Genomic DNA, 72,089 nt, shown 5'->3' on the forward strand with positions numbered 1-72,089 from the left:
AAATGTAACTTATCTCGTTTTTCTCCTGTTTCATATTAAAATATTCCTTTTGAGACCTAAAGCGATATTAAAATGAAAAAATTAAAAGAAATATACTCAATGTGTATTTCTCTTGTGATAATATTCTGGTTGCATCGTGTCCCATGGACTTATAGAAGATAAAGCATTATCGAGATAGTGTCCTGATAGATAGTATCCTGTCAAGATAAAGCTGTGAATCATGCTATAAAACATATTCTCACCAACTAATGTGATTCCAATTATGTATGTTGAATTGCCTCGTGTAACTCGCGATCAAGACGGAATTGAGAGAATCCTGTGGTTGAGTTTTAATTATACATTAACTCGTGGGACGAGTCACTTGTGACGCAAGCGAACAGGAGAAACTATCGATAAGGTCGTGCATGAGTTTTCCAGGGTGGGCAAAAGAACATCCGGCTTCTTTATTTTCGATGAAATCGCTAACGTCCGGGACATGAGATTGCGGAACATTTCACGGACGAATCGTTGAACGTAATGACGGAACGACCCGCGTGAAATTCGTGAAAGTTAATGATGCCGCGTCGATAATACTCGCGAATCGCGACGAACGTACCGCTAGATCGCTAATGATCGGCAATAAGTGTAACAGAATTCGCGCGTTGCGAAACCCACGCTAGATTTAGAGCGGCCACACACGATTTACGGAAGGATTATTCGTTCCGTACTGTAGATTAAATAACGCGATTCGCAAACGTTTACGATTGCTGTAACGCTAACATGTTTGACCATAAATCAGCGTGATTCGCGAGAACCTTAATTGGGAATGATGTGTTCTTAGTTATTTTATAATGCTGAAATACGATACGATATTTATGTTAAGTGATCAAACTCCTTTACTTGCTTGATATGGAAAGTTTGTTACGATTGAGATATCATATTGTGTTTTTGAAATAACTTACAGTGTTATCACCATGTTTTATGGTTATACGTTGGATACAATTTGTTAATTATATAGTCATAATCGTAAAGTCGACGACATATAATATTGCACAAGCGTTTGAACATTAGAACATTTAATTACTAAGTAAGTTCAAGCAAAAGACACTGCGCTAAATAAGTAGCGTTCCATGAAACTATTATTTCTGGCATCGTTGCCTAACAAGCGAACGCAGACGCAAATTTCTTGGTTTTATTCCCTTTTCAAAGGCTATAAACGCCGACTACATAGGTTTCGTGAAATGCTCATTCGCTTTTACCTTCGAATATTTCGCAATTACCCGATCACGTTCACATTGTTTTCTGGCTTCTTTTAGCTACGAATGATAAAAAATGTTCAACAATTAAAATTTCAAAATGCGCAACTGAATACAAAGAGATCAATCACGCTCGACCTGATATTCAAAATTATACTTTCACATCTGTGAACTCGTTGATATCAAACCATACCAGTCCCACCTTGCTTCTATCGCACTGCAGTCTAAATTCAGAACGCGAAGTCACAAACGTGTCGATATATGGAACCTATACGATCATGTTCCAAGTTAGATTTGTATTATATTCAAACATAGTCCCATCTTGGGGGTATTACGATTATTTTATTGGATTATATTGCCTTTTATGATAGTCGTTATCTCGCATCATTAAATACATTATCTCAATTAACAGCCAGAATACTGTTTACTATTCATTGCATTATCTTCAAAATGTGAGCTACATAATAAAGTCATTAACTGTTATCAAGTATGTAATCTCGTATGTTTATTGAATGTAGTAGAATCTTTGAAAGTTTCAGCTCTCAGGTTGTAAAATATCTATTGTGCACGTTCCTTCTCGTTATAAAATTACTAAAAAAATCAATATTTCTAATAAATTGAATAGAATTTGGATTTTACATAAAAATATATACATATCACAACAAAATCGTACCTTTATTTCTTAAAGTAACAATTACGTTGTCCAGTAACAAGCAATCGTTACAACTGCGTAAGATCTTTTCAATAACTTAATGATCACAGAATAGTACAGAATTCCCTACCGGCAAGAAACACATGTATACCCGATATGACGGAGAAAGTGGTCGGTGATCGCCGAACCGTAATGTTGGCTACTTTAATACGCCATAAAAATAAATCGAACACGTTAAAGTCATTAATTCAAAATTTGCGACCGATTTAACGTATAATTTCTAACGAACGACCTGGCGTGGCATATATCGACTACCACAATTTACAATCTAACTATTTCCATGATTCGTGAGGGAAATCTGATTCGACTGTTTGGACGTGTCTGATATTGATTCGTATGTACATGCCAGTCGTGTACAATTCACATATATTGTGTGTACTTGCATTTTCACATCACGTTTGCCCAGTTCAGTGGCCGATACTACGTTTCTCTGAAAGCCGTCATTTTCAAATTTGTGATACGTACATATACGTATGTCCTTTATATGTAATTGTAAGATATTATGGAAATTTGATGGTGATTTTTAATTCAATAATATCTTCGAACTTTTTTGTTATATTTCCATATATGAGAAACGCTATACTATCTTTTGTATTCGGATTTTCTTGTATCATTAATTCCTTCTTCTATTCTTTCGTTTTACTACTGTTGTGCTACTTTTGTGTCTCTAAACTTGCTTTTTATTAGCATTATTGATTTTCTCCTAATAATTTTTTAAATCATTAAGATAGCTTCTCTGGTATTCTTTTTCATTGTTCGAGTTCTCTTTTTGATTTTCTTTGATTTTGTTTTTATTAGTTAAAAATTTCTCCTTTTTCTGTCTCTTTTATTTTTGAAATTCTCTGATTGTAAGAAGATTGGGTTTTACATAAAAATGCCTAAAAAACTCTTAGAATATATCCCACGACAGGATTGCTTTTCTCCTTATATGGAAACGTTTCAAAGTTGCAATTTCATCAAGGTAAAGTAGTGTAGCTTAGAAAGATATTACTGTAGGCGAAATGACAGATTATTCATCATCATTGATTCAAGATATTCACGGAAGTAGCTGAAAATTAGAAGAGAATATTAAGAAACGTCCTGCATAGCCAAATAATCACTAGAAATGATTTTAAAACAAATGACCACAAGGTGTACATTTAATCAGGTACATAAGAAGGTATAAGACCTAATATTGTGTAGTTCACGATTTCTAATCTTGAGCAACATTTTTCATGTGCACTGATCATTTATAATACTGCACTACTTGATCTTCTTAAAACCTGAAGTTTAATAGATACACTTTACACAAGCAAAAGATTTTATCTTTGGTTTACTTTTTATCAAGCTCGGTAAAATGCTATACGCGGCCGTGAATATCATCAGACGGCGCCATTACTTTATACTTAAATTCACGACACGGTTATGTTATAAGGGTTCTATGTATTTAAAGGTAATATGTATTTGTAAAAGGCCCTAGTATATTTCCACTATATCTAATGCCTCTAATAACAAACGCCTCATAAATCAGAAGCTGGATTCCATTGCAACAAAAAGTGTCATTTCATGCTTTGAATCTACTTTAGATTGTATCTACCAATCGATTGGGTAAGTATGAGCACAGCGAACGGTATAAAACTCAAAAATAACAGAAACTTGACTTTGTAATATTTACGCAATAATATGCAATATTGGTTTTAGCTCTCTCCCAAAAATATTGAGTTCAAAAATATTCGTCATCATAATTTAAATATCATACTTTAATTTTCTCACAAAACTTCCTGGATTTGCCATGTATGCTTATATCTTTAAGCTGGATATACTGTTTCTTTTACTACGTCACATTAAACTATATTCTTTTAATCACCAAATAACATTAAAATTACAAAATCAACGAATTTGTACCGATCATATTTCACCTTCGTAATCTTCAATTCCTATCTACAATATTATATTTCAATCAGTTCCTCATCTACAGGTAATAAGCGCGCTCTCTTTCCCTCGGTGCAGCCATGAGCCAAGAAACTTCTTGCATATTTAGCGAACGTGTAACGTTTAACGATATGTTCGGATAATAATCTGGCTCTAGGTTTAACGGTATAACAAAAAGGAAGATAGACGTATTTGGTTCGCGTTTCCATACGACCTCGGCGTTCGATAAGCGAGGCAACTACCTTTCCAGCGTTCTGCACCGTGGCCGCCAGGCGCGCAAAGAAATTTTCGCAAATTAGTAGAGAAAATTTCTCGGGGTCGACGTCTAGTGGACCGATCTGATAAGAGTCGTTTGTTCGCTTTCACGAAAGCGAAATCGGATGTAAAAGGAACGCGGCGCACGGAAACTCGCGTGCGTCTAGGGTAGCCGGCCATGTCTGTCTGGAATTGTAAATTACGCGTCCAGACGACCTCGTGTAATTGGCTGGTGCACGAAACTGATTACCCTGCCGCGCTATGAGACTTTACCTGTTGCCAGTTTACATTGTTTATTACACTATTTCGTCATAACAGCTTTAAACTAATTATTCTTTTATGAAATACCCAAATTCTGAATCACGCTAATATTCTTGAGGTTGTGATGGTTTGGCCAGAACACGGATATCCTGGTAGAAACAAGTAAACGCGTGGTGAACGTGCGTGCCTTAATCAAATAGACATTGTACTGTATATTGCAATAATACGCAGGAATTGTATACTTATGACTTACGAAAGTGTTTGAACATTTGCCGTGGAAAACTTGTCTGTATATATTGTGTGTATTATATAAAATCGTATATTTTGCAGAAATCAGAAGAGTACTTAAAAAAAGAATTATCTAATATGCATATTTACATGCATCGGTATTCAGTGGAATTTTTGTTTGTAGTAAATATCTTGCATCTTCTATATACGTTTTCAGATTGATTTCAGATTTGACCAATATAACGGCAGCCATGTCTCATTGTAGTAATGATAAAATTTCAAAATGTTCATATAACGTCTACGATATACATAGATATACACATTAGACGTGACTTCTCTGTGCCAATGGAACTCCTATCGATTGAAGAAAGTTTGTGGACTTGTGGAACGTAGGTTGTACTCGACTCTGTACGTCTGACAGTGGCGATTAAGGTTAACAAAACAATAAGAATAACGACATGTTTGGATAGTGAAAACACTACACTGACAATTCGAAGTCGCATTGCGTTTCATTCGAAGAATTCGCTCAACCAAAAAACTCCGTGGATTGGTTTTTTGAACGCGTGCACCAAGGTATCATGACGTTTTCTTGTCCAAACCGCAATATGTCTTTGTGGGCAATGTCGCGAAGAGACCACGGTTCATTCAGCTATACGAGACATTCATACGTAGATGATAGTTCCACATGCGCTGGAAATAACTTCTTTTACAACGACAACGACAACGACAACGACAACGACAACGACGGCAACGGCAACGGCAACGGCAACGACGGCAACGGCAACGACGGCAACGGCAACGACGGCAACGGCAACGGCAACGGCAACGGCAACGGCAACGGCAACGGCAACGACGGCAACGGCAACGGCAACGGCAACGGCAACGGCAACGGCAACGGCAACGGCAACGGCAACGGCAACGGCAACGGCAACGGCAACGGCAACGGCAACGGCAACGGCAACGGCAACGGCAACGGCAACGGCAACGGCAACGGCAACGGCAACGGCAACGGCAACGGCAACGGCAACGGCAACGGCAACGGCAACGGCAACGGCAACGGCAACGGCAACGGCAACGACGGCAACGGCAACGACGGCAACGACGGCAACGGCAACGGCAACGGCAACGGCAACGGCAACGACGGCAACGACGGCAACGGCAACGACGGCAACGACGGCAACGACGGCAACGACGGCAACGGCAACGACGGCAACGACGACAACGACAACGACAAAGTTAGTCTTTAATTAAATGGAGTCCTTTTACGATGTCAGAACTTAACGAAACTTTTTAGAGAATTATACGAAACTGTTATTTTAAAGTAAAGGCTTCCAGAGTTTCATTCCTGAGAAGTGCTCCAGACTTCTTCGACTTTACATAGTAACCGTTTTTTAATTACCCAGACAGAGCGGAATTTGATCAAGCAGTAGATGTGTCAACGTTGATTTGTCACGGTTGTTCAATCTAAAATTTTCTTCACGTCCCGATGCCTTCTGCCTTCAACTATGAACAAGATGTAACAGAAACGATTTATGACCATCATTATCTCTTTAAATTTTGATGGTGTATAACAATGACTGCGTTCCACGATAATTGGACGGGATACAAGATTCGAATGTGACACGTATAGTCAAGTAGAGGTGTATAGCAAGTTCCTCATTACCTGTGTCATAGCCCTTGTTGTTTGCGTGATCGTACAATGAACAATAACAACATTGTTTTAAGTTATTATTTCGCCGATATAAAAGTCTGAATAAAGAAATACCTTGTTTGGAACACAAAAGATCGGTCTAACTTCTATAATCTGCCGAAAGTAAATACGGAGGGTAAGGACGAAAGTTATTACAAAAAACATATCATTTTATAATCAATATTTGATTCTTTCACTCACGGAACTGTGAAAAGTGATTTTTCTTGTAAAACTTTTCACGCAAATTGATATCTAATATACTCTAAGCGAAGTAGTAGAAAATTCAATAGAAAATTCAATGTCCTCCAAGAATATACTGAAGATTTACGTCACTGAATATAACATAGCACATCAGACTAGCCGATTTTCAATATATTTGCTTGAAAGCTATGACCCTATCCCAGCTAAATTTCAAGGAGAACGTGTTTAAGAAAAGACTGTAGTAGGTACATCTTCAGAAGTAGTATATATTGAGAAAAGTTTATCGGAAGTAAGCCGAGACTTTACCATGCTAAAATCGCTTTCAAAGGAAATTACGTCCGTCATTAAATACGTATTAGTTTCTTACCTGTACATCGAATCTGTGTTACAGACTGTAGTTTACACGACAGTAGAGATCGATACATTTAGCAGGTATTTATTTGCTGAATGTAAAAGTAACTCGTCTGTTATGCGTCAGGATCAGCGATCAGCCTCTGTCTACGAAATAAATCTGTACGAAACGTAAGTAGCTGGAATTTCATTATTGAGAATCGAGAAGAGATTTATCCTCGCGCTACATCGATTCCCACAAGAAGAACAAAATCCTAGCAATTATTGCCCGGCGTAACATAGTAATAAATAGGTTTGCTTTCCCGTTACGTGCTATCTGATTTGCCCATTCGCTTATGCAAGCGTTTGAAACAGGGTCGTTTCGAGCGCTTATTTCCTCGACTTGGTTTCGCGTCGTATGGTAATATATACAAGAACCAACGTTGTACCATACACACCGTACGCACGCAACATCAAGCTTACCTGATCTTTCCTTCGTAACGAATAGTGTTGGAATACGTACTGTGTTCTATCTTATTACGTCAGTCTGTCGCGCGTTTTGCGTAATAAACGCGTATTCCATTAAAACGGTAATCGAGCAATACGCTACGAGATACGACGACGTCTCTTAGAGTATCGAGTCTTCGTAAAGCAATCCAGCCACGTGTATTTTCTCCTGATGGAAAGGATGTATAGTGACAGACAAAAATATTTGTACATTTGATTCGCTGTAGAAATAAAAAGAGAGATATTTTCTGTATTATTCAATATATCCAAATATATATATATATATATATATATATATATATATATATATATATATATATATATATATATATATAACAAATATATATGTACATATTTTCATGTACATTTCTAAATTCGTTTCAAATTTTTGTAATGTTTCTTATGATAAGATTGCGTTTTTAAATTTTTACATATTTATGAAAAATTGAAATATATAAATGTACTCAAAGAATACATAATATGTTAAAGCATACGAGATGTTCAAAATAAACTTCTGGTTATGATACTTTAGATGTGCAACAGATGTCCGTTTAGGTTTCACTTCCCAAGTTGTTCTCGTAAAAACATGAATTTGCATAAAAGTTTGCAGTCTACTTATGATATACAATAATACATTGATAAAAGACTTTATACAAGTGTTTGAATTCCGAATACGTCTGGAACTAATCGTTGTCGTTATAAAGAAATGTGAACTTGAGCCAACTGGTCAATTTTATAACTTTACCACATTTTTCACCAAGAGTATTATACGTTCTATTCGTGTTGCTAAATTTGATAAGTTTGATCGAGAGAAACCGCGGGTCACGTGTTTGTAACGATCAGGCACGAGTGCCGCGTTTAAATTCATCTATCTCAGTTGAAACGGTAATAAAGAGTTGTCGGCAGGTGCCATTAATTCCTGAAAAAGTTACGTTCGCAGCTTTTCATACTTCTCCCGTCAACAGTGTTGAGAAACGCAGTATTGTCGACCATAGTCGGCGTCGTTTACACGCTCCTTCGTTTGTTCATTCTCGCGTGTCCAACGGAATTCTTGTAATTCCATCTTTCGAAACCGAGCTGATTTTCTCGATCGCTTCGCTAGCATACTCGTCCGCGTCACCTTCCCCAGTGATGCAATTAAAATATATACTAAGGATACATGCTCGTACGATCTATGCATGAATTTTCTGTCGAATGCTGTCAGATTGTACAAGTGATATATATAAACTGTATTTACTAGTGTATTCGACACGAAGCTTTATTCTTTTCTGAGACAATATTGCGTTAAATTTCCGCAATTTATTCGTAATATTGTTTTCTGTTAACGGCTGTAAATAAATTGTAGCACCTGCAGCTACTCCTTTTTCTCGACCACCCTTTCTGTTTTGTTTCATAATCATTATTTTGCTCTATTATAATCGATACCGATAATTAATAATGAAGAGGTAAGGAGTAAAAAGGAAGAAAATGAGTCGCTTGAATGTAGTTTTTAACACTATCAGCGGACATTTGTACACACGTGCGTCACTACTAGAAACGTAGGAGAAAGAAACGGGAGAATTTCGCTGACCGAAAGCACGCAGGAGAGAGTGTCGTGTTTCCTTTTCGTATTGGCCTAATTTATTAACCGTGATCTCGACGATAACATCTATGTGGTCTGAATATAGGTGAAATTCACCATTCGATCTTCCCTAGTTTATTTCTAGATAGAAATCGAGAGGCGTCGCAACAGCTTAGTGGACGTGTCTACGAAAAAATCGGAATCGCAACGCCTGATACGGGAACAGATCCAATATAAAATCAAAATGATTTAATTTTGGCCCCACGTCTATGTATCGTTATACAAAATATAAAATACACTTTGAGGTCCAAATTTCAGAGCTGATATGCGTAAAATCGTGATTATTGCAGTAATTGAAGGATAGCCTGAAATAAACAATCAACTAATGTTCTTCGAGCAAACTAATCGCAAAAGGTATGAAATTATCATATTCATTTAATAAACGTCAGAACAGGAAGAAATCCATTAGCCATTCTATTCGTTCGACTGCGTGCAAAGGAAGAAAAACATATCTCAATCTCGACAGGCAGGCCATTCTATATAAATTTTTTTTCTAATTAACATCGATCGTAATTGCACAATTAATTAGAGTTAGTTTCTTGCCGGGAGAAGTCGCGGAATTTCGCAGTCTCGAAACCTACTCGGCCTATCCGCGAGGCAAGCAACAGCTCCCATGTGTGCATTAAGCGGCCGGTCGCGTGCATATCAGTTACAGACGCTTTAGCCCGTACATCAATTAACTCACTGTTACTTACTACTTGTTATACGAACACGCGGCTATATCGTTCCCTTCCTGAATAGACCAATCGCAACGTGGAATCTCGAGCCAACAACGATACACGACCTCACAACTTCGAGTTTCCCTTTACGAATTTCGAATTTCGCTCCCATTACATTTCGAGCGTGCAATCAGCAAAAAAGAAAATTGCTCACGCTTTCACTTTTGCTTTACTCCCGGTCCATGGCGATTCTAGTTGGCTAATTATCATCGATAGACTCCTAACAGTCTCGTTCCTTTGTCTTGTTGGGATTCGTTGTCAATTTGTTTTCATAGAGTAACTATATACGTGTACATATAGGGTACCATCGGAAGTATTGTACAAGCGGAAAGATTCTTTATGCAAAAATAGTTAAAAGTTTAAAATATAATTGTCCTGTTCGAGGTATAGTTTTTGAGAAATTTGATTTTAAAAATTTATTGCGCAGGCATGGACTTACGAAGATATTTAATTGATACAGTAAAATGTCATTGTTAAAAATTTTCTCCGAATCCTATAATTTGCAAAAAGGATGTTGACATTGTATGTAAAGGAGATATACAAATCGTATTATAGCTATGAAAATACGTATTATGTGCGTGAGGTATTTTCAAAATCCACTTTCTCGTAAAATTAATCTCAGGTGAAAATATTGTATTCTATGTACATTATAATTTATAATAATTTCAGTTGTATCTGTATACAGGGTGTCCCAGTAATTATGGTACAATTGGCCAGGAGGTAATTCTGCATAGAAAAACTAGTCGGAAGTAAAATTTATTTATTCGACGCTTTGTTTCCGAGAAAATCAGGCTCGTCAATTTGTCAAGTGTATCTGAACTTGGTCAATTCCGGATTAGAAGGACCAAATAATCGACATTATTCTATATGCCAAAACAAGTCGAAAATGTAGAATAAAGTTTTTTCCTAGGACGCTTGGTTTCCGCAAAAATAAAGTTGCAAAATTGATCAAGTACGCGTGCAACAGGCCAACTCTTAATTAAATACATTTCAGCTCTATTCTTTTGAAAACGAGTCTATAAACAGCGAAATTTTATTCCACATTTCTGATTTGTTTTCATGCATAGCATAACCCCTGCTGATTGTTGATTCGATTTTATCGGAAACGAAGCGAAGTATGAAAAAGTTTTATTCCACATTTTTGATTTAATTTTTCACGTAAAATCGTTCCCTTACCGATCATGTCATCGGATTACTGAAATACTCTGTACACGGACTAGTTAAATTAACAATAAATCGTGACGTAGGAAAGAAGCAAATTTTTACCAAGCAAACGAGCACGAATTTGAAATATCGAAGAAGTGGCGTGAGTCCTAGAGGCGGAAGCTGCAGCTTTCATAAGCAGACGTCAACGATTCAACACCTGATAACATTAATGATACTGACGGTGAAAATAAGCATATTTTACAGGGATTCATACGCCGTTTAATTGACAGTAATGTTTGCTACATATCGTTGAATTAATATACAATGAACGTGCGGTTAATTAGAATCATGAAACGCTTCGTAAAGTATAGACAAGCGAGATTAACGATACTAGCGTGCAATGTTACACGAGTATATTCTTAGATATTGGGTCCATTCTAGCCTGAAGGTTCGCTGATTCGATCTCTCCTCTACGAAAAATTCATTAGTATTTGTTTGATACAAATTCTATCTCTCTATCGATACACCATCAACGTTTCTCGCGTGAAACGTCTAAAAGTGAAAACCAGTTTTAACCTAGTTAAATTTAATAGCCTAATCCAGAGTTTAATAACCGATTATCTCTATATCAAGCGACATTCGGCATTCTTGTTACAAATATTATTCCTAGCGGCACGTTGGAAATGTTTTTTGAAGATGTGTATCGATTCACATAACTAGTTGCATGGTGGCTGCTCACCTTGGAGAAAATAATGAAATTTGTCTCGCAACAGAGAAACACGCTTCTTCTAGATCGAATCTTTCGATGTCTAAAAACGTTCGAATGGTTTTTTCCTATGTTTCTTTGCTCGTTAGCTGTCTTGCGGCGGGAGCTTTCGCGACGTTGCTCAACGAAGAAAGTGACCACAAACCCAAGTGAGTCATTTAAAACGGGATATTTGGAAAGTTGTAAACATTTTCGACGATACAGGTACGAATACGTTGTATTCGCGTGACTGGTGATAAGAATCAAGTAATAAATCCTAGTCGAGAACGTAAAATTTCTTAATAAAGATATCGATGTCGACTGTAACAGTCCGGCTAGCAAATCGTCTAGAAGACATTTTCAATAGTATTTAGAAGATAAGATCGACGATACATCACAGAGACGTCAAATCAAAAATGATGGAAGACGCTAGGAAATAGCGAACAGACATTCTTTCGGTTTAATAACCTACACTCGAACGATCCAGATAATGAAATGTATTATTTAACTTTACAGCACGAAGTACATGCGTGGAAAGAACGTTTAAATTTATCATTAAAATATGAGTGCTGGGTTATACAGGGTGGTTGGTAACTGATGGTACAAGCGGAAAATTCTACGCAAAAAAAGAAGTCGAAAATATAGAATAAAAATTTTCTTTTTTAATTTTTCTTGTTTTTTAATTTTTCCATCGAGACAATCATCTACAGTGAGATCCGTTATAACGTATTGCACGCGTACCGAGCGAAAATTCAAAGTTGATTTTTTCGAAAACAAAGCCTCAACCTATAACGTTATATTCTATATTTTCGACTTCTTTTTCCGCGCAGAATCACTCCCTTTCTGTTAACGTAGTTTCAATAGGGAATTATCAATCTATGATGGATGAGCAATCTGATCGAAGGATCGAATATTAGACCAGAAACTCGTTAAATGTATTCCCGCGATATCGTTGAGACCGTTAAAAATTGAGAAGCATCGGAGAAAATCAAGGAGAACGTCATCTTGAAAGTGATGAGGCGTAACAAGAGTTGGCCAACGATAGGTCGGTATCGATGATGGAAAAGAATGTCCTAGAATCATTCGTGAACTTTGCATGAAATTAACTACATGCGCCGCTTTGCAGAAAGACGAAACGCGGATAAAAGGAAAATGCTATCAAGGTTTCACTTCCTATTCATAATTTATAAGGTAACGGAAGAAGAAATAGCGGAAAGTAAATCGATAACAGCCATTGCGGGGTTTATTTTAGCCGGGATACGATTGATTATCTGGAAGAAATGTTAACTGAAAGCAGCAGCTTCACAATTGTTCGTATCACCGCTATTAAGATTACTGATATTGCATATATTTTTTCTTTAACAATAGTATATAAATCAATACATGTCTTGTACGCCTGCCAAATAACAGCAGAAAGCGTATCTAAATTTCGATAGGTTATCGAAGAAATGCTATTGTGCAACGTTAATTGGGAGAAGAAAGTGTTTAAATTTCTCCGAAGTAGAATTTAAAACGCGGACGTTTGAGATATCAAGATCTCTTTGTACGAATGTTAAATACTTCGCGGGCATGAACAAATAAAGAAATGTATATTTCGTATTAGTTATATACCACTTAGATTCTCAAAAAGAGAAATATTACTACAGCGTTAGAAATAATTTTAGAAACATACTTGCGAAACTGATTAGATGCAAATGGAACGTAGCACAGTGATAAAGGATCACGGAAACCGAGCCAACAAGAAGAATGTCCGCAATCAATTGGAGAAGTTAAAGACATTGATATTAGAAACCGCAACCGTGACTGGAATTTCTACGCGATCAACCAATCCGACGGTTTTATCGAAGTCAAACAAAGTGAGGAATCGAGAGCAAGAGGAACAACTTGAACGCCTTTGGTGAAGTTTCAGAACTTGGAATTACGAATATAGTCATGTTGCACGAATATAGTAATGGTCATGTTCGTAACGATTTCCTAAGATATTGATTCGTGGTAGACATCAGTGAAAAACCGGGGAAACGTTCGTAAAATACTGGTTTCTTTAAAGACGGGAAAGTTGAAAAAATTTTGTCAGGTAAATCGATTCGTTAGGCAAATGGTGTGCTGTCGAATGGTATCGCGCCTCTAATCTGCAAACTAATAGAGGCGCGGCGAGATCGCCTAAAGACAACTATAGGGACACGTTTTAAGGAACGTATCTAGTTTCGATTGTGTAACTAGCCAGCTGCAGCTATTTTACCCCGTCAACCGCGTAGCTCGAGTCATTTCGATAATTCTCTTTTGCAAAGCACTTGCGACGTTGGCGACGGTAAAAAGTTATTAAGGAAATCGGAACTATTCGTCGATCGATATCTTCCAAGGCGACTTATTTGGATGAAAAACAGCATTCCTGCTTTGATTTTCAGTTTCCTGTCACGACAGCTGCCAAGTAACAAGATCAGTTTCATAATATTACGTTCTCGAGACTGCTAAAACAATTCAGCAGTCAAACCAGCACGAAGGGTGAAAGTTGGAAACAATTAAGGAACGCTTAGAAGCTAAATAAAAAACTAGCCAATTATTAATTAATCGACTCGATCGATACGCTTGATACAGATTAGGTTTTTATCTGTAATGTACAACGGGGGAGCCGTAACCAGTCGATTCGTTTAGAAAACTGTGCGTTGAATGGGCGTACCTAATAAAATCATCTCGATAGCTAACAGAGCGTTTTCTAACGCTTAGTGATGAAAGGACCTAGATGCAAAGAGTTTCTATATAGCATAATTGGATAGTATTCACGAGCACGTGGCTACGATATCTGTGCCTCATCTAATTCAGTAGGTAGCCTTCGCTTTGGTAAATGATTCACGATCATCTTTCATCTTTTCGTGAGTAGCCCTACGCGCACTTTCTCGAAGTGTCGAATTAGAAAGGAAATTCGCATATTTTATGTGCTGTATACATATAGTCTGCTCTGACGTTCAGCTATTCGTGAAAGTACAAACAAGGTGGAGTAGCTTTGTTGGTAGGATTCTGTCAAAGAATCACAAGAGGCGATCAGCAACTCGAGGCACTTTCGAGCCTGATGATTCGTCAGACGTGACGTTTGCCGTAGAATAACGGGCACGTAGGCTCGCGATCGGGTGTACCGCGGATATAGCGAGTGTCCTTCGCGAGAAACGGCACTCACCATCGCCAACAATCTTGGCTACCAATACGCCACTCAACCCTTTCATATCTATTGCCTTCGATCTAACCGATTGGTCGTTTTGAAATTTCCTTTCGACGAAAGGTTTCGATCGCCTGTTTGACTTTATGCAACATTGTTATACAAAGAGTATAAACCAATAGTAATAACTTCATGATATTTGAACATTCAATTTATAATGATGATAAATGTACTGTACTTTTAAAGACTTCTTCACTGAGAGAATTAACATCTAAGATGTTAAATGATATCTAAATGTATTAAAATTAATATTTCTACTTCTAAAACCAGGTTCTAAAATGAATATTTTCTGCGTAAGATGTATAAGGTCATATTAAATCGACTTTCAATTGAAAATGTAACGATCTAATTTATTTTGAAGAAAACCGAGACAATTTACAAATAGAAGGTTCTTAAATAAAATTATATGATATCGTATTTAAGAAATTCGGAATCCAACTTCTTTTTTTAAATCCCTATTTCTAAGTCCTTATTTAAACTGCACTCAAATTCATCAAAATATTCCAATGCATTTATAATTAAAATCCAAGAATTTGTTGTTATAACAATCAAAAGCCTTCACTTTCATAAAAATATTCACATCTTTAACCATTCACTTCCTTGCAAAAAAAATTCTTTAAATTATGTTGGGGCATGAGATCACCCAACAATTCAAATTACCAAATATAACGAGGAACAAGGAGTCTTGTATACACGCTTCTATTAGAAAACGAAGGACAAACAGCCGTTTGAAATATTATTCGCGCATACCATGAACGAAATACACGCGACGAGGGCGTTAAAAGGCCGAAGAGATCCGCGCAGTCCCTTTCACCATGTGTCGAGCAACGGGACATGCTATGTAGTTCGGTGGATCGAGTCGATGCGTCTAACCGGTCGACTGGGTGCTCTCGAATGTGATTCACAATCGTCTTATTCGGATCGACCGTCTCCGGATTCGCCGTTAACCACCGGATGAAATTGAATCCAGCGCTGCACGAGACTCTGCTTGATAATGGTCCCATCCGTTTCTCGAAATCAACTTTCCATACAAATGTTTCCACGAATCACGTAATTCCGCATATTTCTGTGTACACGAACGTTAACAAAAGTTTGTAGTTATTACATGTTTCATAGGACCAAGAATTTAGGAAAGTTAGCTTACAGTTCTATTACGTTGAAACATTCTTTCGTTTAAAATTGATCGACATAGGTCGAGATGTATATATAAATGTATATATAAATATAGAAAATAAAGGAAGTTGGTATATTTAGAGCATTAATTTCAAATTATGACAAAATTGATAGAAAATTTAATATGGGTACTGTTTGGTACTGAAAAATTGGCTAAGAAACGAAATGAAAACTTGATTCTTTTATAGTAATGAAATCATATTCGGTGTCACAATAATTTAAATGGAGCACACATATTTCCGTTATTGACCAAAATGATCTACGAATCGTTATTAATAAATTAAATTGTCATTAATGATTACAGATGAAAGGAGGAGCAAATTGAAGTGCGTCTCACGATTTTGTATCGTCTTATCCTCAAATTGTCTCGAATTATAATACAGTTGCAAAAGTTGTATCACACTTTTGACAGGTAGTGTATGAGAACTCATCCGGAGAATTTCGCTACGGCGATAATTACAATGGGAGTTGAATTGTTCCGCAATCTTGGTGTAATTACAACAACCATCGATACCGATTACAGAATTTCGTCGAGTTTCGTGATTAATCAATTACAGCCAAGTCCATCAACGATTCTCATAGTCCACGGGACTCCTTACTAAGAGAAAATACATCAGTTATTACTTAAAAAAGCAAATGAACTACGTAGAAAAACAACTTTGAGTTCCAGCTAGAGACAAGTATAAATAGCTTTTGCTATCTGTAAATTTTGTTATCTCTTTTTTCATTCCCCGATCGTTAAGAAATAGAGAGAAAATCATTCAGTGCATGTAGTACACTGTTAAGTACAGTGAATGTAGGTATAATTGAACTGGAATTGAATTAAAGTCAGTTGGAATGAATGACAGTTTGATTATGTTAGAAAGAATATTTTTATTTTGAAATTTCATGGCTGTTAAACCTGAAGATGGACGTGGAAAAACGTCGGATATATCCTTTATTCGTGGTTATAACTTGTTGCGCGCTTAACCTGGTTCCCGACTTCAGCTTGTCGTCACGTTATCGATTTAACCGTCTCGGTGAACCGCGAACCACGATTTCAGATCGATTAGAGGCGAGCATGGAATTATTTATGGTTCGCTTGTTTATGTATAATACGATCCTGCTGGCGATAACTTTTACTTTCGTGAACGGCGAATGTTTGTCGTTGCACGCTAATTCTCGCGTCATGCAACGATCTTACGAGGAGGTAAAGAACAAATAAAAAGACACGGTAATCACGAGCCATTTAGATCTTATCCTGTCGGAGGTGTTAAAAGTTAAAAGGTAAAAAGTTCCAACTTTTATTTTTCGTAATTGTACAAAAATAATCGTATGTGTGTAGGTTTAAGGAAACCAATTTGATTCCGGTTAATTTCTGTGGGATTGTCGTACTTCTCAATTGATAGCAATCAATCGCGAATGTGATTAATTTAAATGTTCCGTTTTACGTTTCGATCGAGGAAAAAAGTGATCAGTGGTCAAGGCGAAGTTCATGGAATGTATTGATCATTTTTTCGAACGACTGTATGTCGATCGTTTAACGTATAATGTGTTGAGATTCGAAACACCGGGTAACATCATCCTCATTGATATATGGGGATCACACAGGAGAAGTATGATGGGCCTATTTTTGTTGATTTTCTGACTTTTATGTCACTTGATTGGTGAAAGAAGTATAAGTATTTTACATTTAAATATACAGGGTGGTTGGTAACTGGTATTCGACTTCTTTTTCCGCGTAGATTCGCCCCCTTTCCGCTTGTACCATCAGTTACCAACCACCTTGTATATCGAAAACTTGTATAGTACTACTACTTATAATTATTCTAACGACTTCAAAAGTCGATGTACATTACTTAAATAATCGAAATTAGACATGGATGTACAATTTCTAACTAATAATACGATAAGGAGAAGTGTTCATCGTTCCAATAAAGAATTTCAAAGAAACCTTTCTTTAGATTTTATAAAAGAGAAGTAAGGTGTAAAATATCGTTCAAGTAACTGTGACCAATATTCTACGTCCAAATAAATCACTGTAATCAAAGAAACTCGAAATAAACTTCGGGCGTTTCTGTCACAGCCTGTTGATGAAATTAAACATGTCGATCGTTGATATCGTTAAACAATTTAATTGTACCACCAAAGAGACGTGGAAACCTGACCGGAACGGTTCTAATTGAATTCAATCTTTCACTTTACCTTTAAACCCGAAAAGGAGATCTGAATTATTCTCGATAGATCGAGAGCCGAAGGACACGCTCTCAGTGTACCAATAACGATCTAGTTAATTAATATCGCGTTCGAACGAAGAAATTATGACAAGTAGCTAACACAGACTATTTAACGGTTTTCGATATAAAGATTTCGTTCGACTCGACCAAGATCCTGTTTGGAAATTGTTACGGTGCATAAAAATGAGAGTAAAAAATAAGCGAATGTTCGCCGCCGCTGAATTAAGTCACTTTATTAAAATAGAATGGACGATTATTTAAGCTAACCACGAAACGTTTCTTGCGTGATCGTGTATCAACGCCGTTTAAACGCGTCTAATAATCCTAAAATTATAGCTATTAAATAAGTGACCTTACGTTTTTTCCTCCGGTTGAATAGATCGGCACACGGCTAACTTATCTGCCTTCCCCTCCTTTTAATATAATAATCCATCGTATGCTAAAGTTCCTAATGATAGCCGCTTACCAGCTATTAATTCAACGTTCAGCATCAGATAATACCATCGTACTATGAGAGGCACTAGTTACAAAGAGAAAGAAAAATAACGCCAGCTCGATAAGATGTAATTAACGTATCCCTGATCGAAGATTGCTACGCTGTCTACCGGAGTCTCGATTGTTGCAACGAGATCCTTCTATGCTTAAAACAAATTGAACTCCGCAACGAAACGCGATCAAGGCCATCACGACGCTGGAATGCAGCCAAGTTTATAGCAGATACCTCTATTACCGATATATATTGTGTAATTCTATAACCACCTGCCGCTAGATGCAACTCTATGCAAATTTGTTGTATATGATGTCACGAGACCGTTACTTAATCGTCTGTTTTCCTTTCAAGTCGATCGCATTCCTATAACTGATCTGACTGATTCACGTGTTATCGTGTACCACGCTGTGCTACGTCTTGTAGTTTATTTCTTATTTCTTCTTTCCTGTAAAGTATATGTTAGCTAAGAGATATTTTCATAATAATTCCATGGTGAAAAAGCGGGAAGATAAGAAATTAAAATATGATACGTAGATATGAAACTGGATAATATGGATCGTGATGATCAAGCATCTTTTGGCTTGTATCTCATATGAAAGTTTATAATAAGTTTAACCTTGGAGCCATTCTGATTAAGCTTTTTGAACCACGATAAACGTGGAAACACGGAATGCTTGATATGAATACGGAATTCTGTACCAAAAATGTTAAAATTCAACTCAAATGGTTCGTGAAACAAAAAAGAATGACATTTTAAAATTAAAGATCACGCGAGAAAAACGTAATTTTCATTATTTTTCTAATTTCAGTGCTATTCGACCGCTAAAAGGGAGTATTTCAATATACTTACATAGTTGGGAAAAAGACTCGTAAAAATAAGTTCCTACAGAGTTTCATAACGAACTAATGGCATAATATTATGACAATCAATATTTTTTAAATGTTCAAGAAAGTGACAAAGATATACTTATGTTTAATAAATAAATATATCAACTAGAGAAATTATAATAATTACAGAGGAATATAGATGAAATATACTAATTACAGAGCTATATATCAAAGAGAGAAATTAGTAATGTTAAATTGATTGATGACATATTGAATTTTAAAATTCCTTCTGTGTAAAACGTGAAGAACATGCTTAATTTTTTCTTCTATGATCTTCAATTATACATATGTACGTAACTTGAGAGAAAAAGATAATTTTTTATCATTGCATGCACATAGATATGGACCTAATTTCCTCAAACAATTTCTTGATATCCTGCGGTTATTCGTAATGATGTTCAGGTAATAGAATTGCCAAATTGGTGTACCTAATTGGCACTGCCAATATTGGTATTCCCAACCAGACGGTTAATCAAACGCCTACTAGGCGGTAACACTTTCTCATCGGAGGATTTGCTTCGTTAGCATAGTGTAACACCTCGAAGATTACGAATAATTGTAGCAAATCGTTCGTTCTAGCCTTCACCTACTTTCTCTTTCACAGAGTGAGCTTCGGCCAACAGTCAAGCATAAATATACCGAAATTAATAAGCATTTTAGAAACGCTCAGATAATTGTAGGAAAGCAACCTTGCAGGCAAATACAATTATGTATATAGGAATCTCATATAAACTCTAATGAAAGATATGGATTTAGTTCAAGGAAAAAAGATATTATAATTTTAAAAAGAAAAATGTTCAAGCTGTTAATTTTCTAATGAACCATTTAAAAACCAACTAGAAAATTGCGAGGTAGCAATTCAATAAAATTGAAATTGACAAATTAAAAATTTAAAAATTTAATTAAATTAAACTAGAAATTTGAGATCAGATCTTGAATAACTTGGGATCACACAATAAATTCTGAATCATCATGAGATTGTAAGATATCCTGATTCCACAAACGATATGTACACTTTTGATGTACTTACTCTTAGATCTCCAAATGTTATAATTTGTATCAGGGTTTGAAGCGCAATAATTACATGCCTATAGAATCTTGGACGTCATGATCTCTAAATTGTAGATTTTCGCCATCGTGTTTTATGACCTCTAAGGCCGTTACACTGAAAGTTCTAAATACCATCCAAGGTTTACGGCGTCCGGGTCCTGTGGGTCACGTCACGAATCATGGCGTCTGAGGTTCTATAAGTCACGAATCATTGCGCTACAAGTTTTATGACACCTAGGACCTCTTATAACTTTGTAGACCTATGCAGAACGAATTAATCGATTTATGGTCTTTATAGAAAGCGTTTTACGGAAGTAATTCTTAATTTTTATTTCAAAACGAAACTGTAAATCTAGCAATTTGAACTTTAAGGAGCTAAACGATTGATTTGATACATAATCACTAGCGAAAGTTCCTTCACGTTTCATTTACTTTAATTTCAGAATGTCCCATAATATTTATATTTGTTCAAATGATTTAATGATCTATTAAGGACAGAAGTAATAGATAAATGTTAATAAGAATAACTTAACGTATTACGTATAACTTCGCTGCTACAACCTTGTTTTATTGCTCAATACTCTCATTATTTATTTTGTATCACAAACACATTTTATTACAGTTAATATCATTTATTTTTGATAAGCTTTCATACCAATACAATTGGTTTAACAAATAAAGTGTAATTGGCGGATCAATTCACTTCAAATGAAAATCTTAGTACTGATATTACCCACTTTGGACGGAAGCTATGAATTTCATTAACCTACGCTCCTGGATATTTCATACGAAACATGTAATTATTGCTCCGTGGATTGCCTGATCGGTAGATGAATTATCGTAAGGAGGATCTCAAGTGAAAGAACATTTATTTGTATCAGACGAACTGGAACCGGTTGTGAATCTTGTTTATCAGATAGATCAATCATGATCTCGATAAGGACCGAGGTATATCTAGATTTCTTGCGATGCTAATTAAAATTTTTTACCAGTATTATTCCTCACCGCGTAGCGTTCTTCTCCTAAATGCAATGCTATTCTCTCATAAAGTTTTTCATGAGGTTTGTTACAATTCCGGTTTATTGTGTTCGCCGATATGCCGAAGGAATTAATCTAGTTGTTGAGCAGGTCAATCGGTAAACTATAGTAGTAAAAGTCGCAGCAGGGTACCATGTGCGGTAATCGCGTAAACTTTCACAAAGTAAAATCTTCGATCAGCAGGTAATAAAAATTTGACAAGCGCATCACATTCGTGCGCTTTCATGCATACATATCATATTTTATTGCGGTTAAATTTAATCGCGCAAACCATTATTTGATTTGTTGATATTTGTATATAATATAAGCATGGGGAAAATAAGAATATTTGCACATTGGAAAATTTAAGAATTTAAATTTGATCGTGTAACCAAGACACTTGCTTTTCCTTTTAGAACCGATTTTTATGTTGATTTGTGTCTTCATATAAGAATGTGACTACATCTTCTTGATGCTGACTAGGATAATCTAATATAAATCAACATAAAGAATCTCCCTTCCTAACGAAGAATTGTTGTAGCTGTTAGACAAGTTTTTACCATGATGTAAATGGTGTCTCGACTAATTTGTCTCGTAATCTTGTGATTTTAATTACAAGAATAAACTGAAAACGTCATTAAAAATCCGTACATTGATTTAACACACAGATTAACGTTCATCATTGAGCCTCGTAATTTTACTCCAGTTTATGACAGTAATATAATTGCATTATTTTTCCTTTTTCAAACTCTTCAGTTTTCCGATATTTCTTCCAATTCCACCTCTCGATAACGACCAAGTCTTGGTGCTACCTGCAGCAATCCATTTGGTTCGTTTTGGACCAAATTAAACACCAACAAAAATGGCTTAGTACGTTATAACTTTCTCACCTCGTATATGTAATATATAATTGAAATATGGCTGAATTTTAGTCCTTATAATGTGATATATTTGACGATAATGATATTCGTTCCGCAGGCAAATCTATAATTGCAATTATCCAGTGACACAAGGTCGTTGAACCACCTTTTTTTAAATTTTTAATACTATTTTTAATTATATTTAATAATATTTTTAATACTATTCGAGCTGGACTTATCTTGATCGTAGACGGGATATTAATGAATTCCACGCTCCCCTAATTAGTGTCATTCGTTCTTCACGAAATATACTTCCAGAATATAGATTTTAGCTAGTACAAGCGTGCCACCAACACCTGGTCGAGCTTGGCCAGTGAAAGGTACATTTCTTCCATTAAAAATATCACGAATCGCGTATCCGTTATTGAAATTATCGAATAAAGCGGGTTTAGTAGCAGACACAGATCTAAAATAAAGAGTTAATGTCACTTTCAGCCGTAGCGTGGCAAGTGGCAAGTGGCAAGTGGCAATTTTCCAACGGAAAACCTGAAGCTGCTCCTATTTCATCTAATCTTGATATACTTCAATTTACGCCACTGATTTTCCATCGATAATTTATTGTATCGTTAAAAATTATATGTGGACGCGCGTGTGTGTATATATAATAAAAGTAGTATTACTGTCTATTAATTACGAATATTTTTCTTTTTTCGTTGGTTGCCCTGTTCTTACTCGAGAAATTGGGAATTCGTATCGGCTCGCTGCAATTATTTTTAAAATAATGCTATTTATATGTAAAATAAATAAGACTAAAATAAATAAGAAAACTACGGGGAAATATAATACGTCACATGTTCTATTTTTTACACAGAAATTTTAAAATTCGCTACGTCCATTAATCAATCCTATGATACCAAAATTGTCTTTTTCTTTTTGGTTTTTGAACTAAATATTTGTCTTCTCGCCCACTTCAAATTGTTCAAAATATTACATATCTTAATAATTATATTTTTGACTTCCATAAATCTTCGTTATCCTATCAACTATCTTCAATTTCTAAATCTATATTTAACACGTCATTCTTATTCCCAATTATGTACAAATCCTTTTGTTAAATCATAAAATGACATCAAAATGAAAATATCGCCGAAAGTGCACTTATCGTGCTTTTCTCCTATAACCTTTAATTTCAATTGGAACTCAATTTAATCGTTCCACATTGATGTTTATGTCATACGCGAGGTGGCCGATACTTTGCTAATTTTCAAACCCGGAGGGCTATTGGAAAAGCGGATACGTTTCATGATAAATGTAAAGTGTCATGATTTATGACGAACTACAATCTCAGGATACGCACGATTTCGAAATTCGTTGTATGGTTCGGTCATAGCAATTTCGTCCCGTGACAGAACCATAACATGGTTTATGTTTACTGAATATAGGGGGAAGTATTATTGAGAGTAGACTAACGATTTTCACTCGAAACTTATTACCTCGCAACGTGGGAGTTGCCGAGATAATGACATCTCTAGACATTTCAGGTGCCCGATTTGGTATGACTTCTGTCGGTCCAATTCCCGTTCACTAACAGCTGCTCGCGATTGCCCCTTTCAATCTCCGACAGGAAATTCCATAAAGTCTCAAACGTCGAGCCTAACTCCGGTAGATTTGACTTCAACCGAGAATCAACGACAACATAGTGATTATATTATTATAGCAATGTTCTCTCTTCGAAACACAGAGATTATAATTAACTCTCTCTGTTACCTACAGTGGCTGACGAAAGTATTTGGGCACCTGTAGACACCTTTCATGAACATATTTTGTGTGTTACATAGTCTACCGGTCATAAATATTAGGACATCTACTCGTTATATTTATTGTAAAACTTTAACAAATTTCACTTAACTATATTAAAATAATTAGAATGTAAAAACAGTAAAAATATTCATAGTCGGCGAAGTATTAAGTTGTTCCAAAAGTTTCTTTCGTTTTATGAAGAAATAGTAGATGCATAACATATTTTGTTTTATATAATTTTATTGAATTATGTATGATCCATTTTGTTCCTGGAAAGAAACTTTTGGGACAACCTAATATATTTATCGTCTGAAGATATAAACCAGACTTCAATAGAGACAAATTTTAACTGTGTAATATAAAGTTCAGACACAAAAATTTAAGAGATGCTGTAGTGTCCTACCATATAGGAAAATAATAGGTTCTTTGTGTCCAAGATTGAAACGATGAGTGTATTGAAAACTATACTACGTCGTTCTGAATTCTCTATCATAGGAGGTTTACTGTATAGATAAAGCATTCATAGAACTCCCTGCAGAGCACGAAGGCGATTTCGCGAATTCAATCATGTGCGAATTCATGTAGCAGGTTCGTGACATTTAGAAATTTGGCTAGTGTATCGGATACACAGTACATTAACTCCGTGATAAATTTTTCCAACTTCAAATTGTGCGAGGTGAGGATCTCGAATAATTTAGGAAACGTCTACGCTTCTCTCGATGACACAATTTCACACTGAATATACTTCTTTAAAATTGTCACCTCTCTTCAGAACGGCTATTAGAATTACTTCTGTAATACGATAACCGATATAGATCGCCAAATAAAGAATCTCACAGGCTTCCGTGTTTTCTGTACTTGAAAATGGATGCAACGATTAATATTATCGTAACCAGACGGTGGCGAGTAAATAAATAAACTGGAATAAGAAAATATGGACTGACGCGAACATGAGAGGGAATTTATCAGATTAGCATACACTTGCGCTTTTCGTAAGAGTGAGTGGAAAATTCAATTTGCACTTGTAGACGCGATTTAAATGAATGGCTGCCAAGAATGTTGACGTTCATTAATATCCGCTAACGTTCAGGTTCTACTTCACTAATTGTCGCTTACCGTCGAATTTATAATTACCAACCACGTTTCTGGGCGTAGATAATGCTTTGCGATATTTATGAAAAACTTAAATCATTCCGGATGTAATCGCAAAAACCACGTGGGATTGAATGTGTAATAAGGACTCGATTCTTTGTACAAAAAGGTAATTTTATTGTTTTAATACATTGTTTTAATACAAGTATGTAAATTTTTAACGATTTAATCTTCGACAACAAATCATTTCTCTCGAATAAAGTATATATTAGCAGTAAGTAAAAAAATTCGGCAAGCTAATGAAGCTGTTTCATAATTTTTAATTTTTCTCGAGTGGTAATTACAGGTTCCTTGGTACTCTTTCTCGCACTGCAGCCCCGTTAAAACTTCCCAACGACATACCCCGACTACAAACCCGGTTGCAATTATTCAGGCGTTGAATCGATACGACCAACAAAACTGCAACTACGGTGGACTTACTAGCTTTCGTTGCTAGCCATATCATTTAAGGGTTACGAAAAAATATTACGTTTAACAACTGTATATTCTGTATTTCACTTGTAATTAAGAAGTCTCTTTTTATTTTGGAATTTTTATTAACTATTCTCTTCTTCTTACGACGAGGTTTTAGCAATGCTATTCGCCGTACATCGACGTTGGAAGTGCGGTTGATTGAAAAGTGTAACCAGAAATGTTTCTAATCTTAAACCACGTTGTACACGTCGATCAGTCCTTCCCTTTGCCCTTGGTATCCAGATGGGAAACAGCATTTGTGCCAATCGTTGTCGCGTTTAATCGTACACGCTGTCCATCCTAATTATCCACCATATAATCTACTCGTCACCACCGGTCATAACTTCCATAAACTCTAAAACGAGAAATTAGAGTTTATGAGATCACGTGCCGGCTTGCAATCGTGTCGAAATGCACGGAAATCTGTGACATAACCTAGCAGGAATATAACTGCTCAAACTGTGTAACATATGAGAGAACTGATTGCTCGGTAAATAGAGAAGTTTGGTGTATAAACGCGTTTCGTTTTTTCGCCTGAAGTGAAAACGCTTGAACTTGGTAGACGACAAGCTTTAATTAATTGACCAGACTGATGGATTCTTAGCAAACGACGTCGAAGCGTTCCCTATAATTTTCAATGTGCAACACAATTTCCTGCGTTAACTGTTCCTGACGTGGTACAGCTAGGTTTGCGTTGGTAATTAGATTGATTGACACGCTATAAAAATTCTAATTCTAATAAATTCTATGATAACGCCTACCATCGAAGTCAAGCGTTCCTGAACCATCGGCGTCGATCTCCTCGATCATCATGTCCAACTCCTGTGGTGTCAATTTGTCGTCCAGCTCGTGAAGAATGTCACGAAACACTGCGGTTGTTATGTAGCCATTGCCTTCTTTGTCATATAAGCGAAATGCCTCGCGTAACTCCTGTTGCATCGCCTCCGAATCTTCCTCCACTAAGAATCTGGCAGCAAGGGTGCAGAACTCTTCGAATTCCAATTGTCCGGATCCTGTAATAGATGGAGTTTGGTGTGACATGTTGTTAGACTATCATATAAAAATTTTGTTAAATGTCTATGGTATATGTCATTTGATTTTGTTTAAGTTTACTAATTGAGAAATTGTTGAATGATAAAGTTTAGATAGCGATAGATATTTTTACCATCTTCGTCTACTTCTGTAATGATTTCCTTTAGCGTCTTCTCGCTCAACTCGTAGCCCAACATCGTCAATATGGTACCCACCATGTCGGTACCAATGCTACCCTTCTTGTCGTGGTCGAAGGCATCGAAGGCCTTTTTCAGCACTGTAAAATATAGGACTTATTTATTAATAATCGATTGTTTTAACCTTCCATTCGAATAAATGGAAGTGAAATACTTACGAGCAATTTGATCCTTGGTCAGATCATCCTGAAATCACGTATTGTTTTCATTATTCTCACTTGTCATAATATCTTAAAAGAGAACAATAAAGAAAGTAACTCGAAATATACTCAAAAAATGTTATGAGAAAAAATTTTAGAATATTGATAATGTTCAAACGTTGAATCTTTATTCATGACAACGTACCATGTTGATATGATAATCAGATACACGACTTTAAACTCTGCTGTTAACACACGACAGCATCGACGGTTTATCCGGGTATGCACCAGATTCTGGCTGTGGACTTCTGTTTTATGTGGACATTAGGATGATCTGGCACGTGATTGACCGGGTAATATCTACGTAGGAACTCTAGCGGTTTTCAAATTCATCGAGGACACTCCCCACTCTGCATTTCCACGGAAGCGGAGCTTCAATTGTGTGAAATTCGAGGCAACGTACTCAATTTGCTATTCTATCTTGGATCGTTTCATTGCCATTGTCAGATTAACACTGTTTCAAATGGGAGTAACATATAGGTGGCCTTTTTTATATATTGCTCGAATTGAAGTATTATAAATTTAACTACGATATTCCAAATCATGTTTCAGATAGTTTATTTATTCTTTTATTCAATTATTTAAACCCCTGTGAGGTTTCAATCTACATCTACATTTTATTGAAAAAGATTCGTTTTTTCTCGTTACGTATTTGACGTTCATTATAAAGAATTATCAACAATCGTGACTACATAAATATGAAAGTTCCACTGAAATTTAATAAGAGTGAATTTGGTATCACATACAGCTGCCTCGGAAACTAACTATCTTATATTTAAACTTCTAACGGGATCATTAACTTACTTTCCGAGGCGACTGTATATAGAATTTTTTATTTCTCATACGCGTAATTATAGATATCAATTTCCAACAAATCATCGCAATGCTCTTGTTTACCATAATTTTGTAGTAACCTCGATACGTTTCAATTATTTATAATTCAATCCACGCGACGTGAAATTACATCATCGATCGGTATTCGCCATATTTATCGCGACCGTCAGCGTAATAACTCGCCGCAGGGAGAATCCTTTATATTCTGTAAAAGCTTCGTTTCGCAAGAATCTCTCAACCACTAGCCTTTATCGCTAGAGCTTCCGCGACTCTATAACTCGCGATTCATGATCAATGTGTCGAGAAAAAACGGCACGACAATAGACGAAGTTGGCTCATGATGATATCCTGCACAATCTTCGGAGACAATTCGACGTAATAAACGTATCCGTCGTATTCTTAGGAAGCTAATTATACACTCATAATATGCACCTAGAGCTAGCCATTATATTTCGAGGGTATTAGCGCCGGTTTTCATCTTTCACAACACATTGTTCAGTTCCTAGCGAAAATTCCTTGCTCTTTCAACGATCATGACTAACGCGCTCTTTAGCACGGGCTAATTTTAAAACTATATTTACTCGAGGGCACACGTGTTATTACACGAGCGGATTTAAGCATTCCTTATAATATGATTTCGAGGTAACGGTACTTAATTCGATAATGGTAATATTATTGGGTATTGTGTGATATTAAGAACTCGTAAAAGGGACTGAATATTCAACCTAGGATATTCATTTAAATCCAAATAAATGTATACGTCCAAATAAATAAATGGATCTTTAATTGGATTAAGATTTATCGTTAATAGTTTTCTTCTTTATTGGAGAATTGTGCAATCCAAGTGTTAATGGCATTATGTAATTTATAATTCAATTATATACATTATAACAGAGGAAGAAATAAATTACACGAATTGTGTTTGCTATTTTTTTGTACTTTTATTATACATACAATCTTATGTAAATTTCGTTAATCTTAAATGTACGGTTTTACAATTATACTCAATTGTTTATGAGTATTATGACTGTTACAGACGATCGTAGGTTTCGTAGGCAAAGTATAAAGATTAGAAACTCATCTCTAAATATAAGTAATACCTAATTCCATTTCACTAAGCTTCACGCGATCTCTCATCTTCCCTTAGTCGGCATATAATGAGCAAAACTAGAAACTACTTTGCTCGGTGATAATTACGTAGAAACGACAATTTATATCGGTCGATATAAACCTGTTTCCAGATACATACCATGCCTCGCGAGAGACCCGCGAAAACTCATCCGTTTAATCCCAGCATAGATAGAAATACATTTTAGCCGATTGTGAATCCAAAAGCGACCCACACGTCAAAAATACTTTCTCAACTGCATCTACCCTTACTCCTCCCTAATAGACATCACCTACGAACTTTTTACATCATACTTTGCCAACAGTGTCTCGATAAATCGCATATTCCACGTGTGTAGAACAGACGGTAGCCTCGTTTGTATGCGTTTTCGTGGTGACAAACACGAGGGACGACCGCCTCGTGCCAAGCTGATAATTTAGCCTGTCATGACCTCCATGAATTCTGCAACGTGAAACGAACTTTGTTCGACACTGATTTACAAATTCTTAGTGTAACATGATCTCTGTACCGGATTGGTCTAAAATTTCTTTACGATATACCAGGCGAGAGCGATACAGCGCGATTTTAATCCTCGTATATTATTGTTGAGTTATAGATGACTGTAATAATTTATCATATTTTACATTCTCCACAATAGAGATTCGTAATAAAATGAGATTAAATTAGGAGTTGTCTGATACCAGAGTTAAATTAAAGGTTTAAACAGGAACATTTGTTGAAGGTCTTGTACTCAATACGTGTTTTGTAGAAGAAATTTAAATATTGGGAAATGTCTCCAATTTATGTATGTGTTTCGCCTCGGCAAAATGTATATTATAAACTAGCTCTCTATTGCTTTTACAATCGCGCTATATTATTTTCGTTTATGGTAAAACTCCATTTATCTGAACCCTTTTTCTTCTTTTATGTTTTACTTCGCATCGACATCGTGGTCTTTAACGATTATGTTTGATTCGTGTGAGTTAGATTTTGTTGAACACAATGATTTCTTTAAACTAGCTTATTGTATTTCTAATATCGTCTTACATCTTAAGTTTGTCTGGTTTAATGTCATATATATCTTTGAAGCTCCATTCGTTTTGAACTCGTTGAACTCATTGAGTTCGTATAAATTTTCAGATAAGAGTTTAAATAAACGGATTTCTAGTACATTATACGTACCCTCAAAGTCGACCGTTCCTGAACCATCAGCGTCCACCTCATCGATGATCATGTCCAGCTCCTCGGGAGATAGTGCGTCGTCTAGTTCATGAAGAATGTCCCTAAACACATCGGTGGTAATATAACCGTTTCCCTCTCGATCGTACAAGCGGAAAGCTTCGCGTAACTCCTGCTGCATTGCCTCCATATCAGTGTCCTCCTCCATGAATTGGGAGGCCAGGCTACAAAATTCTTGGAAACCAATTTCTCCAGATCCTACGAAACGAAGGCGATCAATATGTTTTACGTTGATTGTTTAATTTCGAAGAATCCAAACATTGTAGTTTGTTAATTTACCAAAAGGGTCGTATTCAGAAATGGTCAAATGCAATTGATCGGTTGGTATTCTCATACCCATCATTCCAAGAATGGTACCGACCGAGTCGGTGCTGATGATTCCCTTTTTGTCAGGATCGAATGCATCGAATCCCATTTTCAGTTCTGCGAGGTTGAAAATTTTAGAAAACAGGAAAGTAACTTTATATCGTAAGATTTGAAAAAGTTGGATGCAATAAAAAAATTGACTATGCTATGCTATGAAATCGACACTCACGTGAAATTTGATCCTTGCTAAGTTGAATGTCATCCTAGAAAAGTGAAAAATCGATTCACATTTATTAAAACCTCATTTACTAATTATAATATATACTGGAAATTAGTATTTTCAACTAAATAAGAGATCACCCAAACTTTGTCGCACTATATCAAAAAAATGATCGATCTTCATAATTACATATCACTATATCACGTAATGAAACGTTCTTTAATCTGTTATTAAATTTAATAGTTGGATAGCTCGCGTTCAACGATCCCTTTGATAATTACCATTATGTCGGTGATTCGATATATTAACGATTATGTTCGTCCGAACTAATCACAATTATAACAGAAGCAAATGATTAACAGTTCCCGTCTGAGCAATCGCTTCTGAAGAACTTACTGTGCCGATGAAAATGTCACACTGAGCCTTAGTAAACTAATTAGTAGAGCTACACAGACGCAATCTCACATTCTTATTAGCGTCGATAGACAATCACCAATCATTTGACGACCTAAAGACACTATAAAAAGATTCTTAATCGGGACCCTTTCATGGTTTGCACTTTGCGAAACGTATAGTCTGGTGGCGCAACCAGTGAATGACAAACTACATCGGCGTTTAAATCGATTGTTCTTTCCTTATTGTTTCATCTTGTTTACATGTTATTAATAACACATATACTTTGCCAATATTAATCTTCCTAATTTATCTTTCCACATTTGATTTGTGGAATCATTGAAATTTACATTTATATGATTTTTGTATTTTAAATCAAGATTCATATTATCCAATATCTTTGTCGTTGTCTTTTCCTGCTAGAGGATATAACGTAGAAGCTAATCAAATAATTTCTTTTATAATTAAGAGATTGAAAAAGTGGAATTGAAAAATTGCGAAAAGGAGAAAAAAAAATCCTCCTACATTATGATCAGTAGATTATGGCTGTTAATGTTAATTCATATCTGTATGAACACACTTAAAGAAATGGAACATAAACATTATAGGAACTCATTTCATCCCCTAAATATCATGTATGTATAGTGAATATAATACTTTACCTTAGGTATTTCGTATATTTTCGTAGAATATCATGCATTCCAATCATTTCTGCATCGTATAAAATAGGCAAACATTCGCAGTACAGTAATGACAATTTTCTATCAAGGATATATAAGATATAAAAATAAAATAAATATACAAATTTATTAACATATATAATAGAATCAGTATATATCAAATTAATTGAATATAAATATCACAATAATTCATCAAATATTTGTATTTCATACATTAATTCTAATGTCAAAAAAAAAAAAAAAAAAAATGTCGAAAGGATGAGATTCACTCGGAGTAGAGATAAACTAGCGTAAAGACAATAGAAAATGTATTCAATCGTGGTTCATCATCATGGTCGATTTATCACAAAGGGAGAAATGAGACGTGTTAGGTATGGTGTTACATCATTTGGCAATGTCAAGCTCACGCAAATCCGGAACTGCCATTGGCAGTGCACGTAGAAAGCTAGTGACGTGTCATTGCGTATAGCCGGTCATTTCCACGGCACTCGGTGGGCGAACACGCAAACAGTTATACTGATTGCAGCGTGCTCCAACAGTACAGTGGTTTGATATTGGCATTGCGTCCTTTTAGAGAATTGCAGTGGATTGCCAGCCACTCGTGGCAGTAAAAAAGCTCGAGCTGGCAGCCGCTTCTAAGAAGCAGACACGAAGCTGACTGACCTCCTTAGCCAATCAGGTAGAGCTTCGACGTGCTACGCCGAACTACTGACCTAATCATCAAAAATAAACGACAGAGACTGGCCAATGATAATAATCGACGTTAGAACAAACATTTTTGCAATGATACAAGGAACGATAATAGAACGAAACACGTTTCGTAAATTAAACTAAAATTTTATTTATGATATATATATATATATATATATATATATATATATATTTTACATATATTTACATATATATATTTTCAATTATCGACATCTTTTAGTGGTTCAATCTTCTTGTTTATACATGATCACTGAAATTGACATTGACACGCGTACCTCTCGGCCGGCAGCCAAATTTTACAGAATTCGATCCAATGAGAAGAGATTCAACTGTGTAACTTCACATTGCAAAATATGTAGTATGTGTCAGTAAACGACTTTGAAATCATTACTCAATTGTTGTAAAATGGCTAATGATCTAGTAGGCATCAGGTATTACGGAATTTAAGTTAAAAACTTCATAATCACGGTCGTCCTTTGTATCTATTCCCCAAGAAACGGAAGGAATTAAGTTGGAAGGATGTGGTGGTAATGGAGGAGCAATTGATTTCTGTTTCTCCAGCTCGCTCTTCAGTTTCCAAAAAGCTAGTTGCGACTCTATTGTCTCAACCTCTGACACGTAACTATTTCTGTCGCTTTGAGAGCTTGTTCTAGATATTCTCGATCTTCGAGGAAGCAGCATTCTCTCCGGAGGCAAAGGCGTAACGTAGCCATCCTCGTAAAGCTTGCTAACGTAAGAAACAGAGATTGATTTTCTCTGTTTCTCCTCATCCATATCGACGCCCTTTGGAAGCACAATGGCGTCCACGTTCCTGCGTTTCACCAACATGATCCGTTTGTTACCGCGAAGCAATGTTGGGTATCGCCTTATCAGCAGGAACGAGAGGAAAGCACCGACGAAGAACAGTAGAATTAACGACGATATCAATAGAGGGAAGACCAAGCTCTTGTCTGCGTTCGTCAACCAGGTCCTGTACTCGTAAGTGGGCCTAGTAGTTACAGCCAAACAGTTCAACGGTGATACGTTGTCTCCGTTATCGTCAAGCAAACAGATAGTATACGTTGCCTGCGAATCGATATTCTGCAGCAGATAAGAGTACTTCACATTTTTTGCACAGCCGAGCGAGCTGTCGACGTTATTGTTGTCGAACCAGAGCAGCGTGATTTTTTTGTTCAGGTCGGGCAGATTCACGAGTATGCTGCGGTCTGAGACCTTCGAGACATAGAAATGGGGAAATCGCGGAGGAAACTGAAGAACATCGGTGGATAAAAGTTTGCGTGTATTAGCAGTTTGTATATATGTATAGGTGAGACTGCAATTTACGTGGACCATCCTATTGGTTGTATCTGGTGTCTGGGTGGTTTGATTGTTTATACCTTTAGTCGGAGTAATAGTAGTAGTTTGGATCCAATCGTGTTTAGTAGATTTAAGTGTCGTGGTGGATATGGTGGAATTGATGGTTGACTGAGAACAGAAATCCACTGTCGTAAATGGCTTCCCGGCTTTTTCCTGAGGCGTCTTACAAATTGGAATTTTTCTATCCGAATTTACTACATTCGACTGGTCCATACAGATATACTGATTTTGCATGAAATCCTGTAACCATTTTAAACTACAATCGCAGTGCCAAGGATTGTCGTACATAAACATACCAAAGCATTTATTCGAATCAACCACGTGGTCTAGCAGTCCCTGTGGTAACGAGACAATATTGTTGCTGTACAGCGTTATTTGCAATATGGATGAAGCTATCGGTTGCAAAGTATCTTGTGACACTGTCTCAATGTTCGAGGCGTGCAGATAAAGCGATTTCACCATTGGCACACCGACGAACAATTCAGCATCGATCACGGATATGGAGTTCCCCCATAAAGACAATAATTCAAGCTTTGACAACGCGTTTCCGCCCGTTATGTTTCGAAGCACCTTTCGATCGTCGATGGCTTGGCGCAGGTCCAGCGTGGTCAAAGAACCCGCCACCTCTTCGAGCAAATTAAATTCAGCCGACTTGACGATATTTTCGTTAATACTCAACACCTCTAACATTTTAAGGTGACGGAACATCGCCTTGCGCAAAGAGACGAGTTCGTTGTTGATCATAGAGATCTTCTTCGTCTGTTCATAAATGGACGACGAAAACGCGTTATCCTCTATTTTGCTGAGGAAGCAACGCTCGAACGTCAACTCTTCGATCGACAAGTTGGTGCACAGCCAATTCTTCCGAAGCATGTTCTCGGGGAATTTGCATTTGATAAGTGACAATTTCACGGATGTTGTATCCTTGCAGATAGCCTACACGAAATATATAATATACGATAAACTAGTTGATACGTCATTTGGGCTAACAAGACAGAAATATTGCTTTCGTTGTTGTTTTTATTAAATACCTTGAAATTGTTCTCGATGAACTCTGACACCACTGTTCCAGAATCTTGCGGGATAGACGAACAGGTTATTGTATTACATGATGGACCAGTTTGACAATAGGTCTTACCAGTTTTGTGTTGCATAGTGTCATTCAAACTGTGTTGGGACAATGTTGAATTTTCCTTTATAGCGCTATTTAGATCTTGGATGAAAACGTTGTTCTCCATTATCTTATAATCCATCGTATCCCAAAATATGTAGCACAAGCAGAATAAAAGTGCAATTACTCCAAACAACGAAACGGGCACTAGAAGCTTTCGCCATCCTAAACTGTATTCGTTAATGCGTTAAATAATTATTAATTAAATAATTATGCGTTAAAAATTATTCACGAATAGGAATGAATTGTTATTATTCATTAATGAATGATGAATATGAAGATTTGTTGTATAATACCTCAGTAAATCCTGAGATCTGGAAACCAAGGTGGAGGATATTTGTAATTTTTTAGCGAACATGTCGATACTGCACTGCGAAACGATAGTCGTGACTATGTGACGAATCTAGAAACATAATCCAATTGTATTAGGACGCATGGCAATCGTATCTACGTTTCGAATTGATTAATTTTATCACACGCATTATTAGATATATTTGAACTGGGACTTTTAGGGAAAAAGGTTGCACAAATTATCAACTATCCTTTTCAATTGCTCGCTAATTTGATAGTTTACTAATCAAATAATTTTTAACAAGTTGCCATTATCGCAGCAGATACGTCGAAATAGATAAAATATAAATTGATTTAGGATCTATTATGGAAAGCTTCCATCAAGCACATGTGGAAGGTAAGAGCCGCTTCGCATTCGTCGTCTGTTCCTCCAACTAAAACAAAGAGATACAAATTATTTTTAAGATTTTCACTATGATAAAATATGAATTATTATTACAGAATAAATATACTTACGCGAATCTGCACATGTTTGCAAGGCATTAGCGAAAAACGGATTGGCGTCTATGTGACCGTGATGCATTCCGTGCATACGATCTATCATTGTTTGTACATTCATAGTAGATCCTGACATCTGAAGTATAAATGAATCAGAAAACGTGTTAATTTCTTGGTTATATTTATATATAAAATTATTTTTACGTCGCCATGTTGTTGGAAGGCGCAAGCTAAGAAACATCCGATATTTCTGAAGTCTTCTCTATTGCTGTCTAGTAATTTGATTGTCTCAACCGGTGAACTATCAAGTATCATCAATTCTTCTGTAATTTTTTTAATGATTTTGTTATAAATGTAATAATTGTTTCACTTATGATAATTAACTCACTAGTTGTTATGTTTTCACGATCCATACAATCATGTATTATTTCGGGAGGAAAAGGTGGACGTTTCGCGTGTGACACAATTACATTTTGACTGAAAAGACCCTGAAGTAGATAACTTTGAATATTTTGAAACGACAGACATCGTATTGTTTATACTGTTTGAAAATAGGATATATTTATTCTTACGCAATAGAGGATAAACGAAGCAAGAAATGCTGAATTCTTCATGTTTCAAAACTTATGTTGAATCTCCTCGCGAAGTAAGGAACCGACTAAACTAATTGTAGGATTGTTAGCGTTACCTTTTATACGTTCACTTTTAAGTATTTTGCCTTTAAATACTTATGTGTTTGACAATATGTACGTGACAACCGTGTTAGATTTGTATCAGAAGAGATAATTACAACGATTTTGTACAATGCATGTGCTTACACTTGCCACGTATAATTGCAATAGTTGATTGTGGTTATATAATCTGTAATAAACGTCGAAGGAATTATTCACGGTGAATAAAAAACATCAACGAGTTAAATATGGTTTCTGACTATCCAGAGATCAAGTAGAATTTTCATAAAAAGGGATATGAAAGAAATATTATATAAATCTGTATATATTTTTCTTTCGATAATAAAGTATAGTAAGCAGACAATTGCATACTTGAGTCATCGTCTAATTCTCCGCGTTTTAATCCGTGGATATACAATACAAAATATGTCCATCGATAATATCAAATTCTTGTATAAAGGCAGTTTAAAACGCAGTCAGAAGTACAGTGGCTTACGAAAGTATTTGGATCCTTACATAAAATGTTCTGCAGTTTTATTAGCGCTATAATGAAATATATCATAATTATATTCGTAAAATTTGAAATGAATCTGAAAATGCACATAGAAGTTATAAGATATTTATTACTAACATATACATATACATATAAAAATGAATGTTTATCTTGTCCCACTGAATATTGATTCTCACTAGTACAATAAATACTTGACTGTCTAAATATTTTTGTAATCTGTGCGAACTATACGTTTATATTCGGTATCATGCAGCAGTAACGTGTGTGTACATTTTCAGATTTATTTCAAGCTTTACTAGCACCATCATGATGCTCGAGTTTCATTACAGAGCTAACGAAATTTCAAAATTTTTCATACAACTCACAAATATATTCATAAAATGTATCTACATGAGTTCGAATATTTTCGTTAGCTATTGCAATATGTGAGGACACATTGTTTAGAAACGAGACTATCGTCACATCAACTCTTGAATGTAGGAATTTGGTATACTGGTATACAATACTTTTATTAAAACACAGTTACACTTTTGTTAGAAATACAGATTGATCTTGCTTCATTTGAAGAGTGAGTCCTGTGAATAAAAAAGGGATCTTGTGAACGAATCAGAATAAACTAATGTAGCAGAAAATATACCGGTTCTGACCCCATTACTGTTGTATTTCATACACACTTGCAAGCGTTATAAAACGACACGTTCTCTCGTTCTTCCGTAATTTCCTCGTCGACGGTGTTCGCTAACGGCCTGCCCCGAGTTTCCGGCAAAATCGAACATAGTATACTTGCTATTAAAGCTAAGCCGCCGCAAAGAGTCGTTGGTCCCCACCATACAACAGCTCCTAATAAATCAGCGACATAAGGCGCGGCTACACTTCCGACATGCGACATCGCAGAATTCGTACCAACCGCGGAGTTTCTGCAGACCTGTTTCGAAGCAAAATAATTTAGAGCTATCATTAATGTCATCATTTCAAACTTTACCAATATGATAATCATGATAGTCTAGTCTTGGTAACAGTGCTAATGAAATTTCAGGTGTTCCAAAAACACACATAATACATATATTTATTGAACTTGTCTAGAAATATCCAAAAGGTAGATTAAATAGTAAAAATTACGAAAATGTCTATCATAATATTTAGCGAGTAATTTTTATTGAAATAGTTGGATATAGTTAAAAGTATATTTGATGCAGTTTATTTATTAACGCTAGAACTATTGGCGACCAAAATATAGAACTCGCGTGAATGAAATTGTAGAATAATCAAACTTTTATCTACATACTTAAAAATACAAAATATCATTTAGATCCCGTAAAATGGAAATTTGTAAAGTGTTTTTGAAAAAATTGTAGAATTGCTCATTTTATTGTAGATTGCTTTTATTTATGCTTACTATTTATGCTTACCGTGGGGAAAAGTTCCGAGCTATATAGAATAACGATGCCATAAGCAGCTGACGCGCTGAATCTACCAATTAAGGATACGGTCATAATTACATCGCTTTCAGTCGTTGGAATTGCGAGAATACAGAGTAGACATAACGTAGCTATGACATATAAACTTGCGCTTCCTGGACGTCGTCCCATAATCATTAGAATCGGTGTCGGTATCAAATAAGCTGGTATTTCGGTTAGACCCATTACCAACACGTAAATGTACCGATTTGTTGAGAAATTGTTCACATTTAACGCTGAAAGAATTGATAAAATATATTTTAAGCTTTAAGCTTTAGAACAGTTTACACGAATTCTATTTATTTGAACAAAATTTTTACTAAATGAACTCTTGTTGATTAAATCTATTTTTTTTATGTGAACTGCTATTATATATACAAAGAAATTCTAAGTAGTGGAGAGAATCACTACACTCTCATTATACATATAAAATTCAATTATATAAACTATCTCCCCTTCGATAAGTTACTATAAACAGAGTTCTACTATAAAAGTATAATTCTTTTAGATATTATAGTAGTAGGCGGAAACAGGAATAAATTTCGATCATTCGATTACCTAACGCGTAATAAGTCAGAGAAGCTGTCATCCAAGTAAAATTCGTGATAAGAATCCTCTTTCGTAATTCACTATTGCTAAGAAGCACCCAAAATCCTTTGATACTTTTATGCAATCCTTCTTTGGAATCCTTCGATTCTTGTTTTAACTCTTGTATTCGTATGGTTGGTGTCAATGACGTGCTCATTTCTGCATCAGGACTTCCTTTAGATGCTCTATCGATTAAACTCTTCGCCTCCTGTCGACGATTGTGAGCTATCAGCCATCGTGGAGATTCTGGCATAAGCCTGCAACAGTTGCAAACTACAGTTGTTCTACATATCTGCTCATTAAAATGATTTATCATAATAAGTTCCCTGAATTCTTTTAAAGATACAAACAGTATTTCTCTGAATTCAGTTTTTAATCCTATAATTCAAACAAGATTATGTCGTGAAGCAAGTTCCCTGAATTCTTTTAAAGATACAAACAGTATTTCTCTGAATTCAGTTTTTAATCCTATAATTCAAACAAGATTATGTCGTGAAGCAATTTCGGATAACAAACTGCTTGATCTCAGTCTCTTTGAGAAACTTCACATTACACAAAAGCAAACTTACCACAAATGTATTAGCAAAAGCAAAGCCGGCAAAGATATTGCTAATTGAATATATCTCCATTCGTGTAGCAAATAAGCTACACCTGGCACAATTACTATCCCTGTGGCATAGCCAACGTTGTAAGCAATTCCCATCCATTGTCTGTGTTTTTCATTCGCTACCTCTGTGACTGTATAACAAATAGGCTAATATATAATAATAATTAACGACCCAATAAATCAACTAATAAATATCAACCTTTAATTCATTAGTAATATTTAATTTTAATATTAATTTTGATAGCTATTGCAGCTTCCAAGGACAGAAATTTCTATAAATACAAATTGATTTAAAATCACATCGATATCACATTACTATGTGTTTCATAGTTATAATATTATCAATTTATAGATTACTCACGTGTTGTGAAAGACGAATACTGTATGGCTGCATGACTAGCACCGTTAACTACTCTCGAGATTATAAAACCCCAATACCACGGCACGATCGCACCAGCTGGACCAGAGGTGATTAACATTATTATTCCAATAACGTAACAGATTTTTCGCCCATATTTATCTGCGATGACTCCGAACAAAGCGCTACCCAATAATTTTCCAAGGGACAAAGCCATGTGCGTGCTCGAACGGGCCGCGGTTTTGTCGCACACCAAATCCCACTAAAATTAATAATAAAGTCGATTATTCATAATTTCTCATTATAATCAAGTCACTGGTTATCCTATCTACATAAAAGTTCTTACTGGAATGCAACATACTCTTTTATAAAATAAGATCTTTTGAAATATTGTCTGAGAAAAATAATTATAAAAAAAAGTATAAAAAACGTATAAAAAAAATCCAGTTCTTTTAGTTTTGCCTACAAAAACTCCAGTTTTCCAATTTTGCCTATAAAAAATTCCAGGATACGACAAAAAATTCAAAAAATTTGGAAATAAGACTTCGAAAATTTGTTTTTCGGCGAAGCAAGCTTCCTCATCCATTTTTCTCGCAAGTAAGTATATTATAATCATAACTTTTATTTTTAAAGGTAATTGATTACAATTTCAATACTATTGAAGGATATTGTGTGTTATGAATGAAATATATATTCATTCAAGAAAATCGTTATTCCTTTAAGAATTTTAACGTGCTCCGAATTTTTGAGCGGGAGTGAATCGATACTAACAGATGTCGCCGTGAGTATTGGGCACGATGGAAACGACTTTCTGGCAAGGATAAGGGAACTTTAAGGAAATTGGATTTTAAGTAACTTCGGATAATAGTGTTACGACTTACGGCTATATCTAATTAGTGAAATGTGATACTCACATCTTGCACGAGAGAAGTTCCATCGATATCATTTGCGAAACTCCTTACTTCACAGGAAATCGACTTAGGTAGAGGATTCGACATTTTATATTCTAACGCTTTCTCGAATCCAATATACGCAAAGTCTTCATAATTATAATCGTACATAGTACATGAAGTGGTCGATGAGATGTTTCTTATTTCTTCGTCCGTCCAATTCGCGGCAGTCAAACTTGGTATTGCACACCAATGTGTGGGAGTCTGTGAAACATAATTCTTATTCATCTAATCATATATGTATATTTTTATATAGAATCCTATCACTTTTTTATTCCAGGACTATGATCGCTATATAATATTTTTTTTATTAATATGGTACAGTGGCTATAAGAAGTATTGGCATGTCATTATATTTATTATAATATTTAAATACTAATTGATTAAGTTTGATTACTTGTTAATTGTTACCGTACCACTTTTAGTATTTGGTACTTTGATATGATTACTAAAATTTGAGACGTATATAGAACTTGATAAAAAGACTTTTCGTTGAAAAATAATGATATGTGCGAATAGTTTTTGTAGTTACTAAGTGTAAGTTAAGTTTACTTCGGCAATAAAGATATAAGACATGGAGTGCATCCCATTGAATATCGTCGGTGTCAGTGTAAAAATGAATATTATCCATAAAAAGCTGGACCCATATCCGAGTTTATCAAGCGCTTCGAGCAGCGGATCCGTGTCTTTCATTCTTCCTCTATCATTACCTCCATTGGCGGGCATGTTTTCTCTAGAAATCATACGAAGGTAAATAATTTCATACTTTTGGAAAACAGGCATCGACAAATTTGTTATGATTATAATCAATGTGTTTTTGTACGCAACATTTATAAAATACGATTTTGAAAAAAGTTACAAACCGTCATTTAATTTTCTAATCAAATCTATAAGAAAATATGAAGAAGAAATTATTAACGATTATATTCACTGCAACATCGATCACACCATAAATACAATCAATAGTCGCTCATTTTTTAATCATAAAATCAACTAACTGCCACTCATAGTTCTATATTGTATCTCATTATTCTCTCATTTTTCACAAACTTTTGTCAATATGTAGTACTTTTTTTATGACACTGTCACATTGCAATTATTTTCATCGTATTTTCACTCTGATAAGCATACTATATTACTTCGAATAACAACAATTCGATCGCGTAAGTTTAAATGGATCACACTATCCGCTTGTCGATTTACGCTCACCAATTTCGCAATTGGTTAATTACCAATACAATTTCGGACAAATTTTTCAACGTTTCTTGGATCGAAGGTCTCCGTACGATCGTATACCAGCGACTGACAATTGACAGCTGTTTCCTCCGCCACGTATCGAGATAAGCAAGTTTCTAAACAGGTATAGGTATAGCGACATTATGTATGTCGATACCGATGTCCATTTTGTGATAATGATAATCTCAGCTGATTTACTTACATGTGTAAGTGTCTTCGTATTCTAAATAGTATTTTGTTATGCTATAAGTTTATAATTCTTTCGACAATTTTGTATAATTTAGCATTATTTCCTGTTCCTTTATCAAAAACGTTTTCAGACTTCTTCATAACAGATTTCTTAATTTTAGTTTTTTTTTTTTTTTGTTATAGAGTTCTATTTTATCGAAGTTGAATATTAGCTGTACAGATTTTTGGATTTAGTAGAACTTAAAATTTATTTGCAACTCGTTCAACACTTATTTAGAATTTTTATATGAAAGGTATTACATCAGTACTTAATTACCGATCTCCACCGATGTTACTTCTATCTGCATATTTGTCTTTAAACGATATGTGTCTGCAAGTAAATGGTTTTTGAGTGTTCATACAATTAAGATTTACAATTGAGAAATTAGAAATTTATCTGAAAATCTATACTGCAAAATAAACTACATTGACAAATGTATTAAAAGAGTTGTGAATGCAAAAATACACTTTTCCATCGAGCTCTTCGATTAAAAAATTATTATTACAACAAACGTTGTAATAAAATGACACAATGTTGAAAATATTTTTGTAAAAGAAACAGGTGACAGCATATTCTACATTGTACAACGACAATAATGTCATTATTTGTCGGCTACGGGGCAATACGAAACGGTTGGTACATCACTGGAATAATTATCAGATCCATCGAATGCATTTACTTACAACTTATCAGACGAGAAAGCTTATTAGAATGTTACGAGATATCAAATTTACGCGCTTAACGTAGGCGTATATACGGTTTACAAGCATTATGTCGCGAAGAGAAAAGAGATGATTTGATTGCGTACATTTTGTGGCAGCGAAAACACACGAACGAATTGTTTTAATTCACGTTGCTATCTGTTATCTTGTTGAGAATCGGTTGAGCAATACTGGCACTCGCTGTAAAACGTTTTGGCTGCCGAAGTTCTTGGCACCGATTGAGAGGAAAATAGTTCTGTAGACTTCTTGAATGTAAAAAAAAAAAGAAAAAAACGAAACATTCGACGATTGTTCCGATTTTAGAAGCCGTTTTTCTTTTAAAATTCAATCTTCGCTTATCATTATATATAAATTAGAGCGGCTGACGAAAATATTTAAACTCTTATCATAGGGAACTTTTGTACCAATATTGTACGTATTATATAAAACATTTTGAAATTTCATTAACACTGTAATTAGACACGATTATCATGATTACATTGGTCAAACTTGGAATCCATTTGAAAATGTATATAGAAATTACGAGATATGTACTGTCAAAATATGTCAAGTAAAAAATCAGTATACAGCACGTACAATATACAGCTTGAACGTGCATTAAGTATCTTAAGACTTACTAATACAATTCATGATCGACTGTTTAAATAGTATTATGATGTCATATAGACATATACTTGTTTTAAGCATCTTGTAGCATCCATCTACGTTCGTTTCCACATTCGTTTCAAACTTTACCAATACGATTATGACAGTCTCGTTACAGTGCTAACAACATTTTTAAGTGTTTCGTATAACACACATAATATATTCTCAAAATGTTTCTAAATGTTTTGTGAGCCCCTAAATATCCAACTACACGTCAAGTATTTTTCTTATTATTAAATATTATTAATAAATATTATTACATTTCTCTTTTATTTAAGATTTTAAATCAACGAAATCGTGTTTTCTCGAATTTCGTCGATTTTCACAACGATCACCGAATCGACGAATAATCGAAGCAGATTATCGACCATTTATTTCCATCATTTAGTCATAGCTGTTTGATCGCACATATTTAATCGCTTTCATACTTTTGCGCTCGCGAAGTTCAACGTCCTTGAGATTAATTTCGCGTCGCGGTTTTTCAGTGGCGTTTTCCGCATAGACCGAGACAGGAAAGATCCGACCTGAGCGTATTATTAGAAGCACGATGAATTGTTTTTACAGGGGCATAGACGAGTTGACATAGTTACGATTACGACGTCTTCTACTTCGTCGATTATCTTTTTATTAGGAACTAATAATAGACGCTCTTAGCTCTAAGACTCGCCACGGTGGCAATTATTCGCCGTTAACTTCCAAACAAAAGCGAAAAAGTTCATCCGAAAAAATACGAAAATACGGTTTCAATCACGATCATCTTCCCCCGTGCACTTTTGATTCTTCCATTATTTATATATTATATACAGTCGCAGAGACAGAAATAAATGGACGGGTAGACTGGGAGTAAATGCCAATGAAGCTTAATTGTTATATGCTTGAATTTTATTTATTTTATATCCTTACAGGACACATAGGTTATTTAGTAGATAATTGAAAATAATAATAACATTCTGATATAAACAAGTTGCATTTAACGAAACTTCATTGATACATGTCTCCACTTGTCCACTTATTTTTATAATAACTGATAGTCAATAATAAATTCTCTTTGGACATTTATATCTACTTTATCTCCTGAATTGAAATAACGCTATCTACTGAGAATCGATATCACAATTTTATCTCAAGTTAAGTAAAACAATAAACTGTTCATCAGTCTTGGTCTATTTCTAAAAATTAGCCGCTTAGAAACGAAAATCAACATTCGATTAATTTCGTACTGTATTCAGACGACTTTGAATTGCAAATATTTATATTATTCATTGACTTGTACTCGTCGCACCATGGGAACGTTGTACACTAAATGGAAAAATGAGTTTGCTATATGATACAATGCTCTTATCCAGGCATCGACTTTGTATCTAATTTCTCTCGCGATTGGGAAGGCTTCTCTTGGTTCTTCGAGCTCCATTATACTGCAAAGAAACAAATTTTAGTTAAATTTATTCTGTTAATTTGCACATGCTTCATACCTGCTATATTCCATTCAAATATACTATAACTTATAACATCATCAATTGACTAGATTCAAAGATGACACAGATATTCGACATAAGTTATTATCGTGGGTGTAATCAGCAATTAAACAACTATGTCTACAAAGTATTTACAAAGATTCACAAAATTATTACGTACCCATCCGTTTCTGGTTCCTCTTTATTTCGATTAGTACAGGTGTACATGTAGCAAGCTGGATAAGCGCTCGTTGTCGTTACTTTATGAAATTGGCCTGTTTGTATTTGAATCGATGATCCTTTCGAGACCACGATATATCTCTGTTCCTCATCGCTATATGTTATTTCACCTTCGAGGACAGTCAGTGTGACGTTGGTGAAGTTCTTAGAGATATAATTGTCTAGATACATGCCTGGGAAATCAGCGACGAAAAGAACATCGGTATCGTTGGACCAAGTGTAAACGTGTTGCTGAATTTCTTCCAACTTGTATCTGAATAGAAAATAAAGCAATAAATATCATAATTTTGTTATTTATATGAAAATATTCGTTCGTTGAAAACGCTCTTTACTAGGGTAGTTTAATTCATAAATCATTAGATAAGTAAATTATGTTTATACCTGTACGAACTATATTGCGAAAAAAGGGGCATTAAGAAAGAAACAGGCTGAAACGGGTGCCAATCTACTGTTAGCATATCAACATTTGGATCAAACATCCTCTGTTGGAATCTTCCGTTTAGCGAACACCACACGTCGATGTAGATGCTTAAATTCGATGACAGTCGCGACCATTTCGGTTTTCTGTCGCGTTGGAAGTCACTCTCGAAAAGCTGATCTTCTTGTTTAATTAAATTATCCTATAAATATTATATTACTCTCTACAGCATAAATTGCATGTGAAACTTACTGATCGTATGCGTCGTTATAGATGTGAATCTCTCTTTTCTTATTTACTAAGAATTCACATTCTCAAACATTACATAATTCGGTGATACGAGTGTATCGATAAGATAACACTTACTCTTAAACAGGAAGCGTATTGTATGACCATATCGCCGTGTTTCTCCCATCGATTGGTTTGCACCCATGCTTTAGGATCCAAATAACGATCCTCGTTACTGACGTTATCGTGAATCTTAATTACGACTAGTACAGTATCCCAAACGTGCACCATCATGTCCCAAGAATATCCATACATTCCTGGTACCCAGTTATTGTAACCCTAATAATAATGAAAAAAGGAAAGAATTATTGAATATTAAAAAATTGATGTAAACGGTTCGTGTAATCAGGAACATATTATTAGTGTACCTTCGTGATAAAATGAGAGTATGGTAAGAAAAACTGCAAGAATACATGGAATAGTAATAGAGAAACTACGAACTTTTGCTTCTTCGTCACTCTAGTCGATTTGCTGCTGATTCCTTTGATATGTTTACGAGTAATTGTAGAGCTTATCGAGTTTGTACCTTCTTGGTTTCCATCATCGATCGATGATCCGTTGTCAGTTTCATCATTTATTTCGTCGTACGATTCTTTTATTCGCTCCATCGCAATTTTCTTATAGTTTCTTATCTGTTGACTTTTCTTAGAAAATGAACGAGCATAATTACGTTTGATGAAAGTTCCGAGCCTTCGAGGCCAATTTGGATTGCAAAACAGAGGCATCGTTGCAAGGCACACTAATGGAAACATTCCTGAGAATAAACACTGAAATTAATAATGCACATAGAATTTCGTTTGCCTTGGAATATTATTATTACCGAAACGAAATTACTCACCGATGCTGAATAATCGAGAGTTCATTAAGTGGAAAGCTGTACAAAAGATCATTGCAGGAATTCGAGTTTTATCGAACAGCATCCAAAATCCAACCGTGAGGTCAAAGATAAATCCAAACCAGTGAACTATGAAAAAATCAGTTTGCTTGGTGGTCAAAAATAATCTGAAATGGTGCAATACTATTTTATCGACTGGTAAAATTCTATCGGCTGTCTACCTCTGATAAGAGTATAGTTTTCATGTATTTTCGAACTTAGATACGTTCGGTTCTTAATTATACCTACTTGAACGGACTGAAGACCCAATGCTGCGATAAATTCGTCATGGCGTAACCCGATAGCCATTCTGCGCCAGATTTTTTCAATCCAGCTAAGAAATATAGTGCAAAAAATTGAAATTTTAGAATGAAATAGTTCCATAATGGTGCAGTTTTCTTGGTAACTTTCATTTTAGTAGCATCCAATGCACTGTAAGAGAACACTTCGTCAATTTCTAGCATTAAATAATTAGTAGACATAGAACTGCCCAAGTTGTACAGATTTATAAATTAAATATTTTATAAAGAAAATCAGGAAAAATTGCAGAGAAAACGAGAAGAAAAATTTTCATTTATTGTTTAGGCCATCAAATTGATATTTTTTAGTATTAAATTAATATCTGCAATGATTCTGACTCATATCAGTCAATTTTCTCATTCAGATTTTCTTTCAAACTCACAAGTACTTGTTAGCCTCCGTACCCCAGAAGAGAATAGCAACGATCCCATAAAGATACGTGTGATTGTTCCAGTAGCTTTTATCCAAGAGGAAGATGTACCAATATGGAATCACGAAACAGGCACAAGCTACTTTGAACCGCGAACCCAGCATAATTCCAAAAGCACCAATCCACATTATCGCATAAATTAATATCATCCATGGCAGTGAGGGAGCTTTCATCCCGTGAATTAATGGGAAATGACACTCCATAGGATCTCCCCATTTTATGTCTATATCTGCTAATCCGCGTTCTTCTACCACGTCCAATACCATGCATAGTCCTAGACAATGTTATTTAAGTAAACATAAAATTAAGTATAAATTTGTATTACCTCTTATGTTTTATGTTAACAAATAGATTGCCCATCTATTTTTTTAACCATTATATTGTATCTTAAAATAACTAACCAAAAAGTGCTCTGACAACTCCTAAACTAGCTGGATCAGTTGGTCGATACAAAAGCGCCGTGAATTTTTCAAAAGACGAAAGATCGTTCAATTTGAATCCACATAGTCTTTCGAACTTATCTTCAATCGTACGTGCTGAGAGTTTCTGTTTACCATCTTTCTTACAGTTACTTTCAGTTTCTGAACAGGGTTGGGAAGTTGCTAATTGTCTGCTTTTCCTCCACATAACTATTGAACTGAAAGTCAAAATACTAAGCTTTACATCACAAAAGCTTTACATGAGCTTTACATAACACAAACATATTCTTTAAACAACAAAGTTACTTCTTTTCAACCACTCTTTTTGACATTATCACCTACAATACGAGAACATGAACGTACCAATCAATCGATAAAAAATATTAAAGAATTGATCCGCAAAATTCCATCGAGGCGAGTCGAAACGCAATGAAGTTCGCTGAACTTTAACTTCAAACTTTGAATCTGAACAGAAAAGAGACTGAAACTGATAAGAGATCGAATGAAAGCAAATATATCGCGAACCGATGCGAAGAGTAAAGCGAAAGTATTCGATTTAACTTACCGAGGAGCGGCGTGTTTAAGCCAGAGTAGATGAAACCGGTCCGATGACGATGTATCGAAGGTTGCTGGACTTCTGCGCGTCGCAGCTGCAGGACTAGTCACTGAAGAAGAAATTCCGGAGGCTGAGAGAGAGCAGGAGCACCGTCGCCAGGCAACGTGCTCGATTATTGACCCGCGCCCGCGCAATAATAATATATATTATCGGGCATTCTTGTGCATTGTGCTCAGGTTTATCGATGCACACTGTCGGTCGATATTTAAAAAATGCATCGTCATCTGCTTCTGCTTCGTGTGTAACCGAAAGAAAACGAAATTTGCTTCAGTATATTTTGTAAAGTGGATGGATACCTATGTAAAGTGTCGATTGTTCGCTTCGACGATTTTACTAGACTAAATTTATCGATTTTTTTACTATGTTTACACGATGAAGAAAATTAATAATTTTATATAACGGACGAGTTCCGTAATCGGCATAAGTTTCAGAAATTGGGAAGTTTAATGTGGAAGATACTAGAGTGCCCCGAATTAATTTATGGGGTTTTCTCAGGTTTATACGATTGAGCAAAGTTATGGTATTTTCTAAAATTCTGTGAAACGTAAAGAAAGTTTGTGAAAGCCAGGAGAATGTTTCATAGCAATTGGAACGTTGGTTAACTGGTTGAATTGTACGTTGCGCCGTTATACTCGTTTAAAAATAAATTATCGACATCCGCTTATCTCCGCCATTGTCAGTACACTATGTAATTATATAACAAGGTCTGACAAATTTACGTATTTTCTTATTGCGTGACTAGCGTTAGAGAGCAATAGTGTATTTTCTATTTTTTAATATTTACTTTTATTATTGTGCTAGATATAAAGAAACAATTCTATCATAAATAATGTTTGCAAAGATAACTAACATTATCTTTCAGTATATATGTTTCAGTACATATGATGAAAGATACGATATATCTGGCTTATAAATAATAACCTATCTTAGTCATCGAATAAGATACAAGAGGGGTGCGAGAATATTAGATTCTCAAAGATAGACTATTATATCCAAAATCCTTACTTTTCATCAAGAAGGTCCTATGGGATCTCGCTACGCTCTTACTATTAATCCGAATCGTTTCTACCACAACGCATCGCTTAACCCTTTCCTTTTCATCAAATTGATGAATCAGTAACACATTTATTCATTCATTTCATCAATCTATCGAATTTAACTTGCATGAAAAATTGTCGTTGCATCTTAGAAATACTTCTTGTGTTCGAAATGGTTTTATAGTCTAAAAATAGATGCAGTTTCAAATCATGTACGTAGAGGAATAGTATAACGGTATACAATTCGTATTAGAGAACAACGATTACGCAGTTTTTGAATGAGGCAACGAAGTCTTTTTGGTCTCGCAGCTGGGGTGTTTCTAATGAATGGACGTAACTTCGCGTTCAAAATCCCCAACGGCCGTTTTAAAGCCGTAAAACAAAGGACTGATTTATTTCAGTACGCCCCTCAATCTGTCTCCGTGGACCACTTTTGATTAGTGCTGCCTCTTCAAGGTTCAAGGCTCCAAAACTACCATTTCATAATGGATCTCGGCCCCTCTTGTATTCCTCGATACGTCTTAGAGACAAAAACACCAAATGTAGTTATATACATTTACAACACGTTCTAATACATCACAAATAAAAATTCAATATCAACTAGATACGAATTTAAAACGCTGTATCTAAAAAAGTTAAAAATATCTGAAGAGTCTTGATCTTTTACACACATACGAAATCACTAGTTTCGCTTTTCTTTTACTTTTTCTATCTTTCCTATCAAAGTAATTTTGTTATCGTCACGGCTCACTTCAAACATTTATTTATACTTCTGAATAAAGTACTGTACGACTCAGGCAAAAAAATATTTTACATTCAAGTATGTGTAAGTGAAAAAAGAAATGCAAAGCTTTTTCGTCTGAGATTTTGATTTTTGGAAAGAATTGAGTTTGAAATGAACACTTCGACACATTGTCGATAGCCATATTGAACGTTCCCTTGAAATTTACGAATTTGTATTCTCGATTTTCCTCAGTAGATAACCAATTTGAAAAAACCTTTTCCCTTCATTTTCAATTTATTTATATACGTATAACGACCTCTTGCGCGGATATAAAACCTATAATAGGACATTCAATATTCATTAAATGTACTACCATAAAAAAGAACACTTCCTTTTCTTCGGTTCTCCATTGGAAAATGGAACGCGACGGGACACGTTAGCGAGGAAATCAACGCCGCTATTTGCTCACGGGAACCCATAAGAACCCCATCAACCCCCGCGTAATATTTGCCGAACTTATTTGTTCAGGAATATGAATCAGTCCACCTGGAAACGGCCAAAATGAGGGATGGAGAAAGAAGTCGAACGAAGAGGAGAAGAGGCGAAAGGAGATCCGCGATTGTCGTACGTATTTGCCCGGCTATTTATCACGGTTTATTATTTCCTATTGTCGATGGAGTCACGCATTGTTGGCGGACGAGGAGGGCCGCGGCGAATTTCTAAAACCGTGTCCGATCGAATTTGCATATATCGCCCGGGATGCGTGTCTGGCGTCCGATTACAGGCCCTATTAATTGCGGTTCCGCATTGTTCTCCCCGATAACGTACTCTGATATCGAGTTCTAGCCCTCGTTCGCTCCTCCTTCTTCTCCTTGACTTCATTTTTCGAGCTTGCTTTCGATTGTCGACTTAGTTAAGAATGACGCTTTTCATTTTGACGTGACGTTCATTTACGAAGAAATTAACGCTTTGAAATTCTGATCGTGATAGATTAACAAGTGTGAAAAGGTAAAATTCCTTTTTAGAGCTTTCAGTTTGCCTTTAGTTGTTGAACATTTAATGGTGCAATTTGTGATTTTTATTCGGCGTCGTTCTTTCCTGAAGAAATTCATAGGTTGTAATTTTGGTCGTGACAGATTTGAGAAGCGTGTGAATGAAGTTTCTTTTTTGAGTTGTTCAGCTTAGCCTTAGTGGTTAAATATTCGAGGGTGTAACTTTTGATTTTTATTGAACCACGTTCTTTCATGAAGGAGTCAATATGCTGTGAAAGATTTTAGAGGTGAAAGGAATATTGTTCCTTCTTTGAGTTTTCATTCTTATCGAACAATGTTGCTGTTAATGATACTGATACTTGTCAAAAGTAATGTAGTTGTCATTTATGTAACAAACTGAAGGGAATGAAAGGTTTGTACGGTTCACTATAGTAGCCACGTTATTCTCAAAATCTCGATGAAAAGTGTAATCCTCACTGCATTAGATTGATGCATATTCATATGAAGAGTAGAAGAATCAAAGGATATTGCGGACAACTCTTTACGCTTGAAGGGACAATAGCGTGGATGTAACGCGTATCTGATATTATGTAACTCATATTCATTGTGTTCAAGAGTTTCTTTATGCAACAAAAACATATTACGCAAGAAAGAATTATTCCAATAAATTCAATCACTTGTTTCCATCAATATCGTAATCACAGAAACTTTAAAGAAAATTGTCCCATGTTTAAAATTTCTTTCATCTAAATTTCGAGAACATATAATCTACACCTTATACATTTTTTTGAAATTGAAATTTCAAACTATGTACATTGGAGATCTAAGAGTGAACGTTTCCACTAGTAACGATCTTTGCGCAGCAAGTCTAAATAGCAAAAGGGGAGGAGGGATGGATGAAGTGGGCAAAAAAAATCCGGCATAAAATTAACAGTATACAGCTTGCAGAATGCAGTTTGTTGCTCACCGGCAATATTTCACGATGGCCTCTCCCGCGAAGAGAGAGAGGGTTCGTTCTTGAGGGGGGTGTTTAACAATGGAACCCTTTACCCAGCCCCTAGCGCCCAGCCAACATCCATACATCATCATTCATACTGAAAAAAAACCTGGGGGCACCTATAGCAGCCTACAGTGGAGGGGCCTTCGAAATTTCAAAGTACCCAGTACGCATCAAGTACTTTCTAATGCTACGCTGGATTTTTCGTTTGCCTTGTTCAGGAAGCTTGAGTTGCACCTCTAATAGTAACAAGTTTCATACTCGTCCCTGTGAATGGTTTAATTTTGCAATAATACTGACTTAGATATTCATAAGAATACGTTAAAAAAATTTAGGATATTGTATGAATGAACGAAACAAGTTTAAGGAAACTAAATAAAATTTATAGAGTTTTTTATTTCCATACATGTAATACTTTTAGTACACTACATCTTAAAATTGAAAAGAAACAAATAAATTGCAACTGGAAATAAAAAATAAATTTTTACTTCTTATGTCTCTATAACAAACCGTAACTTAACGAAACCAAAGAAGTGGAAAAGTAAACTAAAATGAACAATAGCGTCCAAACAAACCCATGAAGTTCTTGGGATCATTTGATTCCTAAAAACTGCCTGACACCCTTTAAAAATACTACCACGCCTAGGAACGCCAAAAGGGGTTGCACCGGTAGTAAACAGTGACGTGCGAAACTGTCGCGCAGGATAAGGAAAAAAATGGAGAGCCAAAGAAAGTCGTAAAACCATTTTGCTCTTTATGGACCACCCTTTGCCCCTATCGAGAAAATATTCGCCATCCTCCGGGAATAAAAAGTACCTAGGGAAACTTTATGAAATATATTTTCCAATCCGTTGTTTAATTTTGTGCTAGAAATTTAATAGTTAACACAATTAAAAATTAATGTCGTTTACTTGAGGAATTCCTCAATGATACTGAGTAACATTAAAAAATTTTCAATCGCTTTATGCAATAATAGAAAATTTTTAGTTATTTTAGGTATTTATATCAATGTATATTATATTATTATATTCATATTCGGTAAGCAAGGGTTTCTCGATTCTAAATTCTTATTTTCGGCTAACACTACACACTTTTCGATTCCTTTTGAGGAAATGTTTTGAACGAATGACAGTTAGCAATCGAAGATCCATTCTAGATCAAAACCCATCGATCAGTAACGATCGTAGGACAGCGGAGCGCGAAAGAATCGAAAAAGAAGACAGAATGAGAAGCGTAATCCGCTTTTCGAAAAGTGGCAACCCCTTCGACGAACTGTGCGTCGGTCGTGTCACAGCACGGGTGACTGATTGTAAAACCATGGAGTAACCCGCAAAGGGTTGCTGGGTCGGGGTAAGAGGGAGACGGACAGTTTAAAATTGAACCTCGTAATCGACGTGTAATCCTCTAAAGCCGTGACAGCCCGAAGATAATGGAGCACCGATCGTCGATGGGTGGCTAGTTTGTTTTCCATGGCGGTCGCTTCTTAAGCGTTTTCAATGTTCACGAAACCTGATGGGAATACTAAACACATTTGTTGGCCGATTTATTTATGGAGTAAATGTGAATCCGTTGTTTAGATTAATATTTATTTTATTACAAAATTTTAGTAATAAATTATTGTCGACATATGACACAATAAGTAGACATTTATATATTGTAGAATAAATGCTGCCACATAGATTAGAAGTATTAAGTAAAGTAGGATTCCATTGTGTAGATTATAATATGGATTGCAAACTTTAAAATTTATGGCATCCGAATTTAAAACATACAGTAAACGTTATGTAATTAATAAAAATCAGACCAGTCTTCCAGAAACAAACTCATTTCTTCTTGCAGCTGGTCAAAAAACGATTGTAAAAGAGTACACGCTTTTTTTAACTTTCCTAAAAAAACCAGACAATCCTGGAGCAAGTGTTTCGTGAACGAAGTTTGGTAAAAAAAAAGCATTAAAAACGTTCCCCGTGAAAATCTTCTTTTTGTTACTTGTGTAGCTAGAAAACCTGCACGAGATTTAACCGTCTTTTTCTTTTTTAAGTTTGCTGTAAAATCTATGTGGGGTGCTGGATGGAATTAAAACCATTAGAAGCTCATTAGCATTTCTCGTTTCGATAGTTTATGATCTCGAAAGAGGGCAGACTGATACTCGCATCATCACATGCGAACGATTTTCATTTTTGCGAGGCGTTCATCCGGAAAGACGATTCTGGGGTGACAAAACGCAGGGGATACAGGTACCGGTGCGTATTCGACTGGGTGTCCATCATGATGTCACTCGTGTGATTCATTTTCTAAGTCTTGAAACATGCCCAGAATTGAAGAGTTCGTTGAAATAAGGCGATAGCTGGAATATTTAAATTCTATTTATTGGAAGAGAAACAAAGCTAAAATTTTCAAAAGTGTAAAAGTTTATCGTTACGAAAGTATTATTTAACTATGAATTTATAGTACGTTTCGAAGGCCGACTTAATTTTGAATTGGTTTCCTGTAATTACGAAGGGGTGCTTACTTATTGCAGCAGCCTCTTTAATTTTCAAAAATACAATACTCGTCGAAAATAGATATCACGTATGTAAGTAGATTTCTATGGATTTAAGAAAGCATGGTTCGAAAATAGAACGAGGGGAAGAAAAGTCTATGCTTTATTTGATTAGAGTTTGACAGCCAATCGAGGTTCCATAAAACTTTGATGTAGTTCGTTATAAGAATTATTTTCATTGATCTGTTACATTGGAAGAGCGTAGCTGATCGATCTGCGAATCACATACCAGTTTCTAGGGAATACCCTGCTGAGAGATTCTTTTGTTCGAATAGTTGGCGAGGAACCATCCTCTCTTGTCCCTAGGGAATCTTCCAGTATTATATTCTACGTTTCCCTCCTAGGAACGATCATTATCTCTTTAGAAACCGAGCGATACGATGCGAGTCGAGTAATCTGAACGTTATCTCTTTTATTAATAGAAAAGGAATCAACTGAATCTTTCGTAAGATTAGAAAGAATGTTGCAGGATACTTGTAGCTTAAGCAAACTTTAATAAAGATTAAGTCTTTCTCTATCTGTTACGAGTTATTAAAAGCAGCATTGTGTTCAATTTTATTTCTTTCTCGTTTAATCAAGAAATGAAAATCAATAAACAATCGAAATATGAGCTGTTCAGAAGCCACATTGATCAATACCATAAATTAGAAAGTACAAAACAGTGATGATGTTACGAACACCGTTTTTTTACATTTGTCTTAGATTGTTTATGTCATATTTTTACGATGTATTTTATAGCAGTAAGTCATTTGTTTCGTGAGAATTGAATATTAATCGTGTATTTACGTAATGACACTAAGAAATTGATAAAAAGTGGAGCTGATGAATTCGTCTTCCAAGAGTCTCATACGTACATAGTTTGATTCTGTGTTGGAGAAGCTGAAAGATGCGACAGTACTTTTAACGAGTTCCCCTAAAAATAATTTCCCTCTGTCTGTTTATTTGTGTACACTGGCTCGACAGGCTTGCCACCCTCTACTTTTAACCGTACAATCGTTCCGATGTAACGTTCATAGAAGGTCAATGGCGCGTGCAGCCTTTTTTTTATCCTCGATATTATTTTACCACAAATGGCAACTGTACTACTTTTGTCCAGCCGCCGGGCCAAACCGGTCCACTTCGTTTTTAAGTGCCTAGTCCCGCTTAGTAGACATCTGCGATAATTTCTGTGTACGAACCGTTTCTAACATAGCCATACTATTTTTCATCCTTCTTCTTTTTTTATCTCTTGCATCCCACAATCATTATTTATCTTTTAATAAGATCATTTATCTTACAAATTAACTGAACACATGACATACCTATCTTGGTTAGTTTATCCTGATTATTTCCCATAATCCCTTCAATTGAAAAAAACTAACTAAACTTCCTTTTTTTATAAATATCCTATTCTAAAAATATCAAAGAATTGACCAACATAGACGAATACAACTCGAGGAATCGAAACAGTGGTCATGCAAAGTTAACAAATCCGTTGTCACGACAGCAATTCTGTCGATGTTCCATTAGATAAGAGAGACAATAGAGTGATAGTCAGAGTGCAAACATAATGGTAATGGCTCTCGGTAACCAGGAACTCGAACGGGAGATTAAAATCTGCCGTTGTACGCCGACTGTGTTTATGGTGGCCGCACACACAAGAGGTCTGGCGTTAACGTCAAAAGGCGTTATTCGCTTCAACTAGCTCACCTGGTATATACCGGCAGGAAGGTATCTGATTATTCGATCCAGACGAGATTCGGAACAGTTTTTAATGTGGCCTTTTTGTTTCTCTTTCGATCTACCTCAATGTATCCTTTTCAAACCTTGAAACCTTGGCGATTACAAAAGTTTGCCATTGTTAAGGCAATTTTATAGGGAAACAACTGGTTAATTTTAATTTCTAATAGCATGATGGGTATTTTAATAGTAATTAAATACTATTTTTAATTTCTAGTTAGAATATTACTTAGAAAAGACAATATTTCTAGTGAGTTATTCCATAAAAAATGTGGCTCTTTCTGAAAGCTAAATCTATCATAATGAAAGTTGTTAGTATCGGAGTTCTATAAAATCGAAATAGAAAACTTGACAGAAACGGAATTTAAGGAGAAAATCATTATTAATCAATTGTCAATATATAACATTTCGAAAGAATCCTTCGCAAATAAATTATATTTATTTTTCTGTAAGCTATTCAGATCGCCGATGAAACGATGACGAATTTCTTTCGTTATGAAATTTCTATAAATAAAGCTTGTCACGTACAAATCGAATCGACGTTCATGAAAAAAAAAATTGTGTCTACATAGCAAATATGATGTCGCATCAAAGGAACGAAGAATAAAATGTTTCTAGATGAGCGTAGAATTACACACGAAGTGGAGCATTCAGGGCTATCGTGTTATCGATCGTCTCCCTCGATCAAATTCTTCCCTTTGATGTTGCTGGGGTGCATCGAGTGGCCTGGATCTAAGATAATGCAGTTTATTGTCGGTCGAAGGGCATGAATTCGTGTGTAGCAACATGCAAGAGATTCGTTATCTCGAGCGGATTTCAGCGCGGGTGTGCACGATCACCCCAAATTGAGCTCCACAAATAGTAGCTTTTTCGTTCTATCGCGATTTTATTGCTGTTATCACCGAGATAATTACTCTTAGATTTAATACCTTTATGTCTTGTAAGAGATAACAGACAATTGAGGTACTCAGAAGCCAAACTGTTTCATTCCTTGAAAATTTCCCGATCCTAATATTATATGATTAGTGTTTAATTTCTCAGAAATCAAACGATTCATCTCGACGAAGTTGACTAAAGTTCGACTTTTATATATTTTTATAACACACGAACTCCTTTATTTTGTTCCGTGATAATTTTATCATTTCTATTGTCACAAAGAATCTATGTTTAATCCTTCAAAAATCAAACGATTAATATTAATAAAGTTGATCAATTTAGCTGATAAATGGATTAATTGTAATAAAAAACCCAGTTCTGTTTTATCGTACTTTCATTGTTTTCATTAATGTATAGAGTATGTGTGTTTACTGGCTTACATCGTGTGCACAAACGTTCAAGCGTATAAAGTACACGACCCCTTTGATTTCTGGCTGTCCACTGGTTCGTTGGCATCAAATAATTTTATTTCTCCGTTGCGCGTGTCTTAATTGAAACGCTCCGTAAACTGCCGCGAGCACTTCACGTGGGTCAAACATTTACCGACATGTAAGCCAGGTTAAACATCCTCAGGCGCTTCTTATGCGCGTTCGTTTTATTTCTTCTCGATATTATCGTCGTACTTCGTTTTCAGTACTCAATATGCACACAATAGCAGAAGTAGGTCAAATACGAAGATCACAGGGGAAGGATACAAGTCACGTATTTCGTGTTTTATAGGGAAAACAATTTTTAATTCGAAATACGTCGTCAATTAATCTCATTAAAATTTAATCCAATTTAAAAATATTATATCTTTGCGGCTATGTTATATTAAAATATTTTCTTTTAGCCGCACGCAAATATAACACGCAGATTTTTGTAAAATTCTACAGATTCATACCGTCAAAAACATTCGTCACGTACTTTTTCCTGTTGCATCCCCATGTTCTATGTTTTCAAAAAGTCTCCATGTTCTATATTTTCAGAAAATCTTTATAATCGGCATATGATAACTTTCAAAATATTATATGCTAGCAAATTTGGTTTAGTTAAAGATATTCTACTAAGATGCTTAAATATTCAAGTCACGCGGTACATAATAAATTCGATGCATCAAAACGAATCTAACGTTACTAGCATAGCACGTGCTGCGGAAAGATTCGCACGCGTTGAAGGCACGTGTTGGAGCAGGGTGCAAGCATTCGAATTAGCGAAGAATTTCTCACCGGTCGGGAATCGCCCTTTATATCTCCATTACGCTTATATTTCCACATCGTTCCATTGACACGTGTCATAGCTTAAAACCATAGCCACGATGGATTCGTCAGTGTTCAGTCTGGGTTAACAAACAGGGTGATTACATCCTTTAAAGTCTACAATATCGGAGAAACATATAATTTCAATTATGTATAAAATTATCATTAAATATCTTCAAAACTGTTGTACTTTATAAAATAATAATAATACACTTACTCTTATTATAATATTAATAACACTAGAGGTATGTTGAATTTTCAGAATTTTAAATTTGTGAAAAATTTTAATTAAGAGAAATTAAGTAATTTGTAAACTATAGTATGTTATAGTTAAAATAATAATAATTTACAAACATTATTATAATATTAATAGTATCGCTAATATTGAATAGAATTTAAATGTAAAGATAGAAGCTTATAATCGGTCCTCAAACTTGATTCGAATAAACTGGGATTCCCTTGTCAGTGGGAAACCAGCTATGATATCTCAATTACGCATAACTTTTACACGATGGTAGGTGAACACGTGCACCCCGGTGTGAAGTTTCCCGCTATCAATTTCTCAGCCGTGCTACCCGGTGATAAATGCACGTGTCTGTGGCATTTAGTCGCATCTCGGTCTTCCTGATCACGTGCCGACCAGAACGTGCACGTGACCGTTATTACACACCATGCTAATTCGCGATATCCTACAAATCGAGGGAAGAAGATCGATTGGTGGTTTCAACAAAACAATCTTCTATCTTTGTATCAATGAAATTATTCGAGAAGCAAATTAAAATAAAGTTTTAGGAATTATAATGTTTAATACTTCTTTTCAAAGTATATTTTTGTTTACAATATTTGCGTCTATTCAAATGTCCCATCTATAGATCTTAGAATTTTCATTATTTCTTTTATCACAAGCTCTATATGCTTACTAATATTCTTTTTTATCAAAATATATTATTCTGCAGACATAACAAGAAGTGAGTAGATGCACGTCCATGTGCACGCTTTTTCAAAACCTTTCAAGGAGCACTTAAGACGACACGCGACACTTTAACCACAAATGACAGAATTACCGTTCTGTCATTATTATTCTTCCGCTTTTTTTTACCGAGGTGTTATCTGTGAATAATCCGTCCTCGAATCAACGACTACGACGAGCAAAATGCGCACGTGTCGGCGTGCAAGAGGGATGAGTTTTGAGTCGCGTGACCGGCACGTGGCGATAACTCGAAACGTTAAAGTGCGGATAAGGTTGATTGGCTGGAAAGGACTGACAACTGGGGTTGGGCGTGATATGATATCCTAGGATGCTTCGTGGTTTGTTTAATTCAAAGGAAGTTTGAGTTTGACCTAATAATTGGTAAGAATAAAATCTAAATAAATATGAAAGCCATGGAAAACGAAATGGTTAGAGTTTAATGTAAAATAGAATGAAGCTTTTATTCTCTAATTCTTAATAATTTTAGAAACGATTTATGGAAGACAAAATTTACTATAATTTCTTATGAAATATCATGAAGCTTTTATTATGCAATTCTTAATCATTTTTATCTCAACGATATTCTTAAATTACGAATCTTTACAAATTCTAGGAATTCAAAAGGATCAAGAGGCTTTATCAGTCAGCATTCAGAGATCTCAATTTAGAGAACAAGAATAGTTCCCATAATCCAGAAATTTTGTGACATTTCACGAAGAGAAATTCGGGGGTGCTGTCCTCGTTAGTATCGTTAAATACCTTGAAATTAGACAAGCGGTGGTCCATAAAGGTAACACGCACCCCAAAGTCACGTTTTTCGATGCATTAAAATTGATTCGCCACACTAGTCGCGACTAACCACGCTGTTCTAACTTCCCTTGTTCATCCCTCGTTCTCGTTACCGCTGGAAGACATACATGTCCGATCGCTACAGTTGTAACACTATCGACCAGAAAATCATTTTCCGGGTTGCTTTTTATGTTTACCCTGCGGAAGCAAGCTTTTAAAAATATCCTACGACTTATTAAACTTCCAATCGTTTCCGGATGCGGTAAAAAAGCTGCCAGGTGCGAGATCTCTTTTTGCGTTCGTTCCACTTCCGCGTCGATAGTTCACTTGAATTCCGAGGTACATCAAACTACTATTAATTTTTGGAATTTATCTACTTCAATTATTGGAGGATTTTTTCTGATTATACTTGCATTTTTATGTATTTTTTACGGATAATTTTTCATGCGTATTAAAAACTTTTCTAGTAGTCTTATATATATAGGTTTTTAATTTACTCTACGTATGACTTTTTATGAGTTATTTATACTTCTTTATGAGTACAGGTTTCTACGTAATTGTAAAGCTTCCAAAATTCCTGAAATATAAGATATAAGGTATTTTATAGCTTTCCAACCGATGATTCACGATTTCAAATCTTAAGTTACTAACAAATGTATCAATTTTGTAATGTATCAAAATTTATTAAAATCTCTAATATCAACAACTACTGCTTAGCATTCTCATCGCTATTTTCACACGAACCTCTACGTTCTCACACACCGCCACTTTCGGTCATTTCATATTTTTCCATAAAATTTTTCGGGACCACCCCGCACTGGAGGCCACACTGAAATCCTGGTGAAGCGTGTGCCCATTTCACGGTCGTTTCTTGCGGTATGCTACCCTTGAGGAACCAGTCGGCGTCTTTGAAATCCATCACTTCGCGGCAAACATCACAGGCAAACCGCGAACGACGGATTTTCGCGCTTTTGACTCTTCAAGAATATTACTTTCAGCCGATTTTTACGATTTTCCCCCAATTTTTCAATCATAAGCAAGACGTCATAGTAACCAAACCGCATATATCGATTCTTTTCGATTTCAAACTATTCTTTGATCCATCGTGCGAGAGATGTATCCTGAGCGTGAGATTCTCGAGAGTGAACTTCCTAATTCCATTTCATAGAGTTAGTTTTTTACAACGAATTTTGAGTAGAGAGAGCCGCTCGCGTCCGGATAACGGAATTTCGTTGAATGGGCACCCAAAGGAAACAGGAAATCGCGGTTGGGATTTATAGGGCTCCCGTTACGTTCTCGTTAGTGGGAAAAGGGTTCGATAATATCGAACACCTTTTCATCCTTTTTCATGGTATTCGTACTTTCTATACTCTATACAATAAATCATAATTGAAGATTACAGAGAAAAATCCTGATGAGTACATTTTTATTGATTTTCTTAATGTCACTTCATGACAAAAAGAGAATATCTGAATATAGAGGAGTTAAATATGAAAAGAATCTGTTAAAGTGAAAGATATAGTTGACAAAATTTTGTGGAAACCATAGATATGTTAAAACAAATAATATTTTAATATTCTTACAAACAATATTTTTTAAGCTTATGAAGAGGTAAATAGTCCAAAAAATCAAATAAAAGAACAATTCTGATAACATGGGACTAATTGTACAACTTACCGAATCTTAAAACCGTCCCGCTGTAAAAAATGTTATACATGTTATACTTCTTTCCTGAAGTCTTCAATTGTATATATGTATATGAAATAAAGTAGACTTTAAAAACTCTGATCTTTTACAAATGTTTCAGATTTAAAAGACTATGTATAATAGTTAATATAATACTTAATGAGAATGGATAGCGGTGCCATACTTGTACATTTTTAGAGATTGCTAAGCGTTGAAACTGAAGCCTCAGCTCGTTAATGGATGATTAAGTGTGGTAATTATCCTCAAATTATGTGTCTGGCAGTCGACTATTATCTCGTGTTACCACATTAAAAGAAAATTAATCACAGTTATCTTATTAATCACCAGAATTATATTTACTCGTGTAATTTACAAATATTTCAGTGGAAGAAAAGAAAACACGAAATTAATTTGCTTTTATTCAGAAATATTATAATATTATAATTATATAATATGATAATATTATAATTTCAGAGTAAAAGATGTAATGTACAACTGGTGGCAAAGAAATTTTTAACACCAAAGTCAAGTCGCAATTTAGCTGCAGCTAGTGCGGCTTGTTCGACGATCCCGGGTATAGATTATCGGGTCGTATACGCTGCGATTATTATGAAATAGTAATGTAGCGCAGGGCCGTAGTCTACGGAGGGTGTCGAGGAAAAAGGGGCGAAATCGCGGTGGGGACGAAGGCACATGATCACAATCAAAACATACGCCGGTGTACTCGCAATCGGAACACGTCACTTCTGCGTTTCCGGTGGTGCTCAATATCCGTTGCTCGAATTGATCAGATAATGGAATGAAGTCACGGAAGGGTGCTAATTATGGAGAAGATTGGCGAACGAATATTTCTTCGTGACGATTTTGTTGCTTTTCGTGGTTCAGCAGTTTCCTTCCTGGTTTGAAAATTGTAGGAACCTTAAGTAATTTTTAATGAATAAATATTTAAAGTTTTTAAAATGTTCTAGACAGCTCCGGATTATGATTGCATGAGAAGAATAAAGTAAGGTGTGAACATTTTCTTAGAAAGATAAGGTTTCACGAGCTTGGATTGAATAGTTCAGATAGGAAGTGATAATTGATGCAAGAAATTCCCTTGATTATTCGACGGCAATCAAGCTCGTTATCGTTCCCTGAAGGGATGATTTCTTTAGTAGACTATTCTTTCGATACGAACAGAACTTCGTTTCCTTCCCTTGTTTTGGACAGTGACGAAATTGAACCTATCAGACAAATTTATATGAAAATAACCATCAGAGCGTATTATTAATCTAACATACATTAATTCTTACAGATCTAAGTAAACATTAAAGGTAAAATATATAAATTAAGACACACGTTTTACTCAACAAATTAATTATTTAATAGCTTCCTATGAACTGATCCTTTTTGTATTAGAAATTTTCCCCATTTATGATAGAAGCAGTGAATATATTTTGCAAAATTGTGCTTCGTATAATTTCTGTTTTAATCAATTCTCCATCTATAAACTTGTGTAACCATAAGAATAAGATTTAACGTCGGATTTTGATCCGAGTATTGGAAGGGTGGAAATCTCATCGCTACTTGCAAGATACGATATGAACTGCCAGTTGGACTGTATAAAAATAAGAACCACTGCGATTTGTACATCGAGCACCGTAATACGGCCAGATGGCTCGTTGGATCTCTTCGGTGATGGTGAACACGTCGGTGAACCTCGTTTCGTCAGTGGTCGTGCATCTATGACGAAAAGATGTAGGGTGTAACAGGAGTCGGTCACGAGTGCGAATTCTATCATTGTTCCAAGAAGAAAGAGCTAAACATCATCATTGAAAACCATTTTCTATATTTCAATATTACAAACTAATATTAAATCCTAAAATTTTTGTCATACATAAATGGAAAAAATTACTAGCAAATATAGTAGTAGTATATATAAATTCATCTTTTAAATATATATGCTCTTAGATATATTTAGATATATATGTATATATATATAAGGAAGACAAAAATATATCTCAAAATAAATCCAAGTTTTGCAAACTCAATCAAACGACCAATACGACAGACTGCGCTGACAAGATGGTGGAACATTCCATCTACACCCCGTACATTCGTCGAGCGTCGTACACGCGTCTAGTTCTTTCCCCTTGTGGGTGATGACGCACACATGCAAGCTAAACAATAGTTAAATCAGGCTGAGGGGTGGATAAGGGGTGCTGTGGGTGTTTAATGAGCTGCCAGCCAGTGACTGAACGGGGGTACAGAGAGACCGAATGGGGTATCGGGGAGGTCGAGGGATTTTTGGGGTGCGAGGAGGATGGTGAATCTATGGGGCACGAGCTACGGCACCACTTGACTGTTTATGGGACCGGCACCGTGTAAAGTGTTGAAATAACATTACATATGTTTAAGTAGAACCTGGCTGGTGTTTTACATTTTTGTTGATAAAAATGAACATGCGATCTATTAAGAGTAATAATATAATTTTTATGAAAATAAGAATTTACGTTTGCAAAGAATTTACTAAATTAATAATTTATAATTCGTATGCATTTATAGTATGTTTTACATTTTCTCGTTGATAAAAATGAGATTATCTGTTGATAATAATCATAATTTTCATAAGATTAAAGATTCAAAACTTGGACAAAAAATTCTATTGGAATGTAACCTATAATATTGCATTACTAATAATATACAGAGAATAAAGAATATAAAAAAGAAGATATTGATATTTCATCATGTATAGAAGTTAAAAGAAGATTCCGGAGGGTCTACGAGAGCTCTTCAATGCTGGTTAACTGACCGCTGACCTAAGACCACATCGATCACCTGAGCATTCACGAAAGTAACGCTGCCGTGAAATTAGGCTACTCCTCACCTATTGAACCACCTTGAGGAGCCTCTATTCACCATATTAAGTTACTATTTGCCGGTAATTTCAAAATCTGAAGGGCACACCGATCATGATATTGAGTTACTATTTGCGGACGATTTGAAGAATTAGGGAAAACCGTTTAGTCCACAAATTTATGAAGCTAGCCAATTGAGGCGTGCAATATGAAACTCTATATCCATCACCGTTACCTTTACTGTTGTTCGAATGATTCTTACTAATTGCCTCAAACTTCTAGAATTACTAGAAAATCAAAATCTTTTATTGTATAGTTTCGATTCATTTCTTTCAATTAATTTTAAGCTCTTTCTAGACGACTTAAACTTTCTATATGAATATATAATTTATAGAAAATATTTTTAAAATTATATTATTTACTAAATATAAATTAATACATTATTTTCATTAACAATTGTATGCAATCTTTGAAGTAATGCGGATGGAACATGGATAAATGGTTAAATCAAATGTGTTTTCAGCGAGCGTATAATCCTGCGTAAGCTCTCCCTACAAGCCCAATAAAACGCGCGCTCCTACGAATGCTTCACAATGACGTTAAATCAATGATTTGTTCAACGATCCTTCGACACGGATTTTAATCCCGGTTTTACATGTGATTAAAGGCTGGTCCGAGCGTCAGACCGATTGACGTTATTAATGAATGATGTCAGTGGAGAGTATATTAAATACGGAGAAAATCCTATTATGATTTTCAGAATTCTAATACTGCAAACGTATAAATGTAACTCTACTGTTAAAAAATTACAAGCTTACTACTAAAAAGGTAGACATGAAAATTGAAGTTTTACCGAAGAATTTATACAGATTCTCACGTTATAAAAATTATTATTATATAAGCGTAAACGAAAAAGCGTAAATTTTCTATTAAAAAACATACAAAGTTGCTTCGATAAGATAGATACGACAATTAAAATTTTATCGTAGAATTCATATAAAGTTTTATGATACAAATCTGTTATAAAGGTACGAAGACAATATAAAAAGTTGAACAACTAAAAACTTATGTGTTCATTGGTTATGTAGCTACCACGTGTCATGAAAGAAGGTTTCTTTAACAGTGAGGAAAGGGATCGTTAACGTTATCGTCAATCGCTCGGCATTCGATGATTCCCGATCGACTTTGGAGGACTCGTTGCTCCCTGGACCAGTAATCCACGTCATTCCGGGATGAATGCCTGGCTGGCTCGGGCATTCTTCAAGTAAATTATAGTCTTGAATGGCAGCGCGGTGGGGGGTTGGTTGGCACGCGTACATTGGGGTACACCTGCCCCCCGTAGACATCTGTCCCCTATATTTCCATCGCTAGAGTCAAACCATGGCGTGCAGATTCTCGGCAGTTGTTGTCAAGTTCTTATTAACGACTCGAAATGTTATCGAACCTTTACCTCAATAATTTTTTGCATATCCTGTCAAAACATCTTCCTCAACGTGTTTTTAAATATCCGCACATATGAAAACAAGAAATATCTGCATATATGAAAACAAGAAATATCTAGGACTCTACATTACATATCAAACCTTCAAATTATAAAAGCTATATAGTGAAAATTATTGCGTGCAATGTTTCGAAGAAAGTAAGGATAATTTAAGAATACTTTTATCTACTAGATTTAATAAATTATTGAAATGTACTTTATATTATCGCTTAATAAATTATCAAATTTAATTATTAAAACTTAACAACAAAAACAAACGAAATAATAGTTTCACTCCCATTTTATCAATACGGTACTATTATTCTCTTTTTCTTTACAACAATGCAGTTCAACAAACACCATCTCTCTGTAGGAAGCTTAACAATCAACTCTCGTCCTCATTAATTCAATTTATTCTTGCCAGGGGCGTCGATCTCCAGATCAAATAAGGCTTTCCATATTTTAGCGAGCTACCATGTACTACATAACATGTAAAAAGAAAGAGAGAAAGTGGAATAGACGTTGATGGTGTTCGCGGGGTGTGTTCCATGACGTAGTGGTCTAACTGGCATTGTTCGTGGTTTACCACAAAGGCCTGCAAATGCCAACTTGCTGTGAAAAGCCCACTACCCTACGCGTCACGTCTAAACAGATGCCGAAATACGATGCCGAAAGATGCTTGTCTGAATCTTCTTTTTACACCCTGCGCTATCTGTCGACAGTCTTTTGGGATAAATACGGTCGGGATTGGTTCTATTTCTTAATCGACGTTATCTTTGTTCCTCCATTTAGATGTAATTCTCTATGGAATATTCTACGTAGTAGGAATAGTAGTGCACCGTAGTATGCATCTTAAGATTATTATCAAATAAAAATTTGTAATTTATTTTTTTTTTTTTAGACCATAGATAGTATAATTAAGTATTTGATTAATAATGGATAATTAGTAAAATTTGTATTAAGCAAATTGCAGATGTCTATGCATTTATGGGAAACTAAAATGTGCAGAAACACATGAAATATTCAAACTAAAGTACTTGTTATAATATTGAAAATCTGGAGAGTAAAATAAATCGTATTTTATCATTCTATTTTCTTAGTTGCCTTTATAAAAATATAAATTTCCATAAATGTCTGTAGTGATTAATACCAAGTAAAAAGGATTTCATATTTATTAACCACTTCAAATATTCAATTCATCACAAAAGTAAAGCGTTATAAGAACATGTCATCATCAATCTTCAGTGAAACATTCAGACCACCCTCCCTCTCTCTCTCTCTCTCTCTCTCTCTCTCTTTCAGACTTTCGAAATTACACAGTTAAACTGACCTACGATTTTTCAAAGGTTTTCGTGCGAACTTTCGACTATTCCTATTTATATCTATGTTTCGAGAAGCAGTGCAGTCGGATAATTATTCCATCAGAAAGGAGTTTTCGTTGTCGTAAAGGATCCTGCCCATTAATCTTCGATTAAGCGTTCACCGATCGGTCAAGGTAATTTCACGAATTTTCATGAATTAGGAAAACCCGTCTCCCCCTCTTTTCGTACTCGTGCTACGGTACCCCTGTACGAGACTGTTCGGGGTCTCCACGGGGGAGCACCTCTGTCAGCCACCAGTATGTCACCGTACACACCAGCGCCCCGGCACAATGAGGGCCCTGAACGCGATCGATATGTGCACTCGTCGGAAACGACCCAACGAAAGGTCGATCAAAGCGAAATCACTGCGCTTCGAAATGCAGCAGCGACGTTTATGGCCTGTAAAAAATTCCTCGTTGAATCTTTGTTTAAACTGTACTGAGAGGCTACTTCGTCGTTGGCATTGTTTGGTTTGATTCTGCAGGCGTGCGGCTTGTCTCAGTTCGATGAAAGTTTCGTTCGAAGATCTCTTGCTTGTTGTTTCACACTGCCAGCTTCGTTACGTATAGCGGTCCTCTGTTTTTATAAACAATTCTGAATATATATCCATTCCTTGTGTTATTTAATAATTGAACCTTTGGTAATTGATCAACTTCATAAATCAAGAAGTATAAAAAATATGATAATGTTACAAAATGTATCTTTTAAATTTACCTGAGAATTTTCAATTTTGTCATCTTCTTACATTAAATGAACTTATGGAACTAAATCGTTTATTTTTGAAAAACTGAACATTATTTATAAATTTGTGTAATAAAATTAAGAAACAAACAAAAAGCAGAGTTGATCAATTTGGCTTTTGAGAAACAGAATTCTGGATATATTTCAGCTGAGCTGTGTTTGAAAGTATACAAAAATTATATTAATAAATAAAAAAGAATAAATCACAAGCATGTTTTCTCACATTTAATAAAATATCAAAAATATTAATTACGTATGAAAATTAGAAATTACAAGTTATATGGGAGTAATTGTGAAGGATAAATCAATCGTGTTTCCAATTTCTTATTTTCTATCCTTGCAACCCCTACAGTTGGAGGCAGTTACAGGGTGCAAAGGCCACGGCAAAAACTGATTGAATCCCCCCAAAATCCAACACCTTTACGGAATCTAGCCGTCTGTTGCGCTGTGCACACAGTTATATGTCGTGGACATAATGGTTCCATTGAAGCATTACCATTATTGGTGAGATTTGGGGAAACTATCGAGCGTGCTAACGGATTCGTCACAGCTTGCAGCCTGTTTGCAAATAAGCCTTGTATACGAAATTATTGATCAAAGGATGTTGTGAAACCGCATCGACTATCAAAAATATCTTTCTCTATCACTTCGTCTTCTATAGAATTATATGTTGAAGATATAATCGATAGAAAATTATGAATATTATAAATTACAAATATTCTTTGATAAATTGAATATATATAGATAAATATTAAGTCAGTTCAATTATCTTCTAAATTTAGATCTTCATCAGTGATATCAGTGAGATCAGTGTTAAATCTGCTAAATTTAAAAACAGAAACGAATTTCGTGATTCAATACCATACTGATATCATACAATAGTAAAATTAATGAACTGGAGAAGAAATCGATCAATCAGCAAGAAGCATCGCTTTCAGAAAGGACAATTTCCATAACAAGTAGAGGTAGGTGTTCCATTTTCAGAACACAGTAGCCAAGTGTTAGAAAAATAAATAGGCGAATTCGATCGTTCGATCAACTAGAGTGCAAAGGGGATGAGGCTATCAAAATAACCGTTGAGCTGTTGAATTCGGGATGGAAAAATAACATTTTTCCACTCTTCACTCCATTAGATTAATCCACTTTCTCGATAATATTTATTCATGCATGAAAATTGCGAGATTTCTGAGTCCAATGAAATTTTACGTCGTAATAGAAATTTCCTTCCATCCCTAATTTCTAAATGTCTTCAGAAACTACGAATACGATACGTGAATTGCGATTTAAAGGGAGATTATGGATAAAAGCTGAGACAACAGGTTACCTACTAGGGCTGATTTTTTCTTTCGTCTGACCGATTTCGAATGTTTTCAAGTCACGTTCGTCATGTAATCCATCGGATTAGACGGGTAGGCGTAATTTCAGGCGCAACTTGTGATACATCTGCCCTGCAGTGATTCCTACAAAGGACACGTGCCCTGGCACGTGCTCATTCATTCTTGAACAGGACTTCATTCCTGCAAAGTGGCTCAAGCATGCTCGTTTGTAAGACGATAACTGCTTAATCGTAACTGCTCTGTTTGCGAATTTGTTTCCTCCCTTTTAACGATCTCTTTATCGACGATCGGAAACGTGGTTTATCTACGATCATTCGTATATTGTGTTATCTATTTGACTGATATTTTCACTAAGATACTGTATGTAGTGTCGTATTATATATTTGATTGACGTTTTCTTATGGACAAAATTCATTGGAATGTTATATATAGTTAATTATTTCAATTTTAATTATTTTAAGCAATTAAATTAGTTAAAGTTAAAATCATATTGGGGATAGTCGACGAAGTAAATAGTAAAAGGATAAATGTCTAGGTAAAATATGATTTATTGATAAGATATAAATTCTGTACAATATACATATATTTCTTGAATCGGCATTTTCACGATCCGATAAGAGCACTGGCGGAAATGTATGTTTAAATACAATATTCTAGAAACAAAGAGTGAGATCAAGCATTCGAGATAAACCTAAGAGCATCGATGACTAGAAAAGAAAAGGAACGCGATATTTAGTACGTGTTTCTAAATATACTACCTTGATTTTTTTTATAAGCCAAGAAATAATGATAAATATGTTTTCGAAGAAACGACGAGATTATCAGTTTGCCTAACATTAGACCTTAATGCTAATAATTCGTTTTAAATAGAATGCTCTCTTACAAAGTAAATAACGATCATCTTGCGCACTGGCCTACTTCTTTTTACAATCACGTCGATTATTCAACGCGAATTTATCTTGGACGATGTCTGTTCGACATCCGTGCAATGATATGCAGGTTTCTGTAAGATATAATTACTAGCAAAATATATTTGCCTTGCTTGTAAATTGTACTGCATGCTTTTACCTATTATACTTGTTATTGGAACTTTGTAGAAAATAAAATAAAAAAATTCACTAAAGCATGGAGGATTAAAATTCTTTGGTCTTCGATTACTAATTATCAAGTAGAAACTTAAGGTTCAATTAGATATCAGTACTTTAACTTTAAAATTTTTGCTTACAGAAACGTCACTTAACAAATCAGTAGTTAGTTAGAATTTCTGCAATTGCCAATTTGCTAGATTTATTAACTTCACTGTATAGCACTGAATTCACTACTGAACATATGCAATTTCTGAAGCATCGTTGCTCATTACAAAGGTACAATGGCGGCGATGACTCATGCGACTCGCGATTACTGATATATGTATTCCGCAAGTACTAAATTCATTTCGAAGCTTCAAAAATACTGACCCTGAAAATTCCTTCAATTCGTCCGTAAAATTCTATAGGTACACACTTCTTTTAAATCGTCATCTTTGACACATTAACTTCTTCTAACTGTCAACCTTTTCTCATACATTATCATAACCACTCTAA

General features: G+C 35.4%; 6 protein-coding genes across 13 annotated transcripts; all 6 read right to left on the reverse strand.

Annotated features, from left to right (window-relative positions):
• Window positions 1–25,511: 25,511 nt before the first annotated feature.
• LOC126871162 (troponin C, isoallergen Bla g 6.0201-like) lies at window positions 25,512–27,608 on the reverse strand. Its single transcript, XM_050629643.1, has 5 exons — window positions 27,446–27,608; window positions 27,259–27,286; window positions 27,037–27,180; window positions 26,633–26,884; window positions 25,512–26,226 (listed from the first exon to the last, which is right to left on the reverse strand). Exons 1-5 carry the CDS (start codon window positions 27,446–27,448, stop codon window positions 26,192–26,194), a joined length of 462 nt encoding a protein of 153 aa, XP_050485600.1. The 5' UTR covers window positions 27,449–27,608; the 3' UTR covers window positions 25,512–26,191.
• Window positions 27,609–29,050: 1,442 nt separating this feature from the next.
• LOC126871161 (troponin C, isoallergen Bla g 6.0101-like) lies at window positions 29,051–31,580 on the reverse strand. 2 transcript variants are annotated; one of them, XM_050629642.1, is made up of 5 exons: window positions 31,473–31,580; window positions 31,017–31,050; window positions 30,761–30,904; window positions 30,425–30,679; window positions 29,051–29,704 (listed from the first exon to the last, which is right to left on the reverse strand). In XM_050629642.1, exons 3-5 carry the CDS (start codon window positions 30,894–30,896, stop codon window positions 29,679–29,681), a joined length of 417 nt encoding a protein of 138 aa, XP_050485599.1. In that variant the 5' UTR covers window positions 30,897–30,904; window positions 31,017–31,050; window positions 31,473–31,580; the 3' UTR covers window positions 29,051–29,678. The 2 variants fall into 2 exon arrangements, with proteins under 2 accessions (XP_050485599.1, XP_050485598.1); XM_050629641.1 differs by lacking the exon at window positions 31,473–31,580 and adding an exon at window positions 31,289–31,466.
• Window positions 31,581–32,954: 1,374 nt separating this feature from the next.
• On the reverse strand, window positions 32,955–37,621 carry LOC126871149 (leucine-rich repeat transmembrane protein FLRT3-like). 3 transcript variants are annotated; one of them, XM_050629618.1, is made up of 7 exons: window positions 36,680–37,621; window positions 36,496–36,595; window positions 36,312–36,430; window positions 36,126–36,243; window positions 35,615–36,043; window positions 35,179–35,488; window positions 32,955–35,083 (listed from the first exon to the last, which is right to left on the reverse strand). In XM_050629618.1, the coding sequence occupies exons 5-7, from the start codon at window positions 35,674–35,676 to the stop codon at window positions 33,209–33,211; spliced, it is 2,247 nt and encodes a 748-aa protein (XP_050485575.1). In that variant the 5' UTR covers window positions 35,677–36,043; window positions 36,126–36,243; window positions 36,312–36,430; window positions 36,496–36,595; window positions 36,680–37,621; the 3' UTR covers window positions 32,955–33,208. The 3 variants fall into 3 exon arrangements, with proteins under 3 accessions (XP_050485575.1, XP_050485576.1, XP_050485574.1); XM_050629619.1 differs by having other exon boundaries at window positions 35,179–35,222; window positions 35,286–35,488; window positions 36,496–37,621; XM_050629617.1 differs by having other exon boundaries at window positions 36,496–37,621.
• Window positions 35,964–36,721, reverse strand: LOC126871316 (uncharacterized). The gene is made up of 5 exons (XM_050629952.1): window positions 36,680–36,721; window positions 36,496–36,595; window positions 36,312–36,430; window positions 36,126–36,243; window positions 35,964–36,043 (listed from the first exon to the last, which is right to left on the reverse strand). Exons 1-5 carry the CDS (start codon window positions 36,719–36,721, stop codon window positions 35,964–35,966), a joined length of 459 nt encoding a protein of 152 aa, XP_050485909.1.
• Window positions 37,622–37,775: 154 nt separating the features above from the next.
• Window positions 37,776–42,330, reverse strand: LOC126871152 (organic cation transporter protein-like). Of its 2 annotated transcripts, XM_050629628.1 has the most exons (9): window positions 42,116–42,330; window positions 41,805–41,985; window positions 41,217–41,456; window positions 40,306–40,564; window positions 39,907–40,075; window positions 39,308–39,594; window positions 38,702–38,985; window positions 37,967–38,217; window positions 37,776–37,867 (listed from the first exon to the last, which is right to left on the reverse strand). In XM_050629628.1, exons 2-9 carry the CDS (start codon window positions 41,976–41,978, stop codon window positions 37,804–37,806), a joined length of 1,728 nt encoding a protein of 575 aa, XP_050485585.1. In that variant the 5' UTR covers window positions 41,979–41,985; window positions 42,116–42,330; the 3' UTR covers window positions 37,776–37,803. The 2 variants fall into 2 exon arrangements, with proteins under 2 accessions (XP_050485585.1, XP_050485584.1); XM_050629627.1 differs by having other exon boundaries at window positions 41,805–42,330.
• Window positions 42,331–44,298: 1,968 nt separating this feature from the next.
• On the reverse strand, window positions 44,299–49,227 carry LOC126871150 (vitamin K-dependent gamma-carboxylase). 4 transcript variants are annotated; one of them, XM_050629620.1, is made up of 11 exons: window positions 49,073–49,227; window positions 48,871–48,994; window positions 48,490–48,725; window positions 48,041–48,362; window positions 47,608–47,790; window positions 47,323–47,486; window positions 46,853–47,238; window positions 46,563–46,763; window positions 46,160–46,398; window positions 45,720–46,031; window positions 44,299–45,499 (listed from the first exon to the last, which is right to left on the reverse strand). In XM_050629620.1, the coding sequence occupies exons 3-11, from the start codon at window positions 48,713–48,715 to the stop codon at window positions 45,340–45,342; spliced, it is 2,193 nt and encodes a 730-aa protein (XP_050485577.1). In that variant the 5' UTR covers window positions 48,716–48,725; window positions 48,871–48,994; window positions 49,073–49,227; the 3' UTR covers window positions 44,299–45,339. The 4 variants fall into 4 exon arrangements, with proteins under 4 accessions (XP_050485577.1, XP_050485578.1, XP_050485579.1 ...); XM_050629621.1 differs by having other exon boundaries at window positions 48,871–48,972; window positions 49,073–49,222; XM_050629622.1 differs by lacking the exon at window positions 48,871–48,994 and having other exon boundaries at window positions 49,073–49,206.
• Between the last annotated feature and the right edge of the window lie 22,862 nt (window positions 49,228–72,089).

This window comes from Bombus huntii, chromosome 11 (genome assembly GCF_024542735.1).
Source record: "Bombus huntii isolate Logan2020A chromosome 11, iyBomHunt1.1, whole genome shotgun sequence".
Taxonomy (NCBI): domain Eukaryota; kingdom Metazoa; phylum Arthropoda; class Insecta; order Hymenoptera; family Apidae; genus Bombus; species Bombus huntii.

Coding starts and splice junctions, on each gene's coding strand:
- LOC126871152 (XM_050629627.1), bottom strand. CDS start 42,035: ATGCCTGTTTTCCAAAAGTATGAAATTATTTACCTTCGTATGATTTCT. Junction 39,595..39,906: donor CTTTTGCTAATACATTTGTG/GTAAGTTTGCTT, acceptor CAACTGTTGCAG/GCTTATGCCAGAATCTCCAC. Junction 38,218..38,701: donor GCTCGGAACTTTTCCCCACG/GTAAGCATAAAT, acceptor GCTTCGAAACAG/GTCTGCAGAAACTCCGCGGT.
- LOC126871149 (XM_050629618.1), bottom strand. CDS start 35,676: ATGTTCGCTAAAAAATTACAAATATCCTCCACCTTGGTTTCCAGATCT. Junction 35,489..35,614: donor AGATCTCAGGATTTACTGAG/GTATTATACAAC, acceptor TAACGAATACAG/TTTAGGATGGCGAAAGCTTC. Junction 35,084..35,178: donor TCATCGAGAACAATTTCAAG/GTATTTAATAAA, acceptor TATTTCGTGTAG/GCTATCTGCAAGGATACAAC.
- LOC126871162 (XM_050629643.1), bottom strand. Junction 26,885..27,036: donor TACAGAAGTAGACGAAGATG/GTAAAAATATCT, acceptor CATCTATTACAG/GATCCGGACAATTGGAATTC. Junction 26,227..26,632: donor AGGAACGCTTGACTTCGATG/GTAGGCGTTATC, acceptor TTCTCGTTTTAG/AGTTTATGGAAGTTATGACC.
- LOC126871316 (XM_050629952.1), bottom strand. CDS start 36,721: ATGAAGAATTCAGCATTTCTTGCTTCGTTTATCCTCTATTGC. Junction 36,431..36,495: donor TCGTGAAAACATAACAACTA/GTGAGTTAATTA, acceptor AAAAAATTACAG/AAGAATTGATGATACTTGAT. Junction 36,044..36,125: donor GCAAACATGTGCAGATTCGC/GTAAGTATATTT, acceptor TCTTTGTTTTAG/TTGGAGGAACAGACGACGAA.
- LOC126871150 (XM_050629620.1), bottom strand. CDS start 48,715: ATGTGGAGGAAAAGCAGACAATTAGCAACTTCCCAACCCTGTTCAGAA. Junction 46,399..46,562: donor AATACGCTTCCTGTTTAAGA/GTAAGTGTTATC, acceptor TAATATTTATAG/GATAATTTAATTAAACAAGA. Junction 45,500..45,719: donor GAGGAACCAGAAACGGATGG/GTACGTAATAAT, acceptor GTTTCTTTGCAG/TATAATGGAGCTCGAAGAAC.
- LOC126871161 (XM_050629641.1), bottom strand. Junction 30,905..31,016: donor TAGCAAGGATCAAATTTCAC/GTGAGTGTCGAT, acceptor TCAACCTCGCAG/AACTGAAAATGGGATTCGAT. Junction 29,705..30,424: donor AGGAACGGTCGACTTTGAGG/GTACGTATAATG, acceptor TTCACGTTGCAG/AATTCATGGAGGTCATGACA.